The sequence below is a fragment of the Podarcis cretensis genome (genome assembly GCF_951804945.1).
Source record: "Podarcis cretensis genome assembly, chromosome: 1".
NCBI classification, from domain to species: Eukaryota; Metazoa; Chordata; class Lepidosauria; order Squamata; family Lacertidae; genus Podarcis; species Podarcis cretensis.
In genome coordinates, this window is record NC_137170.1 from 103,766,194 (window position 1) to 103,838,282 (window position 72,089).

At 42.5% G+C, this 72,089-nt stretch overlaps 1 long non-coding RNA gene across 1 annotated transcript; it reads right to left on the bottom strand.

Moving 5' to 3' along the window:
* Positions 1-14,503: 14,503 nt before the first annotated feature.
* On the bottom strand, positions 14,504-43,615 carry LOC307226516. The gene is made up of 3 exons (XR_013843479.1): positions 43,350-43,615; positions 30,046-30,225; positions 14,504-14,608 (listed from the first exon to the last, which is right to left on the bottom strand). It is a non-coding gene; the product is annotated as an uncharacterized lncRNA (long non-coding RNA).
* Positions 43,616-72,089: the final 28,474 nt, after the last annotated feature.

Consider the following 72,089-nt stretch of genomic DNA (forward strand, 5'->3'; position numbering starts at 1 on the left):
GAAGAGGACCTCCTCTGTTTACATTGTTGCTGACAGTTTCAAAGGTATCTCGAAACTGTGTACATGCAATAGGTGACCATATAACTGTTGGGAGAACTTTCCCATGCATTTTCTATTCGTGCATGCTCCCACACTTGAAAACCCCAGACAGATGTGCACTGCAGTCCTTACTTTCTCAGAAGTAATTTTCACTGGTTTCAACAGGACATATTCCTGCAGGGCTCTATTTTGTCCCCAGTGCTGTTGACAATGACCATTAGAAATCTTGGGGAACGTGACATCAGCATGCTGATAATACCCTGCTCCATTTCTCCACTACGTCTAATTCAGATGAGACTGGAAGACCAAGACTCTGAACCCTGGGAAGACAGAAGTCTTCTGTGTGGTTTTTAGATCTGGGATACAGGCCAGTTGCCTGCCCTGGATGGGGTTGCACTGCCTCTGAAGGAGCAGGTATGCAGTTTGGTGGCACTCCTTGAGACTCAGGTAGCCTCTCTGGCTACGAGTGCCTTTGACATGCTTTGGCTCCTATGTCAGCTACGGGCATTCCTGGATAGGATTAACCTGAGCACTGTAGTTCATGCATTGGTAACCTCAAGACTGGGTCATTGCTGCATGCTGTATGTGGAGCTGCCCTTGGGTCTGGTAGCTTCAGCTAGAGCAGAATGCTACGGCTAGACTGGTGACTACCACCCACACATGATACCAGAGTTAACAGACATCTGCTGCTGGACCAAATTCAAGGTTCTCACACTAGTGTACAAAGTCCTGAATAACTTAGGCCCAGATTGCATTAACGGCTGCCCTACCTTATACACCCAAAGCTAATCACTGAGATCATTAGGGCAGGATAGAGGCTTCCTACTGGTTCCCTATGGGCCAGAAGCAAGACTCTGTGTCAAATAAGGAGTTGCATGTCCAGTGTTGTGGATCTCTCTTTCTCAGGAAGTTAGACAGGCACCATTCCTACTGCATTTCAGATGTCTGCTCAAAACTTTTTTTAAAAAAAAAACAAAACATTTTTTAGGAGGCCCGTGGACCCCAATTGCTTCTCAGATGTTTTCCTTTTCCTTTTTCTCTTTAGATCTTCAGTTTTAAAGTTTTAAAGTTTGAGAGGTTTAATTTATGCGTTAAACTTTGCGTATTGCATTTTTATAAGCCACCTTGAGACCTACATGGGGAAAAGCAGATTTTCTAATCATGATCAGGAGGAGGAGATCGCTCAGGACTAGCACTGCATTCAGAGTGCACAAAAACCTTTTTGAGGCAAAAAGGAGGCTTTGAAAAGGTAAGAGAAATCACCTGAGAAGTGATCTTTTGGGTTGCCCGCCCTCCCCCCATGTCTGTTTTCAGCCCCTTATGTTATTGCTTCATTTTTAGGACTTCTTTCTTCATCACTAAGTGATCCTAGCCAATCAGGCTGTGTTCAGGTGTTCAAAGGATTAAAGTGGGGATGGAGCAGAGGCACGCAGGCAAGACACCCCCACTTTGCCCACAGTGCGCCTGGCTGCTCTTCAGATCTTCACGGAATTATTGCAAAAGGTCTGAAGAGCCTGTTTAAGCGCATTCAATTAAACACACTTAGAAACCTCTCTGCAAGTGGGAACCCTGCCTTATCAGGATTTGAGGAGAGTTTCAAAGTACATTCAAAGGCACACAAAAATGCTCTTCAGCCTTTAATTAACCGTTAATTGCATGCAGATCTGAAGAGCAATTTGCACACCAGGGGATATTGTGGGGTGGGTCCTCACACACACCTCTGTCCTGTCTCCAGTTGTGTGTCAGCTGTAGTGAATGTGGTGACGCCACAGTAGCATAAAGGTAATCACATCTGGCTACCTAATGCCATTTTCTATCAACCCTTGTTTAAATGAGGAAACACACCCACATTGCTGAATTAGTTGATATTTGGACTAAGTGGCCTCCTTACCAATCTGGATCCTACATTGGCTTTCCTAGATTGCTATTTCATTTCCACACCGGACATTACATGAATAACATTAGACCCAGGTGTGGCAACCTACCGCAATAAAGAGGGGAATGTGGTAGCATGACTAAGATCGGGGTGGTTTTAAAAGTTAGACTCTCCCAGTCAGAACATTTAGGAGGTCTGTTATTATCTGTATGTGGTAGCATTTCTTAAAGCCAGCATTGCTGGTATTGCAGTTATGGGAAAGGAGAACCTGTGAACACTTATTCCTCACCCAGAGGATTAAAGTAAGGATGAGGCATTTTTGGAACAAAACTAGAACTTTATTTATTCATACTCAAATGAAAGTTATATCTTAATGATTACTCTGTTAAGGCACAACGGTTCATTTCAGATGAACTTTAAAGAGGTGGTTAAGACATTTCTTAAAATTCTAACTTCAGATTCCCCCTAGAATGGCTATAATTTTTAAATTGCTAGGAAAGGTCAAAGGTAAAGGTAAAGGAGGTAAAACACTCCCAGGCAGTTGTAGGATCTTTACCTTCCCCCTCAGGGAAACAATTTGGGTTGCCTCTATTTCAGCCCTAATCAGGCTCTAAACACAACCCTATCCAGGTGTTTCCAAGCCTTAACCTGATAGCCAAGCCCTATCTGATCTTGAATGGACAGTCAAGCCCTGTCAGTTAAACTGCCAGACTCTAACTTTCAACACTCCAGTCTCTCCTGATTGGATGACACTCCAGCCAGCCCTGATTGGCTTTTGGGTCAATAGGAGGCTGACCCAGGATCCAACCATCAAACCAGGGAAAGCTGGATTTATTTGATAGTAAACCTGAGGGTGCAACCTATTTTACCACTGAAATTTGTAAGCCGCTGACATTGTGGGTGGGGGGACTGAAGAGCAGAATTAAATACTATGCCTTGAGTTTGGAAAATGAACTGAGATTTCTACAAGTATAAGAGAACATATGATTATGTGGATTGTGGTGGTGGGCAGTTCTCAGCTGACTTCTGATTTGTTTTGTTGCTGCTGCTTACTTGCTGGGATGGGGGAGAAGTGAGGTGGCAGCAAAGTTTGCCTCATGCTGACTTTGCCATAAACTTGTCCCTTCCCCTTTATTTCCCAGTAGGCAGCAGCAGTGCAACCAGTGGGAGGTCAGGTGACCACTGTGGCTTCGTCATGCTACTGCTTAGTCTTGCAAATCACAGAAATCTGAAGATAAACCACGATTTCCTGTAATATTTTTAAAATCTTAAATGCAGCATCCAAATTACAGATACTTCATGGCTGTATCAGTTTGATATTCATATAGCTGAAAGTTAAGTCTCCAGTACCAGCAATTAAAGGAGGAATTGTTCGGATTTGTAATTTCTTCTTGTTTGAAGTTTCTTTGCCCTTTACATTCAAACATTTTATTCCAAAAAATCAGTGAGCTCTTAGTAGCACATTGATTTTGTATCTAGATTCAGGCCTTTTTAATTCATGAAATCTGATAGTTGCATTAATCTGGAAGTCTAAAACTGGGACTCACAGTAACAGATATAAACCTCAGTGTGAATAGGTGACTCATCTATTATTATAATATAAACACAGTGAAGCTTTTATATTACTCTAGGACTAGGGCAAGGGTTTAATTTTTCCTGTTTGTGATGAAATTTCTCATTGCGGACAAAGAAATGTTGCAATTGCAGAATGGAGTATCTGGTCACATTTCAATCTGGCTTCAGGCCCGGTTTTGGCACTGAGCCTTGGCCACCTTTATGAATGACCTTTGTTGGGACAGAGACAGTGGGAGTGTGACCCTGTTGATTCTTCTTAATGTGCCAGTGGCTTTTGATACGGTCAACCATGGGATCCTCTTGGACCACTTCAGTGGGTTGGGAGTTGAAAGCATAGTGATACTGTTCTTGTATGCAGTGCTATTGGGGATTTCTGCTCAGCCTCATAGCTATGGGATCTTGCAAGGTTCCATCTTGTCCAAAATTCTTTTAAACATCTATTTCAAGCACAGGGAGAGTAGCTGTTTTCTTGTGATATGGTATGCAGAATAATTCAGTAAATTATTTTCTGTTCTACAGCATCCTGCCCATATACAGTAGTACCTCGGGTTAAGAACTTAATTCATTCTGGAGGTCCGTTCTTAACCTGAAACTGTTTTTAACCTGAGGTACCACTTTAGCTAATGGGGCCTCCTGCTGCTGCCGCACCGCCACCGCACAATTTCTGTTCTCATCCTGAAGCAAAGTTCTTAACCCGAGGTACTATTTCTGGGCTAGTGCAGTCTGTAACCTGAAGCATCTGTAACCTGAAGCGTCTGTAATCTGAGGTACCATTGTACAGCTCTAAGTATATGATTTCCCATGTCAGTTGTTGACTGGCACTCTTGGCCAATGATTTTGAAGTTCTGAATCACTGTGTTTCAAAGTTTCAAGACCATCAGACTATCTGTAACCCGAGGTACCACTGTACTCATACAGAATATGGAGGCCCATATCCTGCCCTACAGCTGTGGAATGTCCTTCCCTCTGAGGTAGGTGTCTTCAGCACCAGTTGAAAACACACTTCTTTCCTCAGGCCTTTTCAGTGGATTGATGCAACTGAGTCCAGCCACAAATTAATTAATTGTTTCTCTGCTCTGTTAACTACAACTGGGTTGTTTTAATCGTAGTCTATTATTAAATGTGCTGTATTGTTTTATGGTAGGGACGCAGGTGGCGCTGTGGGTAAAAGCCTCAGCGCCTAGGGCTTGCCGATCGAAAGGTCGGCGGTTCGAATCCCTGCGGCGGGGTGCGCTCCCGCTGCTCGGTCCCAGCGCCTGCCAACCTAGCAGTTCGAAAGCACCTCCGGGTGCAAGTAGATAAATAGGGACCGCTTACCAGCGGGAAGGTAAACGGCGTTTCCGTGTGCGGCTCTGGCTCGCCAGAGCAGCGATGTCACGCTGGCCACGTGACCCGGAAGTGTCTCCGGACAGCGCTGGCCCCTGGCCTCTTAAGTGAGATGGGCGCACAACCCCAGAGTCTGTCAAGAGTGGCCCGTACGGGCAGGGGTACCTTTACCTTTACCTATTGTTTTATGGTAGCTGTGTTTTAGATTGTAACCTGCTCTGGATGATTAATTTGGTGAACAGCAGGCTAGAATCCAAAATAATAAACAAACAAACAGGCAAACCTCCATGTAGCATTTTCTCCTTTCCCCCCTTTAGTGTTTGATTATCTACCGGTAGCTTTGATTCTAGATAACTATAAGTTGCTCAAAAAGGGCTTTCTTCTTCTTCTTCTTCTTCTTCTTCTTCTTCTTCTTCTTCTTCTTCTTCTCCTCCTCCTTCTTCGGATTTATATACCCCCCTATACCTGCAGGTCTCAGGGAGTTCACAGGATAAAATCAGAATATAAAACCACAAAATACATAATCAAAATAAAAAACAACAACCCAATAACCCCCGCCCCCAACACATTTTAAAAGAGCGTAGACAAAGTAAGGAAAAGTCAGAATCACAAAAACAACAGAATAAAACTTATGATTGTGTTATGACTTTTCTGATCCAGTTTTTTCCTGGTTGATACGTATTTCCTTGATCTATTTAAATATTCCCCCAGTTTTGGGGTGCAAGTAGCCTTAGTCATTTGGTGTGGGTGAGTGACCAACCTACACTGGGAACAGGGTGGGTAGGGGGGAGAACGTTTTTGCTGATTCTGCTGAAACTCTCAGCAGCTTTCGGTATCACCAACTTTGGCATCATTTGGGACTAGCTTCCAGAATAGGACTTTGTAATATGGTGTTATGGGTGAGGGATGGATCCAAGAGGTGATGCTGAGAGGCACTTGTTTATGACACTTTGTCTACTGGGTTCCCATAGGAGTCCAGATTGTTCCCTTGTGTTCAATTTGTCCTCCATTGTCTATGCATGTACATCCACACCTTTGTAGACTCTGGGTACCTCCTCCTTTCCAGGGTCCTGAATCATATGTAAGGGAAACACATGTTCAAATGGAATACATGAAGGTGTGAAGGTCAAAAAGGCCAGTGGGTACAACCCTGTTCAGTTAACACACATGCTTATTTATAACCAAAAGCTTTAATACACTCACACATACACTTGGGCACGCAGTGTTTCTTCAATTGTTCTTTGGATCACTACCAAAGTCACTCAAGTTGATATATATTTATATTGCACTGTTTTGACCCACAAACGTTTTTGTAAGAGAGGAGGCAAAACTGATATGTAAATTTTCATTGAACTCTGGAGATATGAATGTGGAGGAATGCAAATCTGAACTGTCTTGTTGAACTCTGGAGCAGTTGAAGTGGGAGACATAACACCAGGTGTTTAAATCTAGCCAAAACTAGATAGATGCTTCAGAAACTGGCATTTCACTGAATGCACCCTGACTCCTATTTTGCCAGATTTAAGAGGATGTAATTCAAACTTTTGTTTTCATTGCCAGTTGAGTCATTGAGCTAGATAAGCATTAATCTGTCCTGATAAGGCTATTGATATGTGGAGCAAAGCCATATACAGTATGTGTAAATCTCGGAGCGTTAGTCTTGTCAAATCCCAGCTGAATTCTTTGATTCTCTAATGAGCGATTCCTTGAATTTTGCTCTGCATATACCATATAGTTGCCTGCATAAGTATACTGAAATGGTTAATATTTTCTTTTCTAAACAAATATGGTTCGGCAAGGGGGGGAAAAGATGTGATGTTTAAAGAACTTTTATGTGGGTGCCACTCTTACGAAGTCTTCTAGGTCACATGTTTGCTTTTTTAAACATTTGGTAAAAGAAATAAGTGTCATGGGAATGGACCCAGTCCATCTGGAATTAGCAGATTCCTCCCTGTTCAATTATCCCTGCATTATGAACCAGCTCACTTGCACAAGTATTTTTATTTTCTTTATGCATAAATATTGGAAAGGCATCAGGCAGAGAATGGAAGGGAGGTAAGCTTGTTTCCGATTCCAGCACAAGGGAGGAGACATGCCAGCTGCCTTGTTTGCTCTTTGTCATGATAGTTAATGCAATTCCTGTCTTAGAATGGCCTGATATTTCTGCTCACTTTCTTTGTTCCACTTAATGTTAGGGAAAGTTATTTTCAAACTTTCTACCTCCTGGGAATCCATATTGACTTTTCCACTGAGACTTCCCTATAGGTTGCAGAGAATTCTGGGAAGCTCTCATATACTGTACATAGTTCATTAAGAGTGCTGATGAGTCCTACTGATTATCCCTGTAGTGGTGAGGTAGCTGAGAGAGCACTCTAGAATACCCACCCACATTCTCTACAGTAGTCTGTAGCACCCCTAGGGTTAGGTTCAAATGGTTTGACTGAACTATTTTGGCCCCAAATGGCTGCTGAAAAGGAATGGGGATTCCTTGTTTAGTGTGTTATCTGAACTGAGGCACTGTTTAGGTCTCTGTTTTCAAACTGTTGTCCGAGGAACCTGGGGTTCTTCAGAAGTCTATCAGGAGCAAGAAGAGCAGTTTAAGATGGATACGCTTCCCTTTAAGACAACTGGCCTACCACAACCTGTCTCTCTCTGCAATGAGAAGCATTAGGAAAGGACTGGATCCAAGCGAGCTTTCCTCTTTTGCTGCCCAGCTTGGAGCTGGCAAAGTGAAATGGCAAAATGAGGATGACTATTTCAGCTAATGGAAGGGTTTGTGCAGAAGAGAAATAGCCCAAACACTTGAGGGGGGTACTTATCTTGCACATGTGTGCAGGATAGAGCATGGCCAGGTGCCATTTGTTTCTCAGAAGGCTTCAACTTGATGTACTATAGGTTTCATCAACTGTTGGATGGAAAATGGTGGTCAGTGGGTTGTTTTTGCTCTCTCAGTGCAAAAGAATAGGCTTTTTACATTTGGGCTACTTGAAAAACAATTGCATGACCAGCCACAGAGCCCTCCGCCCCGGCGCGCTGAACCCAAGCGGGTGAAATAACTGGACATGGCAACGGTCTGGGATTCAATTTGGCCACAACTTTATTGATTTCAGATGTAGGAGGCCTTGGCATAGGCATTGGGCGTATATCCCTCTCAGTTCCCCCCCTGCCTGGAGGGCTGGAACATGACAGGGTCTATTCGGGGGTGGATCCATCACAAAACACAGGTTTACATGGATTGTCCCCAAACACTGAGGGAAGCTCTATGGCCCACTACTGGCTCTTTTGGAAAGAGATTTCCCTCCAGACCCCTCTAACAGGCTACCCTGTTATTGTTGCCGCAGAGAAAGTGGGGATGGGTGAGTCACCACTTCACAGCACCCTGATCAGATGAAAGACTATAGGATTCCGCCTAAGACCTAAACTGCAAAAGTTGTGACTAGTGCTATGGGAAAGGCGAATCCTGTAGTTCAGGGAAAATTCTTTCCTGGTTCCTGAATACAGCAACTGTCCAAAGACCACAGCAAAGCCCTCCTAGCTGAAAAGAAAAATTTGGTTAGGCACAAGGCAACAGCAGCTAAAGGGAGGGGAAGGGTGGGTGACACTCCTGGCTGACTGGGCTGTGGAGTGCAGGGTCAGCCCGGCTATATAGGAGGCAGGTGAGTGAAGACTGCTCCCCTCAGACCTGCTCACCAGGCCATGCCCCCAGGCCGCCGCAGATTGGCCCATTCAAATGGCAGGGTGTGGCGGGAACCCCCAAGGGTCTCCATGAAACCAAGATGGTGCAGTGCAAAGCAGGTTGCCTGTTATATGTTTAGAAGATCAAACCATGGTGTGGGTTCTAAACTATAGTTAGAACATATCTGATAAGGTGTCTATACCGACTTCACATCAGCATGAAACTTCACATCAATTAACTTTATTTAAAAAAATACAAATTGTGGTGCCAATTAATAGTACAGACCTTGCTTTGTTTAAATCCTGTTCTGAAGTTTGGTTACTCGACTCCAACTTGACCCCGTAGGTTTGTCAGAAAATATTGGGTTAAATAAATACTGGGTTAAAAGTTTATGCAGATGGACATTTCTGCAGGTGCAGCGTATCACTACCTCATCCCTGTAAAAGTTTAATTTTTGCTGAGGGAAAGCAGGCGAGCAAGGAAAGGGAAGCAAGATTTCTACCTTTCTTCTTCCCTGATGCACTGTTAACTACAATGCGTAAGATACTCAGGCCCAACAACCTGTCCTTCCGCTTCAAGTAGATTTATGGAAAGGCCAGTGCTTCCTCAATTACTTTTTAATAAAACCATTTTATTTTACCCATTGTCACAGTTTCAGAGGTCCCAGCTCCTTGCTTCTTTCAGGAGTACCAGCTGCACATCCTTCTCCATCTTCCTGTCAGCCTACCCACACCTACTTTCCCCCCACCAGTTCCCTTTTAAGAGAGAACTTCTGCCTTCCTCAGGTTTCTCTCTTGCCACCTTCCTCCTTTCCATAAATCCCTCTGAGGTTTATAAGCCATCAGCAAGAGGCCGGAAACCTGAAGCCTCCCATGAGCTCTAGTCTAAACCAGCTTTTGGCCTGTCCAGTCTGGTTGAGCTACTTGTGACTAAGTAGCCAGTCTAGAAGTTTCATCCTCACACAAGTATTTCTATAAAATTATTGCACACCTGCACTAATATTGGATCAACTATTGGGCAAGGGAAATGTTTGGAGCTTATATGCTTGTAAATCAAAACTTATGCTTAGGCCCCCACTCATGGATATTGATTTGCAGATATCTGGCACTCCTGCTGTGACTGTGGTATCACAATGGAAAGGTGAGATGAAGAGAAGCATTGACACGATTGCTCCTAAATCCTCTCTCTGGCAATGTGGAACCCAGAGTGCACCTTGCTTTTCTGGGGAGCTTCAGGTGATGAAACAATTCAGATGATGGCTTGAGTGCAACTGGCAAAAATCTTGAACGGAAGCCAACCAAATGCAAGTTTAGAAAACATACAGTAGCTATGGTGGCTACTGTGTGACAGTTGCGGTGGTGAAGAGAGCTGCCTTCATTACCATCATCATGACCTCTTGTAGCTGTCGGGCAGAGCTTTCTAGAGTGGTTAAGGGATTAGTGAGCCCTGGTTCACAGTGCAGAACACCAGAGCTCTCTAGTTCCTGGGACAAGCTTTCAAGGAGGATAAAGCCACTCATTTTCACTTCAGCCTTTACAGCAGTTAGCAGTTTCTGAAGAGGCACCCAGAGTACCATGTTATTTGGAAGCGATAAGGCACTAGACTAGAAGGAGTGCAACCTACAACTTGCTCTCTCGACCCTTGCCCACCCTGGCTTTTAAAACCTAACTGTGGTGGTTGCAATTATGAGGGTACACTGCATATTCAATAGTACCGCTCTGGACCCTGAGGTGTGTCAGAATAACCACTCAATCACTATTGTCCCCCTTTTGAGGCTGGGTGCTTCAGAGGATGGTGGCCAGTCATCCTCAGGTGTGCTTTGATAAAATAGGTTATTGAAGCCTGGGTTTGGCACAGAGACAACTAGGAAAGAAACAGGAGGATCGGGACCCTCTTGATTCTCCTGGATCTCTCAGTGGCTTTTAATACTATTAACCATGATACCCCCCCTGCAGCAACTCTTTGGGTTGAGAATTTGAGACATAGAGTTTGTTATTGTGGTTCCACTCCTACCTGCCCGACTGTTTCTGGGCACTGGCATTGGATGACTTCTGCTCAGTCCTTTGCCAATTGTGATGTGGGTTCCTGAAAGGTTTTACCTTGTCCTCAGTGCTATTGAGAATCTACATGAAGCCATTGGGTGGAGAGGGATAACAAAAGACTTGGGGTCAGGGCCATCCAAATACTGAACAGAGGAGGTAGTTTTGATTGTCTTTTGGAAGCAAGGAAGTCAGGTATGCAGACTCACTATTTCACCCAACTGGTAAATGGTGTTGACCGAGCCTTGCACATGGGTGAGGCATATGCAGTACAAGCATGAAGAGATACTGTGCTTTGTTTAGCACCCTTTTATGTGTACAGGGCCTGATCTGAAAGGAGAACTACATGGAGAAGCCTGTACATCTCTATAGAGTGAAATAAACATTTAATGAGAGCTCAGATTTGTTCATCATGTTGCTGGGAGCCCAGATATTGCTATATTGTGTTGTGCCCATTTTCTATAATCTCTCCCCCCCCCAATTACTTGTTTTAATCTTGGAAATATATACATAGTGATGCTTTATATTATTAAGCTTTTAAAAAAAACTTTTACAAATTATAGTATTCCTCTGCTGTTGTTTCCTTTTATTTATTGCATTACTGTACTGTGGTTAGAGCCACTACTGACTGGTGAGATGACCAAGTTGTCATTTTTAATTAGCTTTATGGGTGTGTGTTTTTCCAAAGGCTAATTACTGTACTTTTAAAAAACCAAGATTACTTGATTGCCAATGACAAGGGTGCCATGGTTACACATTTTAGAGAATTCCCCAACTACAGAGTTATATGAATCCAACTTCCCTCTGGATCTTTGCACAGTAAATCCTTGGGGGGCAGGGAGGAGGGTAGTTAAGAAAAATACATATTGACAAATGCTATCAGCAAAAGTGAAATCACCTATCGTACAACCTCATGTATCTTAGTCAGCCATAGGACATCCAAAGCATCAAGATGGTCAGAAGGTCCAATAAATAATGGTGTTTCCTAAAGTCCCACCAATATTTGGTGTCAGATAGCACGGAGGCAAGTAGAAATCTCATACAACAGCTGCTTGGCTAATGGAAATTCTGTTTTTCCACTTCCTCTATTTTTATGAACATTAGCAATACCTCTTTTACTTGCAGATTAGGTGCAATTAAGGCTGCAACCCTATGGGCAGTTATTTGGGAGTAAATCTCATTTAACTCAGTAGAAGCTTCTTCCAATTATTGTTATTATTAATTATGGTTTGGAGCCTACTAGGTTTCTGCAAATGGAAGTGTTCCTCCTGTTTGTGGATGGAACTGGGATTTATTGCAGGATCCCTCTGACAGAAGGAAGTCAATGTTTGCCAATTGCCCACATCCCCTCTTATGCTTCTCTAGTGGGCCCCCCATTCAGAGAAGATTGGGGGGCCAGGCAAGGGCTGAAGAGGGAAGTCACATCCTTCCACTGGCAGGAGCACTGTATCAACAGAACTTCCCCCCAGTGGATGCTCCTGCCAGGAGGCTCCCAGTCTATGTATTAAGGGTGGTGCTGTGGTCTAAACACTGAGCCTCTTGGGCTTGCCAATTGGAAGGTCGGCGGTTCGAATCCCCACAACTAGGTGAGCTCCCATTGCTCTGTCCCAGCTTCTGCCAACCTAGCAGTTTGAAAGCACGCCAGTGCAAGTAGATAAATAGGTACTGCTGTGGCAGGAAGATAAGTGGCATTTCCATGCTCTCTGGTTTCTGTCACAGTGTTCCGTCGTGCCAGAAGTGATTTAGTCATGCTGGCCAAATGACTCGTAAAGCTGTCTGTGGGACAAACGCCGACTCCTTCGGCCTGAAGTGAGATGAGCACCACAACCCCATAGTCGCCTTTGACTGGACTTAACTGTCCAGGGTTCCTTTATCCTTTTTTTACCTAGTCTATGTATTCAGCACCATCAATGGGCATAGTGCTATGCAAACTGTAAGAGGGCAGGTTTGTGTCCTGAGGAGCTTGCAATCTACATTTCAACATTGAGGGGTTAGAAGGAGAGTAAAGTAGAGGCAGGAGAAAACAGGGAGAGAAAATGCATACTTTTTGTTTAAGCAATACATACTTAGGGCATGGTTCCAGAGAGACATAGGAACTCAGAGCTCATAATTGAAAGAGTCAATTTTGAGGACAGATTTGAGGCAATTTAATTTCCAAGTAAACATGCACAGGAATGTACTATAGAATTCACTTGTAGGGGAAAACATTGTTTAGTAACACTTGGGAGGACTAGACTAAGGATACTTTGTCAGAGAACTTTAACAAGTGTTGAAAAGTATAAGTTTTGTCTACACACACACACACACACACATATACGGTATATATATATATATATATATATATATATATTGAAAAAGCTTGTGTGTGTGATTGAAGTGGTATATAAAGTAGGATACGTCGATTTAAAATGTGGCCAGCAATCTCTTCCTAGACAAGAAATCCCCAGAAGTAGTAGTAGTAATTATTATTATTATTATTATTAATTGTAGAGTTTATTGACAGACACAATCAAGTTACGCATTATTGGACAGTGATCACTTTTTTTGTCCTAGAGAAACATAAAGTAAACTAGCCTGTTGGATTATGGCTGCTCTCATGATAAATGATAGTAGGGAACAGGGTGGTCTAATTAAGACTTAGCATTTGAACACGTGTCATACAGTGTGGAGTGATGTCACCATGGACACATGGCTAATTAAAACCCAAGTCTGCGTAAACTTCTAGACAACTTCTAAATGAAACTGTCATCCAACTCTTATTAAACTTTCCATGACAAACACCATTACAAAAAATTATTGAGGTCAGGGGTAGCTAGAAAAGGTATATGGAAGATGTGAATGCACAGCAAATACAATACCTTTGCTTCCTCTGGAGGAGACCGAGGCTCACGTGTCTTTGAGAACTAAAAGCCATAGTGTTGCGAACGTCAACATTCTTCCAGCGAGACGGTGATGGGAAAATAAATTGCAACTGCATTTTTGACATGTTTAATGCATACAGTTTATACACAGGAAATCTTCACTATACTCCCGTTCTGTAAGCAACACATAAATAACATGTCAGTAGTGTGCTAAGCCTGAATTCTCTCAGGAGTTCATCCTGAAAGAGGAAAATTCAAAATGATTTACCGTCTACATCTGCAGTCCTCGCAGCTTCATCGGTTTCTACTATTGGCAGTGGCGGCAGGGGAGGCTGAGGCATAAAACAGCTCTTTAACAATCTCACTGAAGAGATATATGGTGAGCCTATGGATGAGGCTAGCCTATCACAAGAAGAAGGAAGGAAAAGCATGTGGTGAAATTGGTTCAGGCACCAATGCTGTCTTCTCTTGCTCCATTCTTTTGCTTGCATCTCTGGGTCTTTTCCCATGCTCCCCCCTATTCCTGAAAAAGCTTTCCCATCACTTCTGTTTGTCAATCCCACTCTGTTGTGGTGAAATTAATGAGATGAAGGCATTAGAATGTTTCTTATATTCTCTCTCTCTCTCTCTCTCTCTCTCTCTCTCACACACACACACACACACACACACACACGTGGCACCTCAATCATGCAAACACTCATATCCAGACTAGAGTACTGTACTCCATGTGAAATTGCCTTTGAAGATGATTCAGAAACTTCAACTGGTACATAAATATGGCCACTTGATTGCTCTTTTGGGGACAGGTGGTAGGATCATATTGTGATACTGTAGCAGTTGCATACTGGTTACTGGTTACCAGTATGTTTTCAGGCCCTATTCAAAGAGTAGCAAACCACAAAAATTGTTGAGCTTTTCTTTTTTTTCTTTTTTTGGTTGTTTGCTTTTTCCATTGTGTTACCTCCGGTTTTTCCCTGACATTTTGCCAGTTTGCAGAAATTCCCCTCTGACGCCATTTTTACACCCAAAAACCAGGACATGTCAGGATTTTCCTTGACGTATGGCACTCGGGTCCTGCTTGAAGGCTTCCCATATGCATCTGGTTGGATAATTGAAAGCAGGATGCTAGGCTGGATGGGCCTTTGACCTGATCCAACAGAGCTCTTATGGATTCTTATGGATCACCTTCATCCATGTGTCCATGCATATTGTCCTGCTGTTAAGAGCAGAAGGACTGGTAAACAATAGAGACAAGTCCTTTCTAGTTGTGGTACCTATTTTAATGGAACCCCCTCCCAAGGACTATGTGGCTGGTCACATCAGTGCTAGTCTTCAAAAAGGCCTTGAAGACTATCTGTTTTAGCTGGGTTTTAATATATATATATAGCTTTAGATTTTTAATCTGCTGGTTGTTTCATATATCCAAGTCTAAAAAGAGGCACAAAATGAAGTTGATTAATCTGTTGTTATTGCCTGTTGGCTGGCATTATACTTTTATTTCAGTATACCACCTTGAAAGGGCATTGCCATGTAAGGTGGCAGATCTTTTAAATATATGCATGCGAACAAAAATAGTGATGGTGGCGCCAAGTTATGAGGAGCCTTTGAACATGATGGACCACCTCCTCCTCGCTGTTGCTGCTGTCCTCTAGCTCCATCTCCCAATCCACACAGCACTCCAGATGGGAGAGAGCAAGGGGAGTGAAGGTTCTGCTCATTTCAGTTGCTTACAAGTGACAAATGAACTGGCAGCAGGGCAAGGAGGCTGACCCATGATGCCATCCCTTGGATGGAAAATGAAAAACTATTAATACACAACTGCAGTCATTGGTTAGGCTGTGTTCACAAGCAAAGAGCAGTTCATGTCCTGAAGAAGTGTACCTGTGGTTCTTCTGGAACTGTACCTGACAATAGCGGAGGCTTGCAAGTATTTGAATGTTTCTCCACATTAAAAACACAGAAACAGTTTGATATACAGTCAAACCTTGGTTGTCAAACTTAATCCATTCTGGAAGTCCATTCAGCTTCCGAAATATTAGACAACCGAGGCGCAACTTCTGATTGGCTGCAGGAGCTTCCTGCACTAAAGTGGTAGCCGCGTAGGACGTTTAACTTCTGAAAAACATTCAAAAACCGGAATACTTCTGGGTTTTTGGCATTCGGGAGCCAAAACGTATGGTAACGAAGGCGTTCAGGAGCCAAGGTTTGACTGTAACCCTCCTCACCAATATGCTAACTTTCCATGGGCAGGGAGTTTGTGTTATGCAAAAAGCATTTGGCCATATCTCCCCTGCAATTTGAGATGGTGCAGTCACAGCAGAACCATGTCACTTTGGATATTTTCAAAGTAGAAAAGCTATATACAAATATTTTGAATAAAATAATTGATTCCTAAGTTTTTTGACTGTATAGACTCAAGTTCACAAAAAATCATGTTATCCATTTATGTGCAGTTATCACTTGATACAATGATTGTATGAAATTTTTAGAGTCAGTCATCACACCACATGATGAATTGTCATAAACAATTTCAATTACACTTCAGTAAATTGCCTAATACTTGAAGGTCAAACCTATGTGCAGATATTTTTTTGAGACAGTACTCACCAGTATAGAATAACAGCACTTCTTTTTGCTGCCCATGGCAGCCATTTTGTTCTGGAACCCACAGCACTATTATCAATATATGAGTATTGGCATAGTTTTTTTACCAAACAAAGCACTGCCATGTGACAAGTTTGGCTGCATTTCATCATATGGTGACCATTATATAAATTCCAAGTGTGAATTCGCCTTGACAATGGCATGTTGGTTATTAAGTGTTGGCTCAACAAAACTGAGCCTTCTGCACTTCTAGTCTAATTCTTAACAACTCCACAGTACATGTGGAACACATATCAGGTATAAATAAATGATTCTGCATTCCTTCCTGATAACATATTCCCATGCAGAGCTCAAAATTAGAGGGAATATGAAGTGTTCTATTAATTGCATGAATGTTGATTTGTTAAAATTGTGCACTAATTGGCAAGATCTGTGTGTGGTAGGCTTCCTCAATATGTGTTAGATTATATTAACGTAACCTTATGTCCTGAATATCAGACATTAAGCATTTTGTAAGAGTAATTGTTAAGCTGCATATAATTGGCTGATGCAGATTACCAGTATAAACCAAAAGTGACAAGATGGAGGTGTAGCAGGAATCGCTTGAGCAAGAGGTAGAGCTGACGTGAAGGAACAGAAGTGTAATTTTCAGTCAAATCCCGCTTTTTTCGCAGGGCCTTGACATTATGCGCTTAACAGGGGTGTGTGAAGATGTTGGTTAAAAAAGAACCCCCCAAAAAACCTAGTACTGGAGGACAATTTTAATTGTTTAAATTTCTAATCCGTGGACACCACTCTGTAGTCTTGAAGGAGTTAATAATATTTACCAAATTAAAATTGTGTGTGTGTGTTGCTTATTCCTCCTTGACAGTTTACAAACTCTGCAAAACTGGAAATAGTGTCCTGGTTTGAGAACTTTACCTCAGTCTAAGAACGAAATCCGAACATTGGAAGGGCACCAGCGGTGGGAGGTCTTGTTAGGGAAAGCGCACCTTGGTTTAAGAACGGTTTCAGTTTGAGAACAAACTTCCGGAACGGATTAAGTTCATAAACCAAGTTACCACTTTAAACACTGAAGGATTTGGTTTTAATTATTGGTGGCCACTCTCATGTTGTTGTAAATCAAGGAGGGGGCGGGTCTTATGAACCCCTCCAGATATTGCCAGACTACAACTCCAACCATTCCTTTGGCCATACAGACTGGGGCTATTGGCAGCTGAAGTCCAACAACATGCCCAGGGTAATAGACACCCTATCCATGAGTCACTCATTTTTGTGTGATGTCTACTTTGGGCTGAAGTCAACTACGCTGCTATGTGTCCATTTACAGACCTTGAATGAATCAAACTAGATGTATATGTGAATATGCCCCCATCCCACTCTGTAATCTCTCTCTGTGTGCAAGTACACACTCTTTGTCCTTATTTTCATTCATTTATTTCACTGAAGAAACTGAATGCCATAAAAGCAGGTAAGGAGAAAGAAGGTCTGTGGAGGAGGCAGGAAGCAGGTACCAAAAAGCATGATTCAAATGTTTCTCATTTCTGTACTTCATGCAAAAAAAAAGTTTAACCTCTGTCAAAAGCTTTAATAAAATATAAATAACAAGGAAGAGCTTTAAGTGGAGAATGTTGAGGCAACAGCAGTGTAATTTAGAAAACCCCATCAAACTTGGTCGTCCTGAAAACTGCAGCAAATATAGCAGAAAGCCAGACCCCCCCCCCTTTGCAAGCATCCCATATGTTGACATTGAATCAAACAGTGCATAAACTATACTTGAGTTTTAATTAAAAGGAAAACTGATAAATTACTAAGATTCTGGTGTTCTCGAGATGGCTATCTGTTATAAAAACTCATTTTTGTGTCTAACGTGCTATCTCTAGCATATGAAATGGTTTCTGGATTAATTTTTATCATAAATGGAAATTATGCCATAAATACATGTATATCATTAAAAAACATTTTCTCCCTAGTTCTTACCAAGCAAAAACAATAAGATTAGCAAAAACTATAGCACATCACAGTGCACGGAAGTTTAGGAATTGAGGTGACCATCAGATGCTTATGGAAAAATTAGCAATTAACAAAAAATTAACCAGAAGGAAATTGCCTGCTAATTTTTTTTTTAAGAAACAAAGGTTAATCTAAAATGACTACCAGCCCTTGAAAGGTTAACTGTCAGATTAAATAACAGGGACAAAGAGTGGTCACTGGGTACCTGGGGGAATGAAGCATTGAACTTACTCCAGTTCACATAATTTACAAAGAGATTAGCTCCTTTATGTCTCTTGTAAACTTGTGCAAAGAAGGTCTTACATTCCACAGAACCTAGCAAACACCAGGCCCCAATTGGTCATGGGAGATTCTGAGCTAAATGGTAAATGTTTCCAGCAATGTAAAAGTAAATTAGAGAACAGGAAAAGTTATTACTCTGGAGATTGTAGGACTTTAGGGAATAATAAAAATCAGGTTACCCTAATTTCCTTTGAAAAACTAAATATATACAGGTTGTTATTGCCTTTAATAGGCAGACCTGAAAAGTGCAAAATTCAGTGCTGAGCTAAAACCTTTGGGAGGAGGGGAATCCCAAACTACGATTGAGGGGAAAGACAAGAGGTAAAATGTCGTCTTGCTTAATGTGTGGCTTGGACATTGAACATAAACGAAACATATATCCCATTGTATAGTAAGTATACTACCAACACTTTGGAACTTCTCAGGATGTGGGATGTGTTTAGAAGTTGTAAGTGCAAAATTCAATAAACGAACGAGCTGGATTATTGAGCTTTTGTGGGCTACTGGAGTGACTTCTTGCACTGTTGTGGTTTTTTTATTTTATTAAGTATATCTAGAATGTGCAGATTCATTCGAGCACTGAGCCTGATGTACGAGACCTAAATGAGCACCTTAGCACTCCAATCCTGGCACACTCGCTACTGCTCTGCAGATATTAAAAAGCTTTAATGTAATGTAATTTTATTTTGAGACGCAGGATTGAAGTGTGCGTGCGATCAGAATAATCATTACCCTTTGCCAGGGTCAAAACCTAAAGGCAATCTCATTTATCTAGGGCAGGACCTCCAAAATATTAATCAATGAGCCGTAGAAGTTACTTAGGGATACAGCAAAGTCTGCAGGATTTGTGCTTTCACGAGGAACCCATTGGTTTTCAAAGTGTAGACCCATTCATAGACACCAGGAAGATGCCGAGCTGGCACATAGTTGCACTGCAGTACACTTCTCCATGGCTTCAAGGCTTTGTTCGGCAGCTCCAGTGTCCAACAGAAGTTCCAGTGTGGACACATAGCTTGATGTCACACACCTAGATAACCTGGAAGACTTTACTGTGCGGTCAAACAACCACAGGTTCATTACTTTTTGAGAAGATTCTGAAATTGCATTTCCCCCTAATTTTCTCTAAATCTCATTGTGTGGAAAGATGGTGTTTTCCCCCTCCTCTTGTATGGATGCAGGGTTTTATTAGTCCACCTGCAATGAGAAACTAACTTTTAAACATTTGTATAACCCATTCGTATGATGCTACAATAGTGAGATGTGGCACGAACGCCATAGCGCCAATGTAATAGGCCTGCAGTGCCTGGGTGCTGGGACCAGATCCCTTTTCCTCTAGGCCACTGGCCCACGAGCAACGGCCCTGAGCCCTCTTCAGACATTCTGTATTAGTGCTAAGCCAACACATGAGGGGGCTGTGAGGATTAGTGTGCCAGCTCTGACCTTGTCTGTGCTCTCATCACATTATGTGATCCCTCCAGGATCTTCTGAAGCAGGGATCCTTCTGGAGGCTCCCCCTACATTTTAAAGACATGGAAAAGCAAGGGTTTTAAAATGCACAAGGAGCCTCTACAAGTATAGGACCCCTCCCCTTCAAACTTGTGGAGGGCAACTGGAATGGTGACAGGGTGGAATTAGCACCTCTCCATGCCCCCCCCCACCCTCACATGTGGTTATTTAACCTTCATACATAACCTGTAGAGGGTTATAGTTTTGCCAAACACCAGTGTGGTGTAGTGGTTAAGAGCGATAGACTCGTAATCTGGTGAACCGGGTTTGCGTCTCCACTCCTCCACATGCAGCTGCTGGGTGACCTTGGGCTAGTCACACTTCTTTGAAGTCTCTCAGCCCCACTGAGAGGGGCTGAGTGTTTCTTGTGGGGGAGGAAGGGAAAGGAGAAAGTTAGCCGCTTTGAGACTCCTTAGGGTAGTGATAAAGAAGGATATCAAATCCAAACTCCTCCTCCTCCTCCTATTTATCTTAGAGCTAGGCCAGAGTAGCCAGAGTCAAGTACTTGTGCTTGCGCAATAACTTTCCTCACTCTCCTCCTACTGCAGGCACCCCACATCCTCTGGAAAGCTGCTCCAAAGGGTTTGGAAAACCTCCAGAACATATGTAGAAGGTACACCAGGTGGAGGAGAATGGGGAAATTTCCGTTGTGCAAGCAGAAAGACTTGCACTTAGGGGGCGGGTGAAAATTCCCCCCAAGGACAGTGGGAAATTTACCTGAGTACAGCAGACTCCACCCTCTTCTTCCTTGCATAACTTTCTGTGGTTTTGTGTATGGCAGTGGCAGCAACAGAAGAGCATTTTTTTAAAAAAATAACAACTATTGATTTTTTTCAAAAATGAAGGGGTGGAAGGAAGCCATTGTGACAGGGTAACCCACCCCCAATCTTTGAGTAACTTTCCCCCATATGCCTCTGAGGTCTCCCTTCAACCACTTTCAGCCAACCTCACTGCCGCCCTGGCCAATCCTGCATTGTAGAGGGTAGAACTAGATTGCTCTTGGTTTTCCTTCCAACTCTACAGTTCTAGGATTTTAACCTCCAGATTCTTACTAGGAGACTTTCGGTTCAGTGTTACCTTAAATATGTTAAATGACCGACCCTATTTCCCCCCCCCCCAAACACAAAATGCAGTGAGACTGTTCCAGAATCACACAATGTGTAGCTTTTTAATTTTTATTGCCATGAATAAACTGTATCCAGGGAACGAGCTAATGAAAATGTGAAGGCAAGATACGTCCTCCCTCTCCCTCCTTGTTTGCTTCGAAATAGTCCACTCCCACATACGTAGGTCACTTGGAATTAATTTGTCTACATCCTGGATGGCACGTGGTCAGAGGGAGGGATGGGTGAACTGGAAGGGGGGGGGGAGGATAAAAGCCTGGGATCGTCTCTGAAGGAATGTGACAGGGCATGGGAATCACAGCATCACGGTGACCACTTGAGCGTATTTTGGCTTGTCTTAAAACAAAACCTCAAAGAAAAAAGAAAAGCACCACTGGACCTCCCCGATGCATATCAGTCCCACTTATCAGACTACCTATCGGCGATTGAATGCTTGAGAAACAGTGTGTGGGTTTTAAAACAGTGCCCCAGGCTTTGAAGGCCCTCTCTCAAGAACGGCTTGTCAGTTGACTTCCAGTAGTCTACAGTGACCTCGGCAACAACCCAGTGTCCTGTTACAGCTCATTTCAATAATTAAACAGCTCAGAGATGGCAGAGTTTTCTGACTGTTGAGAGCAAAACCAGTGCTCTAGGTTCCTTCCACCCACACTGGGAAATCAGAACTGTTTGCTTTTCATTATATTAGCTGGTGACTATTAGCACTATTTCACAACCGGCTAAAGAAATGTTTGCAAACAGGGGGTGGGTAGGGGCGAAGAGGCACTGGCAACCAGTAAAAGCAGTTCATTTCTTTCTTATGGTCTTTCAAAGAGCAGGACCAGGTGCCAGCAAAGTCATATGTCTGAAATTTCGAGTCCTATAAAGGCAGCCTCAAACGGCAGAGTTGCTCTTCCAAGGAAATGAATAGCTCTCCCATCTGGAGAATAATTAGAATCATCAGGTTGGAAAGGTCCAGAAGGCCATTGGGTGCACGGTGGCCGTTGAGTAAGGCAGGTCTGGGTTCGCATCACCCAACCGATGCAATCCACAGCAAAGAGCCAGGAGAGGAAGATGCACTGCTTAAGGGTGTTTGCAGAACAGATGACTCAGACAAGTGAGGCATGCCACACACTCGCAGGGAAGACTTAAGAAAAGGAAAGAAAACCACAGCACTCAGGGGTAATAACCGTAATGTGGTTAGGAAATGGCTATTAGGCATTAAGCAAATTTTTGGTTAATCTTCTCAAAGGCCTTTTTATTGACTACAACTCTACTCCACCCCTCATTCTGTTTTAAATTTCTGATGCCCCAAAGGAAGGAAAAAGAAAATCTGAAAGCTCTATTTTTTTTTGAGGGGGGGAGGGAGGGAGAGGGAAATGAGATACATCCCCTTTCTGACCCATTATCCCAAACTTCTTGTTGGCATCTGTCTGTCTCAAGAAACAATGGAGGAGTGTGCCTTTGGGGGTGAAGTCAAACTGTTGGAAGGTTGCAGCATCTGCTGTTTCTGTAGAGACCAATATGGGAGATAGATGATTAGTTGGGGCAGATGAAGGCATCTGGTTGTGCTGCTGCAGATGCACCATGGTATTTCTTCTCTATGAGCTCCTCCCAGTGTGGTCATTCCTCCTCTGCTCACTGCTATGAATACACGACCTGACTGCCTGTCTCCAGTCATCTGTCTGCAATGGATTCTCACACGGTGGGTTGATGTTTGCATCATGTTATGTTTGCAGATATCTTTGTAACACAGAGTATATGGTCACCAATGCTTATACATGGAGTGCTGGTGATGTCTTGACCCAGGATGTTGTTTTTTGTCAGGCTGATGGTAAGGCCGAACGCCCTGCAGGCTTGGACAAAATGGTTGATGAGTCTCTGTAGAGCAACTTTGGAGTGTCAAGGTTGCGTCATCTGATAGCAACATCTCTTGGATAAGGACCCACCACACTTTAGTCTTGTTCTGGTCTGTTCATCCACAACGAGGCCTCAAAACAGCATAGATAATAGTTGTGACAATACGTTTATGATAACTGAAATTTGTCGGACTATCAATTTTGGTCACGGAGATATTTGAAGCAATGCAAAACTCCCAAACATGTTTGCCAGCTAGCTGTTTCACAAACCCTTCACTCTGAAAAGCTGTTATCTATCTCTAACCTGGAATAGCGGAAGAGGAAGGAGATGTGTTTGGGAGGGACAATCTGTGGGCTAAACTATTTGATGAACTGGAATTCAGCCAGGCACAAAAAATAAGCCTAGAATGTGTTTCTTCTTCTTCTATTGGTAAAAATTACAGCATCGCTTGATGGGGATTTCTAAATCAAGGAAATGGCATGAGTTGAACCCCACTCCCTCATGCCACAATCTTAATCTGAAGTGGACTGCTCCCATGGATGCTACTGGAAAATGTTTTAAAGAGACAGAGATGCATTTATGAATCTCCATCATATGTGTACTTTGCCACTGAACTGACCATAGAGAGAAGAGGTGGCAGGAGAAAAAGTTCAAGTAATTGCCTGGAAGTTTCTGCAAGAGATGGGGAGATGAAAGAGCTGATCATGTCAGGGATGGGGAACCTTGGACCCTTCAGATGTTTCTGGACTACAAGTCCCATAATCCCTGGCTATTGGCCATGGAGGCTGGGATGAATGGCAGTGGAAGTTCTGAAACATCTGGTGGTCCACTGGTTTCCTATCCCTGGTGCTGGTGAAGTGCCCATGGTCTGGCAATGACTGAATAGGAGCAGAAGACAAAAGAGAGTTTGAACAGAAAACAACAACAAAGCAAAAAAAAAACTAGTAAGAGAACTCTTTGTGTGGAGAAAAGCGTTTGCATGAAAAAGAACAGAACTTTCTGTTCATCAAAACCAGTGGACATATCCAGCTGTTCTGAGAGAACAAATTAAGAGAGGGCAGAAGGTGAAATGTGGTGGCAGGAGAATAATTTGGAATTAATCAGCCTAACTGTGGTTGCTTAAGAATTTATGGAAAAAATAGGTGACATCATCAGAATGCTACAAATAGATTAAATGCTGCTGTGTTACAAGGTAAACGTGCAATCTGAAACCATTTGTAGCCCTGGCTGCAAAACCCTAACAAATCTGTCTGTCTGTCTGTCTGTCTGTCTGTCTGTCTCTGTCTGTCTATCTATCTATCTATCTATCTATCTATCTATCTATCTATCATCTATCTATCTATCATCTATCTATCTATCTATCATCTATCTCTATCATCTATCTATCTAATCTATCTATATCTATCTATCTATCTATCTATCATCTATCTATCTATCTATCTATCTATCATCTATCATCTATCTATCTATATCTATTTGCAGGTAGGTTGAGGAAGGCTAGTGGTTTCCTCCCATTTGCCTTCTTCTCCTCTTAGGTCCCTTGCTTTAGTCTAATGTTAGCTCCCCTTGTAACCATAGACCTGATTTCATGAGGAGACAAGTGGTTGGATGCTGAACAAGCAACAGGCTTGAGTGGGAGAGAGGAAGAAGAGGCAGCTGAGGAGGAGGTGGGGCTGAGGCTGTAGCACATTCACAGGAGTCTGCTTGACCTACTGCAGCAGATATTATCACTCCGGCTCTGGGAAAAAAAATCCTAGAGCCATACAGCCCTGCATTCCTAATCCGTAACATGGGTTAGGGGACTTGGGTAGAGCAGTGGTTTAAACCACTAAGCCTCTTCGGCTTGCTGATTGGAACGTCAGCGGTTTGAATCCCCGCAATGGGGTGAGCTCCTGTTCCTCTGTTCCAGCTTCTGCCAACCTAGAAGTTTGAAAGCATGCCAGTGCAAGTAGATAATTAGGTACCACTGTGGCAGGAAGGTAAACAGTGTTTCCATGCGCACTGGCACTTGTCATGGTGTTCCATTGTGCCAGAAATGGTTTAGTCATGCTGGCCACATGACCTGGAAAGCTGTCTGTGGACAAACACTGACTCCCTTAGTCTGAAAAGCGAGATGATCGCCACACGCCATAGTCACCTTTGACTGGACTTAACCATCCAGGGGTGCTTTATATACCTACCTTTAATCCGTAACACCACTGGACCTTAGCGATGCTATAGCCATGTTGGATGAAGACAGCATGAAAATGAAAAAGAATGCTAGGACTGAAAACTTTCTATTAGATACTTCACCCTGCTTGAAATAAACATGTAGCTTGGAATACAATTCGGCTTCCATAGAACAAATCAGTCTCTCATTCAAAAGGGAAAATTCACAGAAAAAAAATAATCCTCAAAAACTATGAAGCAAAATCAATGTTATCCTGTAATATATAAACTTGTCATTCATCTGAGCCAAAAATCTGATCTCAGTTCAGCCACTATGAATCCAGCCAAAAAAATGAAAGTCCTTTTAGAGCTATACTTCTGCCATCAAGGTGGAGAATGAACAAACTTCCCCTACATTACAGTCCAGAAATCCTTCTCAGCATGTCCATTTTTTGTGTGGGAGAGAAGAGAAGTAAAGTCAAGATGAAATATTGGGAGTCACTCATCCTTTCCAGGTGTACATGTGCCAAGTAGTGCAATAATGATAGACTCCCAGCATTACAAAATAATGAAGAAATGTTTCAGTTTGGGAACTATGTCCCGTTTCTGTGGCATTCCTTATAGCAGTAATAAAACTTGTCACTCCTTTGGCCTCTTTGAACACAATGGGCAGCAATACCAAGGAGATGTGGAAAGCAGCTGAGGAAGCAGTTTACACCAGAAGCCTTAAATCCTGCTGTTGAGGAAAGTCTACTCTGCATGTAGAGAATTTGGGAGTGCTTTCTTCACATGGCTTATATGGTTGCGATTCTCCCGAAAGCCTCTCATTTAAAAAATGCAAGAAGGGTATGTCCTAAAATGATAACTCTTTACTTGCTTTAGTGTCCAGTGTCATAAACTACAAGCAAATTCATTTTTGGTGAATTATTGTTCCAAGCGCTTGGAATCAGCCATGCTGGGCTTTGCAATCAACTGATCTTTCTGGAATCCTCAACAATCCCAGTTTGCATGTCAACACAGACCTGAGGAAAGCTAAAAACATGAGTTTCTGATTCTGCTTCCCCAGCCTCTACAGGACATATTTCAGATCATCCGAGGCTCAGGACAGCAAAAATCCACAACTGCCTCTTGGTCAGAGGAAGTGAAGCACACTGTTCAAGCACACTGCTGCTTTCCCCATTTCTGGGCACAGTACTGATTGATTTCTGGTGCCAATAATGGTTTCTTGGAAATTATAGGAATCTGTATACCAACCCAAGGGTGCTGGAATGCCACCAGTCCATCAACGGGTTAAAGTTTGCCAAGACTGATGCCTCACACTATAGTTGTTTAAAACCTGAGGCAAGGAACCCTTCTGAGACTGTTTTATTATAACTTTTTTCAGATGCCAAAAGTGAAAGAGGTGATGTTAAAAGCAGCTCAAACTCTAAACTAGTTTGCCATTTTGGCAATGTGCACGTTTGTGAGTAAGCACTGTCAGAGGGCCAATTCTGAAAAAATAAAAAGTTTTTTTCTACCCTCCACAGGAGTGCTTCATTCCCACGGAGTAACACACATGGCTGTAAATCCACATGTATCTTTCAGGAATCTTCCATAAGCAGGAAACAGCAGGAGCCCAGTTTCCCGCTTTCCAAACCTTCTTTAAGAATCCATCTGGACTCTCAGGCTTTGCTAGCCCTGGCATTTCCTGCAAGCTTCTCCCCATAGGAATCATTCCAACAGAAATCCTGGGGAGAAACACATTATGTCGGGGGCAGTTTCAAGAACTTAACCAAGTGGCTGCCCTACACTTATTTCCCAAGAATGACCAGTTTTCCAACACATTGAATTGGCTATGATGAGGTCAACCGCATTTCTGCTAACAGTATCCAACTTTCAATATACGTGTGCCTGTTATTAGCTGTAGATCAATAGCTGGTGAGACATTTCTATGCTAGCTCTTAGTGTGGAACAAATCTCAGGAATACAGACTCCCGTAGTGGGCCTTTAGTCATGCCAAGAACTGGGGCCAGATGAAGAATATTCATGTGAAGAGACCCAGGGGTAGTGGAGGAATAATTTCCCCCAGGTGCTTCTTATTATGATCATCATCATCATCATTTAGAGATACTTTTTAAAAGAATGAGCTCTGTCTGTAAAAAGCACTTGAGGTTATTTCTGCCTGTTCAACTGTACTTTTGCAAAAATTGCACATGACAGATAATATTATGTGGGCTCTGCATATGATGAAACCAAGCATTTACCCTTCTCTTTGTGTTGAAAGGAAAAGCGAAATAACTGGGAGCTTTTGTCCTCCCTCACACTTTGTTGTGAGTCCAAAAAAAGGAAAAGATACCTGGGCTAGGATTTACTAAGGATTCCTCCATTAAAGAAGCAGCTTGTTCACACTAATAAAACAATTTTCAGATGTAAAACATTTCATATATAGCATTCCATTTGACCAACCACTAAATTCTTCAGAGAAAAATGAGTCCCTATTCTGTCTGCTTGTTTCACTGACAGATTCCTGTTGTCCAAGGTAGCCCCTTTATTGTAAAACCATGTAGTCATTTTTATTCTGGAAGAGTGTTCTTTCATCTTGAAAAGCTTCAGCCTAAAGAGGCCTAAACAGTGCTACAAGGTTCCTGCTTCAACCTGCCTGGAGCCCTGATCAGGATTATTCATTTTAGGAGCATTATGTAACAGATTCCACGGCCATGGAATTAATCTAGGTTTGCAAATAGCCACTTGCCTATGACGGGCTTCCAGGCAATTAAATAGGAAAGCTCTTCAAGAGCCACAAAAAACTGAAGATCAGTGTGTGTGGGACAAGCAGGAAAGTTTTTTGTTTTTTTAAAAAATGGGCCAGTAACTGTGAGTTGTTATTTGCAAGGCTGCATTAGACATTCAGGACCAATCTGCTTTTGTTCCATTCAACTTCCTTCTTATTATAATGTAAAAAAGAAAAGCTGGCTGTGAGCTGCATTTGAAGGATTTTGCTATTCAGTACCTTACGCCTGGAGTTAATTACTGTCCCATACCACCCAGTGTTTATTCTCCTCTCACCTTCAGTCTCTTCATGGCCTAAAGGGAATAGCAGAAACTTTCCTGATTAAGGTTTGTTTTGATACTTGTAAGTTAATATTCAGATGCTAAGCCACGAAAGGGGAAGAGGGACATCCCAAGAGGATTTTCTTATTACAGCTGTCAGTTGAGAAACCTATTGGGTAGGGGGGGTGTATGTGTGTTCATGCATGAACACACGTGTGTCCTAACAACTACCTTTCCACAACTGAATGTTTGCTGGTGGTACTTGGGAAGATCAGTAAGGAGTACAGTTGCCAGACTGTGATATTCTCTAACACCATACACATAGACAGACATGTGTCTTTGTGTTTGTTTTGGGGTGTGTGTGTGTGTGTGTGTGTGTGTGTGTGTGTGTATGCAGGTCTGACTTTGCCTTTTCCAGAGCACATGGGCAGATCCTTCCAGAAGTTATGCTCAACGTGTGTATGGAGTGGAATCAAGAGCAGGGGCCATGATCCTACTACAGCTCTGCACATCTTAACTGGAAAATGTGTAGAGTTGTTATGTTAAAAACATGTACTAAACGATATCTGAAGTAGTACACTAACTTGCGTGGTTTGCTATTTCATGCTTCCCCCAATGTTTTGTTTTATTTTTGGTATGCCAGTACATAACACGAAAATACAGAGGGATTAAATAACTACACATTTCAACAATTGCATTCCTTTTGTATTAGAAACGAAGCTGCAAGCTACACCCTAGCTGGTAAAATGGAAGGTGGGTGGCAGACTGTATTGTCAGATTTGCTATGTAACACACAGGACTCCTTCCCTGTCTTCCTGCTTTTTCTCCATTGCCATTGTCATACTTATTCAGTCAAAAAGGTGCATGTGAAAACCATTATGCATTGACCCTGGTTGTATAATTGAAACCCCATGTAAAATTGAGAAATTGGCAGTGAATGTGGGGCATTGCGCATCAGATTTTACACACATACTACCCACTCAAATAGCATGCAAATCTGGGGATGCCCAGCTACTTCAGAGGATAGTTACAGAGGGTGCAGAGGAAAGAAAGGTGCAGTCTCTCTCTCAACCCCACAATCCCATGCTTAGGACAGCAATCCGCACAAGTACCGTATTTTTCGCCCTATAGGAAGCACTTTCTCCCCTCCAAAAATGAAGGCGAAATGTGTGTGCGTCCTATGGGGCGAATGCAGGCTTTCGGTGAAGCCTGGAGAGCGAGAGGGGTCGGTGCACACCGACCCCTCTCACTCTCCAGGCTTCGCGGACCTCTCCGCAAGCAGCGGGAGCGCTCCCGCTGCTTGTGGAGAGTTGCCTGCGTGCTGAAGCCAGCGCGCGCTGAGCTCAGCGCGTCCAGGCTTCGCGGACCTCTCAGCAAGCAGCGGGAGCCAGCGCTGGGCTCCCACAGCTTGCAGAGAGCTGCCTGTTTGGGGGCTTGGGGTCGGGGGAAGCTCGCACGGGCCTCCCCCGCCCCAGCCCCACGCCTGGGGGGGGGGAATAATTTTTTCCCTTTATTTCCCCCCAAAAAAACTAGGTGCGCCTTATGGGACGGTGCATCCTATAGGGTGAAAAATACGGTATATTATCCTATCTGGTCCATTGTAGTAAAGAAAACTATACTATTGGGGCTCTGAAATAGTGGCTTGGAGTTGGAGGAAGATTCTTAAGTAGTGCCTTACATGAAGTTTGAACTGCAACTCCCATCAGCCCTATCCGGCATGGCCAATGGTCAGGGGATGATGGGAAGGTAAAGCATGTGGAAGGTATCAAGTTGGGGAAGTCAACCCTAGCATATGGCATTCAGAAGTATGCTGTCTCTGCTTTTGGAGATTACATTCAGCTGTTCTGGCTAACAGCAGCAAATAGATCTGACTTCCTCAACCTAGTGTCCTCCACATGTTGGACCACAGCTCTTACCAGTTCTGGTCAGCATGGCCAACTGTCAAAGGTGATAAGACCTGTAGTTCAAAACATCAGCAGGACACCAAAACTTCAGGCTGAGGGAGGCTGTAACAGACCTATGCTGTCTGAATTTGTTTTATCTCCTTTAATCTGAGCTAGGTTTCTGGGGGCATCTGGGCAAGTTACTCTCATTGCCCACTCAAGCCTACCTTCACTCAAAAGAAAGAGCACCCAACAGCTGATTTGCACTGCAGGAATGCTTTCACTTCATAATTTGATTCTGAAGTTTTGATTTCACAGCTTCAGTCCTTTCTTGGCAGTGGTGACAGTGGAACAAATGTTTTGCAGTAGTAGCTGTATCCTTGTTTGGAATGCTTTCAGAAGAGATCCTGTGAGAAGTCCGAGGGGGGGGGATGGGAAGACATTAGTTTATATTTAGTACTGGAGCTGTGCAGAAGTGGACTCTCAAAAGTCTCCATCCTATTTGCAGGCAAAGAATCGGCAGGCACCATTTCACCAAATTCTCCAGCCCTACCTGGAAAAACTGGGGGTTGAACCTGGGACCTTCTGCATGCAAGCAGATGCTCTACCATAGAGCTATAACCTGTTTCAAAATGCTAAAGTCCTAGTTCCATATGCTAAAGTCTGCAATAGACAGAATGTGACAGAATGGCTGAGCATGGACGCTGGAAGGAAAAGGACTTCTAGTGCAAAGTTCACCATTGCTCCACAGTACTGTCACACAGGCCAGAATTCACATTAACATAACTTTCCTGTACTAGGTTGAGGCACTTGATTTTGGGCAGGAAGAAGGATAAAAATTCCCTGTGTTAGTCTGTTCCCTTCACAGACGCCAACTCTATAAGGCTGAGGGGTCTTCAGCCCCCTCCACATCTGTTAGGCCAGGGCTGAGGGGCCTCCTTCCAACTATCAGCTTCCTCCTGATGTGACAGTCACACATGCTGAGGGGGCAGAGGAGGCCGAGCACGGGCCTCTTGAGTTGGAGGCAACCATATACCTGAACCCCCAAAGCCTGGAGTGGTGGCAAAAGGAAAGCTCCCCTTCCTGTCAATGCTGCTGCGGCATCTCTGCCTCTGCCGCACCTCCCAGTCCAGCCTCCGGGGCAGGGTGAGTGGGGACTACAAGTCCCATCATGCCTCGCCCCAGTCTGAGCTCACTTCCTCCACAGGGCCAGTCACGCTCAGCCTCCTCCCGCTTTCGGCATCCTCCCAATGCAACAGCCAAACGTGTTATAGGTGCATGCCGGGGTTCCCCAATGTTGGGCACAACTCGGCACCTCTGGTTCCCTTACAGCTTTATCCTCCATACCCAGTCATACTTTTCATGGCTTCCCATTCTTCCTGCTAGAAGAAGTGTTTGTGTTTGGGCGATATCCATTGTTTCAGGTTGGTTTGCAGGAAAACCAGGAACCAAATTGGACAACTCGTGTGTGCAGGAAGAGACGTTTGCTTTCCTGTTTACAGATATGGTGCATCAATCAGTCTGTGCTGTTCACTGTTATGCCAGCCATGGGAATCCTGAACCAGGCTTGGCCTGTTACTTAATGTGAGCATGATTTATGGGCTTACAAGGTCCAAATTAAGATACCCTAGCCTAGCATCAATGCCAGCACAAGGGCCAATGTGGAAGTTCCCTGAAACTAGTTTATGGCAGGAAAAGTGTGTGTGTGTGTATGAAATCCTTCTCAAAGTTACTTGTAGTTGTTTTCACTCCATGCAAATGGGAGCACACAACATGAATTATTCCAAAAACAGAAAAGAACAGCATTAAAAGAATGGAGCCATCAGGGAAAAGTCAAATCCAGGACACAACTAAGAGCAGCCACAGAAGGCAGGGAGTAACATCAACAGCAACATATTAACAGGGAAATTGGGTTATTTCAAAGGGAATAGGAAATGAAAAACTGACCTAAAATATTTCTCAACTACAAGAAATTATTTTGGAATTGGACTTCTACTCAGGATTTTGTAGAAATTGATCAAGATTTTTCGTAGTCAATTTCTTCACATGTGTGAGTCTTTGGCACTGTTAATGCTAAGGTTGAAGACACCCCTCTATTAATCTACATTAATTGGCTTTTGTGCAGATGCTGCTGCTGATTAGGCTGGTGGCTGAAGTAACTTATTTGGCTCCCCCGTTTCTGCAATGGGAAGCTGATGGCATTGTACTGTTTTAATGACTCAGTTGTTTCCACCCATGGTACTTCACAGTTGACGGAAGACTCCATCAGAGGCAGAGATTGCATTACTCTAGACTGCTTTGGCCTGCTTGTAGCAGTTGTGTTGGTTGCAGAAGTGGCCACTGGAGAGGACAGTGGTTGGCCTCTCTCGTAGTAAAAAGGAGACCAATTGGGTTGATCTCCTTTCTGGTTTGGAGCTTGCCTCTTGGTGGGAATGTCTTGCCCACATGAGGTTTGATTACATTCTCAGTCAAAGGATTGAAAGACTGAAAGGAAGCCATGCTGATCTATTGAGGTCCACCAACCTCAGTTATGTATACAAAAGCGGGATCTTATAGTTTCACCTGCTTAGTTTGCATATTGGGAAGAAACAAGCTGTGCCACAAGGGGGAAAAAATCTGTTGGGAAGGTTGCTACTGCTCACCGGAAGGCAAGGAGTGGGGCAGCGGCAAGGTCAATGCTGTGTAAATACAGTGGCAGGAGTGCCAGACTGGCACCACCAGTGTGTTTGCACCACATTGATTTCACTGCTGCCTCACTCCTTCTCTCCAGGGGACATGACTGACATGACTGACCAAAGTGGTGCCTCATTACATAGCCTGCTATTGGATTGCAGGGAGTAGCTTCATTGCTATGAGAAGCCAACAAATGCAGAATATTCTGCTGGGGGTAATTCAGCAATCATAAATTTGCTGTGCCATATTTGAAAAGGAAAATATCAATGATTTATAAGTGCAGGGCAGCATTCAACTAAGTTTTATTCAAAGTTAAACCTACTGAAATTAATGGACGTGTCTGAGGGCCATTGATTTCAGTGAGTCTGAGGAAAACTTTACTGAATCCCATCATAGTAGTTTAAAAACGTTGTGTTCCTGATACTCTATTTACAGTAGGTAAATTATGTCATGTGACAAAGGTCTTTGAGAGTAGAAGCAGTAAAGTGTTGGGAAATGCTGAAAAGTGCAGATTCATTCTTCTAGCTGACTCACTCTGACTCATTCCTTATACAGACATTGTTTCAATTACAGGAAGTCACATGGAGCAAGGAAGGATAAATACATGGGCTCAGTGTGCTCTTCTTTTTACTTTGCTCTCTTCCATTATTGCTTGTACAGTGTTTGTAAAGAAGTCTGTTTGCCTCAATAAAGTTTTTCTTTTTTACTGTGAATTTTGACTCTGTGTTTGACTTCGCTGCGCTACAGATTAATCCTTAACAGGCAAACGCAGAACATCATGTTGGTGGTGGTGGTGGGGGGGGGAGAGCAATATCACTGCATGTAGGATTTTGTATGAAGATTCTTTAGCCCAGGCCCTAGACAAATAGAAGATACAGTATGGATTTTGAATAGGTTCTGTGACCAAAGGGCCTATAAGTGCATAGAGGTTGCAGCAGGGCCCCAATCCTCCATCCATGCCTTTCTTCATATCAGAAGAAATAAGCGAACAGGGCTTATGTTTATATATAATGATGTACAGAAGGCAAAGGGGCTAAATTGCTCTGTTATCCTAAAAGTTCATTGCTCCCAAACAGCTTTTTTTTTTTTTTTATAATAATTTTTATTAATTTTCCACACATATAATAAAGAACAGTGTAAAACAATATAACTTCATGCTCATCGGTTCATACCCTTCCTTCTTTGACTTCCCCATACCTCCCCATCCCTGCATCCTTGTTTAATAATTCTTTAGCAACCCTTAAGTCCATTGTCTTAGTTCCCTTTCATAAAAGTTTCTTAAGTTTTTTTGTTTACTGCTGCAATTCTTTACTTCTTACCCCCTGACATCTTAACATTCCTCAATTTTGCAATTATTTTTAAGATATATTTTGAAATGCTCCCAAACAGCTTTTAGTCTAGTCTGTAGATAGCTTCTTAGCAAAACCTTCTGTGAAGTATTTGAAAAATGAAAACCAATGGGCATTTTTACGTTTTAAAAAAGTTTAGATAAATGTTTGAAAGTGTTTGTATTTTCATTGCAGAATTACTTCCATAGGAGGTATGAGCACAAAAGCACCATATAAAAGCACACAAACTGTGGAATATAGAAACTATATAACAGAGAAACCCAGACATATGTACCAGACACTACAGCTACAATTAAGGACATTACCCATTCCTCCCTCTAGATCATTGAATTAATCCTCCCCTTTAATTGGCTTGGATATAGGAAGAAATAGATTATGGAATATGAGATCTGTTTCCCAAAGATGAGCCCCAAAATGTGTTTCCAGTAAAACAGATTTACAATTCTACTGTCCATCTCAAAAAGTACCACAGAACAGTGTTATCCAGTGGCCAGATGTTAACTTAAAGTGCACATTGTTTGGGGAAAAAAGCTAATTAACAACTTATTAATTGGATCGAAAGTCTGAAACTGTTGTACTTCTAGCAAATACATAATTTTCTTCAAGTATTATTAAAGCGTTTTTGTTGTACCTATTAAAGATTCTTGTCTCTAAGTTAATTTCATTATGCTAATAAGCTATCATCGTTACAGAACCTACGCTTTGATCCATGTTAATTGTCGTGATCTTCAAAGACAAAGTCACCACTTACTTTAAATGAATTTTACATCTTTTTAAAGAATCACACGGAAATTAGGGGAAGTAATTAATTTTTTATTATGTGTCTCAATATTTTTAAAGGAGGAAGTCAATGGTATTGGCTAGGATTCATTTTAACATTTAACTAGGGAAAACAGCATGAGGCAAAAAAACGTTCAGATGCAAAAGATTAAAGAAAATTTGAAACTGGGACCTAATTTGTCTTGATAAACTTTGGTGTTTAATATGCTTCTTTTGTTCTCAGTGTGAAACTGCAGGGTTTTGATTTGTATAAACTTTTTGAAGAATTAATTCTTTCTAATTTTATTCCTTTCTTTGCTTTCCTTTACAGTAAGACAGAGAAGATGACCTTCAAACCAAAACACTTTAAAAGATCTACAAAACGTGCAAGGTTAAATCTATTAGTGGCCTGAGGTTAGCTATTATACACTTACAAAAAGTGTGTATTTAGTGGGTTGAAACTTTGGACATATGATAACAAAACAGGGGTGGGGAGAGAATCCTTATGGATTGTAAGTACTGCTGAGATTATCCCTCAGAACACAGAGATCATCATATGTACCAATTGGGGGGAAAAAATCTTCATTTCAGGAACTGGAACAAGAATCACAGCTGCAGTGGTAGCATATTGAGTTTGAACTAAGTGCATATAATTTCACACATGCACACACACAGAAGCCTAGGGGAAGTAAACAAGTGTACATGCTACATTTAATTCCAAATACAGACAAGATCAAACCAAGATCTATGGTGTTTATCCCTGTCAGAAAGTGGGGGTTGATTATAGCACAATTATCCAGAGGTACATGTTTGCAAGCATATCACATAACACAGATCTGAAAGGTATGGGGTTATGGATTATATATTTAAAGCATAGATATTAATATCAGTGTATAATAGCAAAAAAAAAAAAAAGATTTGGGGCCTTTTAAAACATAAAAATCTAGGTAGAAGAGGAAAGAGTTTAAATACTTGCAAGCAGTAATGAAAATCAAAAGCCAGATTACCTACTTCCAATTTAAGCTTCCTAGTAAGCATCAGGTTTAAACTGAACCTATACAAGTAGGATTTCTGCAATCCACTGGACAGGTGGTGAGCTCATTGCAAGGATTTCTCAGTATTAACATTGGACTCATTTGGGCTAACACCAGGCATCAGTGACCCTCATCTGGATTTAACACATGACCTGGCAATCCAGGGCATATTATAAGCTAACCACTATACCATCATTGTTTTTTGAAGGCATTGACTCTTTTAATATGACTTCACGGTAATTTGTGCTTTTTTCTAGAAGCAAATGTTATTATATGAATGAGGTCTGTTAAGGTGACTAGACTCCCAGATGCCAGCCACAAAAGAAAATCCTCTCGGTCGTCAAAACTACAGTGGTACCTCAGGTTACTTACACTTCAGGTTACATACGCTTCAGGTTACAGACTCTGCTAACCCAGAAATAGTGCTTCAGGTTAAGAACTTTGCTTCAGGATGAGAACAGAAATTGTGTGGTGGTGGTGCGGCGGCAGCAGGAGCCCCATTAGCTAAAGTGGTGCTTCAGGTTAAGAACAGTTTCAGGTTAAGTATGGACCTCTGGAACGAATTACCGGTAAGTACTTAACCTGAGGTACCACTGTACAAGCAAGTCCTGCAACAAAATGTTTCATTATGGGGCACTCCTACAACTGGTTCTGGCCATTCATGCCCTTCTCTAGGAAACTCCAGTTCCACCCACTCCTAGTTTTCCATATTTTGCCTTCTATCCAAGAGATATTCAGCATTCAGTGCTCATTGGACCAGGGGTAGGCAACCTAAGGCCCGGGGCCGGATGTGGCCCATTCGCCTTCTAAATCTGGCCTGTGGACAGTCCCGGAATCAGTGTGTTTTTACATGAGTAGAATGTATCCTTTTATTTAAAATGCATCTCTGGGTTATTTGTGGGGCATAGGAATTCATTCATTATAATTTCCCCCAAAAAATATAGTCCGGCCCACCCCATGGTCTGAGGGATGGTGGACCAGCCCACGGCTGAAAAAGGTTGCTGACCCCTGCATTGGACCCTCTTTCCACCTAACAATATTAGTACTTCTGCAACTTGGATTTCCCATGAGCATGCTGGCATCTGCTCTTGTTCCTCGATGCCCACCCCTGCCTATAATCCTTCCAGTACTCATTAGCTGGTAAAGGTAAAGGGACCCCTGACCATTAGGTCCAGTCATGACCGACTCTGGGGTTACAGCGCTCATCTCGCTTTATTGGCTGAGAAAGCCGGCATACATGTGGCCAGCATGACTAAGCCGCTTCTGGCGAACCAGAGCAGTGCACAGAAACGCCATTTACCTTCCCGCCAGAGTAGTACCTATTCATCTACTTGCACTTTGACGTGCTTTCGAACTGCTAGGTTGGCAGGAGCAGGAACCGAGCAACAGGAGCTCACCCCGTCGCGGGGATTCGAACCGCCAACCTTCTGATCGGCAAGCCCTAGGTTCTGGGTTTAACCCACAGTGCCACCCGCATCTCATGTAAAATGATAACTGTGGGGATTATTTTGCTGACAGGGAAGGATTGTGTAGATCCTGAATGCCCAGCATTCTACATGTTCATCAGAACTCATGATCTGTGGCCAAGAGATACAACACACTGGGGCACCTGCACATCACATTTGTGGCTTTCTCTCTTAGGAGCGCAGAGAACCTTACATTTGACAAGGAGTTTAGGAGATTCAGCATAGAAACAGTAAAACCAGAAAATTATGCACTCTCCTGCCCAATCTCCAACTGGTGATATTTTCCAAAAAGTTTTTTTTATTTGTGGTAAGAAAATGTTCAAATACAAAATAGAACAACTCAACAATGATGAGACATACCATGTCATGGAAGATCACTCCAGAGAAGAGAACATCTAAGGTTCTCTTCTTGGGTGTGTTAAATGGCTGGGGATATTTTGATGACTTCAGATTTGTGGTAGAAGTTTAAATCAGTTGCTGGAACTTCAGGGGAAAGCTGCTCTTGAATCTCTTGGGGTTGTTGCATGCGCTGCAGAGGCACACACTGCCAATAGCACCTGAGAGCTCAAAGGTAGCAATATTGTACCATGTGCAAATAATTACATTTTGAAATCACCACGCAAAACAAATGTGTCTTTTCCCCCCTTGCATATATCTGATCAGCTATATTTGTCAGCATGTCCGTATGTTGGTGTAGATGGTATGAGCATGCATATATAAAAATGAAAATATCTTTTCTCTCCCTGCGCTCCTTTGCTGTCCCACCCAGTAGGAGATTATGAAATGCTGGGGTTAACTGTCAGATGCTTTACTCTTCTAAAAACCTTTGCTTTTTAAACTAAATGCTTGCTTATCTTTTTAATTTAACATAGTCCCACATTTCTTCTTTGAAGTAATTTTGGGCTATCTGATAACATATAATGGAAAACATGTTTATGTCTTCAACCAGTTCATGTTGCATATTTCAAATGCTTAGAACAACAATTTTCAGAAGCTTTCATTAAGGTTAATTTTTTAAAAAAACTACATTAAATACGAACAGATTTTCTCACAAACAAAATGCAATGTGTATTTAACAGACTTATATTTGATAAACTACCTCATATAAATGCAAATTTTTGACTTTGTGCCAGAACCAGGTGGTACGGAAAATATTTCTATTAAACAAATAATGCTGGGTGAGCAAACTCAAAAGTTATGGTTTACTACACTAAGGAAAGAAAGAAAGAAAGAAAGAAAGAAAGAAAGAAAGAAAGAAACATGCTTTTACTCAGGTTACATAGATTTTGTCTCCAGGTATCCCCATGCTTCAAAAATAAATAAAGTGAGGTGAAAGAAGCACAAAATGAGATGTGGACCTCTGCTGTGAAGTGTGTGTATATGCAAATGCCCACGTGTGTGTGTGTGTGTGTGTGCCTGTGTGTGTGTGTGTGCCTGTGTGTGTGTGTGTGTGTGTGTGTGCACGCACACACACACACACACACACACACACACACACAATCTAGACTCTTGAGCAAAACTGAAACTATTTCTGGTATCCTACATAATTATTGATCTGCTCTGTGGGGCCCTAATTCTTCCTAGGAGATAAGCAAACAAAACTTTCATATGGGAAGAAGTGAGTTTCAGATCCACTCAGTTGCACCCCAAAAGCCAACCTGGAGATTTTTCTTTACAATGTATTCTAAAGATGTCTAGGCTTATACAGCAAGTATTTAAACTTTTTTCCCCCTTTTTTTTAAAGAGATGGAAAACTAAAGTACTTGGATATCTAGCGTATCTCACTGGCAGAGAAGTTATGTCCTTTTAAAAAATCTTCTACCTCTTGTTGATTTGTGAGAGTTGGAAAATTTGCACGATGGGATAATATGCTTGGATAATCCAGATAAATCAATGGAAATAAAAGGTGACCACTGTCCCACACAAGGCGACCCACCAAAAGGCAGGTCTCTATATTGGAGCTAATGAGGTTCAGAGTGTAGCTTAAATGAAATGGTTTCAATATTAAACTGGCAAAGACCACCACACACAAAACAAGCAGGAACACCTTAATTCATTATTGTTTCAGAGGATGCTGTTTTCGTACATCCACACTCTCAGTGTCTGCCAAGTTACAAATGTCACATGAAACGATCCATAAAACCTAGCTAAACTGGCCTAGATTTTGGATTTAATGAAAGCAGACAGTATGAAAAAAATTAGCTATTGGAAGTGAAAGAAACCTAACCTGATGATTAAATATAAATAAGCTCTGAATTAATACAATTACATTAAAATGGTTGTTACTGGCTACACACACACATACATCTGCACTCCTCAAGAGATACCCCTTCTTTACCAAGTATAGAATTTTATTGTGAAAGACTGTTTTGTGTAGGAACAAAAATGACTGGAACCAGCTTCAGTTTATAGCTCTATCAGTCATTCTTCCCTCATGAGATTACCATCACATGTGGAGAAGAGAGTGGGCCATGCTCACTGGCCCCACTCCACTATCAAGTGCCCTCAAGGCCCCCAGGCATTATGGGAAAGTCTGAAGTGTGCCCCTGTCTCTGGCACTGCTGTGCAACCAGGTTGGGCACTGACTGAGAGCTCAACAGAGTCCCACGCTGGCCCAAGCCAGCTGTATCACTCCAGCATCCCCCTTGCTGGACTTCCAGGCAGCCATGTGGGTGGGGCATTTGCTTTGGGTAAATTAAAGTGGCAGGTGGCTAACATGGATGGGAGTTGAGCTTGGATCCTGTTCAAAAGTGACACTGCCTTCTACCCATCACTAAAACAGTCACCCAGGGGTGCACTTGTTGTTGTTTAGTCGTTTAGTCGTGTCCGACTCTTCGTGACCCCATGGACCAGAGCACGCCAGGCACTCCTGTCTTCCACTGCCTCCCGCAGTTTGGTCAGACTCATGTTTGTAGCTTCGAGAACACTGTCCAACCATCTCGTCTTCTGTCGTCCCCTTCTCCTTGTGCCATCCATCTTTCCCAGCATCATGGTCTTTTCCAGGGAGTCTTCTCTTCTCATGAGGTGGTCAAAGTATTGCAGCCTCACCTTCATGATCTGTCCTTCCAGTGAACACTCAGGGCTGATTTCCTTAAGAATGGATAGGTTTGATCTTCTTGCAGTCCATGGGACTCTCGAGTCTCCTCCAGCACCATAATTCAAAAGCATCAATTCTTCGGCGATCAGCTTTCTTTATGGTCCAGCTCTCACTTCCATACATCACTACTGGGAAAACCATGGCTTTAACTATACGGACCTTTGTTGGTAAGGTGATGTCTCTGCTTTTTTGCACTTAGGAGGGCACTAAGTGGTGGTGGTGTTATTGCTGCCATGGAAGTATCAGCAGAACAAAAAATAGATGGCACCGAAAATATGATGTCTGTTGGGATGGTGTGGGCCCATTGATGGCACTGTGTCAAAGGCCCCCTGAAACCTGGTGCTGGCAGTGCCTGTTGTTATGTGAGTTGTATTGCCTGTGAAGCACTAAAGAGCTGTGGGCTGTTTTGTTGTTGCCAAACAGAGCAGTAAAAATTTACTACCCACCCACAGCCCTCTCTTTGCTTTAGTTTTTTAAAAAGAACCTCAGACCTCTTCAGAACTTGTCAGGCAGCATTCTAGACAGCCAGCTTGCATTGTAAGGTATTTCAGGTACCAATAAACGCCTATTGGAATACCTGTAAAGGACTATCAGAGGACACAAACAAATTAATAATTATAATAACAATAATAATAGGGCTGGTGTGAAGCTACAGAGTTAAAAAACCCCCCTCAAAAGTAGAAGCAACAATATGTACTACTCAGCTGCCTCCTAATTATTATAAGGGAAAAAAGAGACAAACCCCTGTTTCCCTCCCCCATAAGGAAAATAAATCATGTTTACTTCGCTCAACCAAAAGCTCCTGGACCTGTTTGTCTGCAATTTGTCAGACATAATCAACTCTGGAGGGGCTCCTATACTTGTGAGTTTCATTCACTTTAGCCATGTTTTTAGATTTTTCCATTAATAGCCTTGTTTTATACAGGTTCACTCAGAACCCAAAACGCAAACTGAAGTGGAGAGAGCACAGAGCAACTCAGAAATATATTAGATTTAAAACACACATACACTGTGCAGACACAAGGCAATGCTGGAGTCCATGCCCACCCCTAGTACTTATTTATACCTTGCACTGCACATGACCCATCCCCATCAGATGCATTTATCACATTTAATAGGGCCTGGGTGTACATTTTTCTGCATCACATGATGGTCACTCTTGAAATAGTGCAAAAGAGTATTCAGAAATGTAGCACTGGATTTCATCCAGCAAAACGTCTAGAACTATAATTTTAACAGAGGTTTTCTAGCAATTTGCACTAGTGGGGATGATAATCAAACAATAATTTTAAGATTAAAAAATAATAATCTGTTATGCACCTGTTATGCGCACATCCTTCCAAGTTGCATCTGGGACAAGTTCTACCCTAACTTTACCCCTGGTCCTCGGGAATGAGATAAGAGCTCTGGACTGAATACCCTAATGACTGGACATACCCTTATTTAATTTCAACTGTAAACAGCTGGATTGATAAATGCCACAGCTAGTGACTTTGGCTTTGTTTGGACAGAAATCTACCAAAACAGTCACAATGTCGGAAAGATGCTATTAACCAGAGTTATCTGGTCTCCTTGAAGTAACAGAGAAACTCGTCCAGTTTCAACAATAAGTGGTTAGACTTCTTGGCGTCCTTTACATCCCAGTGGTTTCCATTTTCCTTTGAAACACCTTTCATTCACATACCTGGCCATCATGTCTTCTCCCCTTTTCAATATGTGCATTTTATTTTCCCACGCTGCACTTAACCATTTTTGTTTCTTGTTTTTCCAAGTCTGAGCTACTCCTTATTGTATGCTGCTGCTTGTTAAAGGTTTCCTAGGGCTGAAGGGGATCAGAAAGTTTTGAAAGTTATTTTAACAAGCTAGCCCTCTGCAATATGTGGTTGGCCTCTACCAAGTATCACAAATTATTTGTGTTAGACAAATCTCTTGTCGCTCTAATGATCACATGGGGGTGGGTGGGGGGGTGGGAGAGAAGACTCCAGCATGTGATGCAATCAGAAGCAAAAAGACAACTTTTAAATGAAATCACTTGCTGTATGCCACTAGATGGCAAATTCTAAAGCTGGCACCACAGATAATTTAAAGGATTAGCCATTTTACAGCTTTGTTTAAAGTGGAGATATACAGATACATATACACATACCTCAAGTTCCTAACACATTTATTTAAATACTACACAGGGCGATATATGTATTTCAGAGATCCTTTATTCGAAACGCTTTATTAGAGACACAAACTGTGGCAGTGAGGATCTATGCCACAACATTTCAGTTGAATATGACATGCAGTGTAAATTAATAATGCAGTCTTCTTCAGTAAAACAATAAAAGCTCTACTGAGTTAAAACTTGTTTGCAAATAAGCAGCATAGTGAACAGAAGATTTAAACTAGCTTCAGAGCATACACAGAGTACAGGCTTCACTTCTGAGTCAGGTTCCATATACACACATTGACTCCACTGTAACTCATGGCTCCACAGAGTCTCCAAACCAAGGGCTGGCAAAGTTTTTGTGGCTTGGAGCTGTTCACGGTCCCGCAGATGCTGGGGTGGGCCAGAGTGTGTGCGCATGCATGCACGCATGTGCAAATGCTATTTCCAGTGCTCCTTCCAGGATGGAGGAGGTGTCCGCAGCTTCCCATTGGCTGCAGGAGAGTCTACCGAGCCGGTGGCGGGGGTCTATGGGCCGGTTAAACGACCCCCATGGGTCACTTGTGGTCCATGGACCTTAGGTTGCTGACCCCTGCTCCAAGCTATCTCCAAACTGACAGGCTCCAAACTGTCTGCCTGCAAGCAGATACATTTATACAGAGAATGAGTCATCTTCAAGATGAGTCACAGTGATTCAGCATAGAGAGTGATAGTGCAGCTTTACAGCATTTCTCAACATTTCCAGACTGCTTTACTGCTGCCTTTACTGCTTCTGCTCTCAAAGACCTTTGTCACATGACAGAATACTCAGTGAATACTTCCCCCTTCTTCCTTAGGTATGGTTCACACATGCATGTACATTCGTTGGTTGATTGATGGGCTGGGCGACATTTTTCAGCCTAAAGTCGATTTTCCATCACAAGCCCTCTTCTTGGGGCTGTATGACAGTAGGGAGTGGTACCTGAGGCAAAAGAGGATAGGGGAATGAATGTGACGCTTACCTTTGTACAGTTGGCTGCATTCTCCCCACATGAAAGCCAGAGATTTCCACATGCCAACCTGAAAGAGGATCAAAGGCAACAGTAGTAAGCCTGTGAAATAGCTGCATGCAGCAAAACTGAAACCGTCTGGAACACATTTCGTACATAGACCATCAAAGCCCTAAAACTAAAATCCAGATCCTAAAGGGGAATTTAGATCTTAGGGACCTCAGTGGGTAGAATCCTGTGTATAGCTAAGGCCCTTGAAATGGGTGCAGTGTGGACCACTATTGACACAGAAGGATTATTTCCCCCCACTGCAGATTCCAAGGGCCAAGAGAATGAGGCACAGAATCCATTGTGCTCTCATCAAACAGGTTCCAGATGGAAGACCTGTCGTCCTGCACATGGAAAGACAAAAATGTTCCTGATTCTGTAGCACGTTCAGAGCACTTAATCACAGGAGTGGATGTAGCATTTTCACTCAGAAGTAGAAACCCATAGATATCTCAAGCACACACCCCCACTTAATCATATTGGTGGTTATATGCGTACCCATCCAGTATCCCCCCTTCTTTCATCCCCTTTATTGTTGGATTTAGTGCAAGATGCTGGAGTGTTTTAATTAAATTAGATTTGTATTGTCATCAGGAAGGCCCTTTCGAAGTCACACACAGTTTCTTCTAGCCCCATAATATAATCATGCAGGTTTCCCATATGTGGAGCTTCTGTTCACATCTGTGAGAGATGTTTTATGGGATAGGAGAAAGCCCACAGATGCTCTATGCAACAGATTCATTTTGGAAAACAATGTGGAGGAGAGAAACCTACAGAGAAATAACTTTCAGAATTTGAAAACAGCTACTGATACTTTTGAAAACAACAGCAACAAAATCCTGAAGACACAGGAACATTAACTTCACCTGAGGTATGGATCTTTTCTGTCCTTAAAACTGATGTGTGCAGGTAGAGGAGATGAGCCTGTTGTGGCAATGCCCACTTCCATTCATTGGCCATGTGAATAAGAAAAAGAAAAATTCGTGCCACTTCTGGCTTTAGCCCAAGCCTAGATAGGATACAGAGAGCCTATCTCAGGCCTAGTAAGTGCCTAAGGAGCATATGAAGCTGCCTTATACCAAGTCAGAATATTGGTCCATCTAACTCAGTGTTATCTACTGACTCACAGGGGTTCTCCAGAATGTGAGTCAGGGCATCTTCCTGGCTATACCTGGAGATGCCAGGAATTGAACATGGGACCTGACTGACTACTACAGAGCTATGGCACTTCTGCCAAATCTATAGGACCTGGTTTTCACAGGTATCTCACCAAAATGACCCTTTCATTTCTCATCTACTCCACGAAGTTAATGTAATGTGGAGAAATACTGGAGCTCTGTCTGATGACTTCTTCCCTGCCATCACATCTCCTGCCAGAACCACCCTCATGCTGTCCAGGCATTGAGGTCATATCTATAGATGGGAAGTCTGTTTCATATGCCTAGTCACTCCTTGTGAACTGGATCCCTCAATTATGCCCAGTGCAGTCTTAAAAGCCAGTTCAATCACCATCCTTCTGTCCCAGGAAGCTATGGGAATGGTTGTCCTTTGACTTCTTTCCTGGAAATTTCTTAGCGCTTCACAAAACTACAGTTCCCAAGGGGTTTTTTTGGGTGGTAGCCATGGCAACTAAATTGGAATAAAAGTGACATCTTCCATCATTTGCATTGCTCCAATAACAAAAAAGTGCTTTTAAATAGCGTCATTCTCCAGGCAACAGTGGGGGTCTCTGGACTGTCCTGTTTATTTCTGATAGGACAGCCCCTGCTTTCCCAGGTTTTGTTTTGTTTTTAAAGTGGAGGGGAGGAAACCAACTGCAACCCTGTGTTGGTTGGAATAAAAGCAACAATCAGTCTGTGAAATACATAGGCAATGTTGGTATAACTAAGCACCAGCAGTTATGTAGGCATGGGAGAAATGAAGCAAGTCTCTAGAACGATGCTTGCCCAACAACCTGACTGATGCTGACTCCTTGGACTTGACTAGTAAATAAGGTAGCCTAGAAGTCAACACAAGGCAGTACCCAAAGGATAATGTCCTTTCCTGAGTCTGTCAGCATTTTACTCAGGACATGAACCCATGACAGCCTTTGGGAATGAATCACAAACATAATGGGGAAGGTCTGTGGCGATGGCTCCTTGGTATGTAATGAACTAGTGCCAGGGATCCACAAGGCATCCCGTTTCTAAACACACTGGGATCTTGGGTTGTTTAGAAGAAACCTTTGCGGCTTCCAGAAGTCTCAGACTCAAAACACCAGTGCGGGTGGCATTGCAGAGCAACTTCTAAATAAGCATTTCTGTTTAGTTATTTACTTGACCATTAAGGTTAGATTCACAGCTGTCTTCCATCGCTGGCATGTATTTGTTACTTCTTCAGGTCAATAGGAAACAAGGCTAATGACTAAACACTAAAAGTTAAAAAGCTTTCAGAGTCATAGCATTATTATTACATACTGTCTGAAGCTTCTCATTAACTATCCAGTTCAAGACTCCTTTCCCTACATGTTACTTTCAGTGTTTCATTTAAGTATTAATAAATATACATGCACAAACACACACACACACACACACACACACACACACCCCTGTTATATCCTCTCTCTTTTTGTTCCATTTAAAGACATCTCTAGATATTGACAGTTTCTGCATTTCATGGGGGGGGGCATTACTGGATCATTAAACTGCCTATCCATTGAGAAACTCCCAAGTTGCTTCTCTGCAGCACAAGCTGGCTTGTTTAAGCTGACTTTATAAAGCTTTTGCAGAATTAAAACAGCCTGCTCAGTGCCAACATGCCTGCACTTCCTGTGCCTTCATGTTAAATCCTATAGTACTGGGGATCTTATAAATGATTGAGTTATTTTTAAACCACTGGATGGCTTCGAGTCCCTCTATTTCACGCTGGATTAATTATGTAAGAATATTGACTTGTTCATCACTAATGTTACAGCTTTTAAAAACAACATGCTGTTTAAATTCAGGTTTGGCAATTGTTGCCTGAATCCCCTGAAATTTATGGCACCACACCCAAAGCATAATAAAAATCTTTTAGTGGCCCTTTGTCTTTTCTATTTTTTCCCCTCCAGGGTGTTTTATGCCAAAAGATGCATGCAAAAAGTTGTCCAGATGTTATTTGTATCAGAGCAGGGATTTCAGTCCAGCTATCTGTGGTTGCAAATGTTTATTTTTAATGGGTTATTTCACAATCCTTGCTGTGTGGACCTTAGTGGCTTTGTATGTACGCTTTCAGCATTGCCAGGACAATTTTTTTTCAGTTATATTATTGCAGTCCAATACAACTGTTATGGGTTGCTGAGGGGGGTGGGCACAAAAAAGGAGCACCTGTAGTAACTCTCTCCCTCTCTCTATATATGTATACACAATATCCATCCATCTATCTATGTATCTATCTATCTATCTATCTATCTATCTATCTATCTATATCATCTATCTATATCTATCATCTATCTATGCCAGTTGTGACCTGCTGATTTTGTGCAATACACTCTGTTGCAAGTCAATGACTTCCAGGTAAGATAAAGGAAGGTATGACAGAAAAGCTAGCCATGGTCATAGTTTCAGGGATGTACTAAACACAATGAAGGCAGTAAAGGACTCAGATCCTGTGCAAAGCTTTCCCGTGAAAAACACAGGGTTTGATCCAGTATATGCTAGAACATTATTTTGCCAATGCTGTTCTTACAAACAAAGGGGTGGGTTTGCTTTACTGCACTTATTTGGAATTCTGATAAAACCTTAACTGTTTGTGCGGCAGTGAAGCATGCTGATGACTAAAAACACATCATCTGTAACACAACGGGGAATGCAACTTTCATCTCATTAAAATCAATATGAAAACCAAAAGTTTCAAATATTCAGAAGGAGGATTATGGTTGGCATAAAAATACAAAATGCTAGCCGGCAAAGTGGCCTAATCCAGTTGCCCATTGCACCAGGAATGCCCCATTTTCACGCTCGCTTCTCCTTGTTCCTCACACATGAATTCCCTCCCATTCCTTTATGAGAGCTAACAATGACACAGAATTAACATCAGCTAAGACATAACTATGGGACGCGGGTGGCACTGTGGGTAAAACCTCAGCACCTAGGACTTGCCAATCGCATGGTCGGCGGTTTGAATCCCTGCGGCGGGGTGCGCTCCCGTCTTTCTGTCCCAGCGCCTGCCAACCTAGCAGTTTGAAAGCACCTCCGGGTGCAAGTAGATAATTGGGACCACTTACCAGCGGGAAGGTAAACGGCATTCCGTGTGCTGCGCTGGCTCGCCAGATGCAGCTTGTCACGCTGGCCACGTGACCCGGAAGTGTCTGCGGACAGCGCTGGCTCCTGGCCTATAGAGTGAGATGAGCGCACAACCCTAGAGTCTGGCAAGACTGGCCCGCATGGGCAGGGATACCTTTACCTTTAAGACATAATTATTAGGCAAACCCAGGGTTTACATCAATGTTGGAAGCAGATTTGCAAACCTTGTTTGAAGCTAACCATGGTTTTCATCAGCCATGGTGCACCTATAATGTAATATTGTGCTTAGGCCTGAAAGGTGAAAAAGGAAGAAGGAGGTGTAAGAGGGAGGAGCACAAGTCTTGAGGGGCTTCCAAATGCCCAACTTCCAGTTAGAAGAAATGGAACATCATGTCAGCACTGGGCATGTTTGGCTCAATACAACAGTGTGTGATTAGTTTTAGATGATTGGAAATAGGTAATAGTAGGTGGAAATAATAATAGTAATAATTTTATTATTTATACCCTGCCCATCAGAGTGACTCCCAGCAGAATAGTGAAAACATCAAACATTAAAAACTTCCCTAAACAGGCCTGCCTTCAGATGTCTTCTAAAAGTCAGATAGTTGTTTATTTCCTTGACATCTGAAGGGAGGGCACTCTATAGAGAGGGCACCACTATCGAGAAGGCTCTCTGCCTGGTTCCCTGTAACTTTGCTTCTCGCAGTGAGGGAACGGCCAGAAGACCCTCAAAGGAGGTACTCATTGCCACTGAAGACACCTGTTCCACAGCTATCCTTTGAATCAAACCTTTGAACATTATCCTTCACATTTAGCACACACACTCCCAGCTTTTTTTGCTATTACTGGCTCAACAATGGCTAGCTAGTATACACCAAATCTGAGGAGGGAGGGATTATTTAATTCATAGCTTGCCTTATGGTTCCAGTCAAACACCCACTATAGCTCACATAACAAGATGAGAATATTCATTAAGCATAAAGTAATACGAATCATAAAACACAACTGGAATGTTTGCTGCTACATCCAAGGGATGGCAGTAGATAAAGTCAGTTTGCAGTATCCAAATATTTAAAGTAAGTCTGTCTGCATTGAAAAATATGTTTGAAGGTATTTTTGTTTGTTTAACAGGGGATGGCAACCACAGGATTTGATGGAATCAGTGTACCTATGCCACTTTCATGCCATGCCAACCCATAATATAAAGCTTGTCTTGGTGAATATAATGACACTATATCAATTTTCACCTGACAGATGTTGGGTGGCGTGAGTTATAGCTATGTATTAGATGCAATTTTAGGCCACACTGTTAAAACAAGAAAAAGGAGGTTGGTGCTGTTAAACAAAATGAAAGGAGCGGGTGAGGGAAGGTATGACATACTTATTTAAGATACCACACTTGTTTGTAAAAACAGCTTGTAGAAGTCCACCATGGTACATAGGCTTGGAACATCTGGGCAGCAGTTTCATCCCATTTCCTGATTTGGTATCTGAAGGATTTGATTCTCAGCTTGAAGTTGGAAGGAAATTGGAAGGCTAGCAATTGGCTCTCAGAAGAAATGGAGCGGGATCTCAGATTAGGACTCCACCGTGATCTTGAGAGTCAAAGATCTATAAAGCTGGAAGGCAGAGCATCTTATCTAACCCTCAACACCCTGCTCCGTATGTAGCTAATCCTTTCTTGGTTGCCAAATGCTTTTTAAAGACTTTCAAGGAAAGCAATTCCATCCTACCATGTCCCTTGGCCATTGTCTCTTGCAGTTAGCAATATTCCCACATGTACCTCGCTGCCTCTTGCCTTTCATTTGTGGTGTTTTTCTTCCCACCCTGCACACATTTGAAGATTGTTAAACATCCCCTTCCTACAAGTCTAAAGATATTGGGTTCCTTTAGAATGACTTTATATGCCTTGTGTTGTAAACTCAAATGCAGCGTAAGTTTTATGGATCTTATTCAAATTCTTTCCCCATTTTTATTTTTAATTTTGTAACCAACTTCTGCATTTTTTATATAAAAGAAGAATGTTCAGATCTTTTCAATCTGCATGCACACACCACCCTGCTCCTCCCATTGAAGTCATTTAATAAAAATAATTGAAGGAACCAGCGACATAGTCTTGTTTCTGAACTGGGGGTCTCTAGATTCCTCTTCAGTATTGCTGCTGTATTGTTTTTAACACTCGATTGGAAGCCACCCAGAGTGGCTGGGGAGGCTCAGTCAGATGGGTGGGGTATAAATAATAATAATAATATATTATTATTATTATTATTATTATTATTATTATTATTATTATTCAGGTGTTTCTTGTCCCAAGGTGCAACATGACTCCTCCCTTCCTCTCAAAAATTGAGGGTTAACTTCTGAAATGAGATGCCTGTTCTAGCCAGGTAAGATCCTCATACAACATGGAACCCTCTTACTTCAGGATCCTAAATTACACAGGAAGCCTACAGGGAGAGAAGGCTTTATATACTAGAAGTTATCACTCAACATGTGAGGAGCCAGGAGAAACCATGTGACCTCAGGGGTGTGGCTCTGTGGTCCACCAGTCTCTGTCTTGCCCCTTCATATGAGTAACATATGAAAAAGGCTTAGGCATCTGCTCAAAAACACTTTTGAATGTCAGATTTGTGCCCTAGTTATAAGAGAAGTGATAACAAACACAAATGCTTTCTAGGTCAGTGTTGAGCCCAGGGCCTTTTTATGTGGGTAAAACACTGTTTGAGGGTTATAATCATGTCACAATGAGTCATTCATAATACAGTGGTACCTCAGGTTAAGAACTTAATTTGTTCCGGAAGTCCGTTCTTAACCTGAAACCATTCTTAACCTGAGGTACCACTTTAGCTAATGGGGCCTCCCGCTGCCGCCATGCCGCCACTGCACGATTTCTGTTCTCATCCTGAAGCAAAGTTCTTAACCCAAGGTACTATTTTTGGGTTAGCTGAGTCTGTAACCTGAAGCGTATGTAACCCGAGGTACCACTGTAAGTATCTGTATATGTCATCTCAGGTACTGAGGGACTAGCTTAATAGTAGATTCTTGCAGCCTTTAGTTCCATATGGAAAAGGTCCAGTAACCCTCTCTGCCAAATATTGAAAATGCTCTACACATTTTCCTGCCCACAATATAAATAGCCCATATAATCCACTCCATACAGATGATGTACCCTGCCAATGGTGAAGGATGATGGGAGTTGTGGTTCAACAATATCTGGAGGGCACTACACTGGTCTCCTCCTGCCTTAAGGTAAGATAACAAAAAAGTTCAGTAAAATGATTTCAAAATACTTGGGAAAACATGGTATATTACATCCTCAGCATGATCCTATTCATATTTTATATTTCCAAGGATAGGGGGGGGGGGTTTCTGTTCAGCATTAGTTTGATTTTACAATATCTATCACATCCAGATTGTTTAATGGGTTAATTTTATTAATTTCCCTGTGTCTATAGTCAAGTCAATATATTTTTGGGTTTACTGGCCTTCCTTGCAGTTCCCACACCCACATATATACAGATTAGCATTGCTCCTCTCAAGTTATCTTGGACCTTCATTGTGGTCCCTGAGTTTTCGGATAGTATTGCAGAGGGTGTGGAACTGTCCTGACCTAATTCTTTCAATATCCTGGGCATAATTCATCTATCCCTGGTGACCTCAATGGGCCAAATATCTTTTGGCCTCCCCCTTTTCCTGTCCAAGCCATCTGTCCAGAAGAATGTCCCTATCATCTATGACAAGAATTTGTGACTTGTTGTTCAGGAGTTTCCATCAAGATCAATTCATGTTAGATGAACTTGCTTTAAAGCCCAGGAAATTAAGATATGACCTCTTTTCCCCTTGTATGTTTTGAGAGAGTGTAGAGAAACTCCTGCAAGGTTTCCAATACAGCTGCTGCATTCTTAAAATGCAAAGGCAAGACTTGGAAAAACTGGTACGAAGGTGACTTTTGAAAGATAGTTCATGGATTTTGGTCCAGTAAAGAATAAATGTGTTATATAGATTTATTATTCGGACTTACCTACATTAGTTGATGCTTTTACAACTACATCAGTTGATACATTAGCTGATGCTTTTGAATTATGGTGCCGGAGAAGACTCTTGAGATTCCCATGGACTGCAAGAAGATCAAACCTATCCATTCTTAAGGAAACCAGCCCTGAGTGCTCACTGGAAGGACAGATCCTGAAGCTGAGGCTCCAATACTTTGGCCACTTCGTGAGAAGAGAAGACTCCCTGGAAAAGACCCTGTTGTTGGAGGGCACAAGGAGAAGGGGACGACAGGAGGACGAGATGGTTGGACTGTGTTCTCGAAGCTACCAGCATGAGTTTGACCAAACTGCAGGAGGCAGTGGAAGACAGGAGTGCCTGGCATGCTCTGGTCCATGGGGTCACAAAGAGTCGGACACGACTAAACGACTAAACAACAACAACACCACATTAGTTGAACTGCTGCAAATTAGTAACATTTGTTGCTGGTTATCCTCACCTGTACCCCCCCCCCCTTTTTGGTTAAATCATCAGGGAACTGGTAAAGTTACCACCAGACCATTTTTTTCCAATGCTACCCTAAGAGACTTAAGACAAAAACCTTACTTGGTACTTCCATTGTGTTTGCCATATAAGGACCAACGTGGCCTCTTCTCTGATCGTATCATCTTTACGTATTCTATCTGGCAAAAAAGGTGACTGTACAACCTAGTGACTCTCATCTATCCAACTCTTGGTTGATAAGTGTGCACACATAAATATGCAGCAGGAATCTGTATGCTGGCAAGACACACCTCCACACAGGGGTGGAGGAAGGGGGGTGCAGTGGGAGCGGACCGCCCTGGGTGTCTTCACTGAGGGGGTGACATTTGGCAGTTGCAGGCAGGTGGTGCGTTGAATGTTTGCCATCGGTGGCTCGCTCCGTCCCCATGGGCGGCTTGCTCCACCCCCGGCTGCAGGGCGCATGTGCCGCTCCGTGCACCTGAGCGGCTATCCTGCGCTTGAGAGGGCACCCTCCATGCCCCACCCCCCCTTGGGAGAGCGCCCACCCTGGGCAGCGCAAGCATATGCACCTCCACTGCCTCCACATTTCTTCATGTGAGAATAATGTAACTGATCTAATCAGAATTGTCATGGAGAGAACAGTGCAACTCTCCAAGGGCAGTGCAAGTGTAGGGTCTGCTCGCAGTTTTCACTTTTGCACTTTCAGTTCTGTTTTCAGACTGTTCCGTGTTCTTTCCTTAGCATGAAAAGCAGAGGCTCTTAACTGTCCTTGAAGCATGCTGGAACATTCTACCAAAGGATTGGGTCCGTTGAGTTAAGTCACACCCACACCATACATTGAAAGCACTCTTATACCACTTTAGCAGTCACGTCTTCCTGCAAAAAATCCTGGGAACTGTAGTTTGTATGGCTGTTGACTCCTCACAAAGCTACAATTCCCAGCACCCTTAGCAATGTACCATCCCTGAGGTTTCTCTTTTTCCTGACGTAATATGAACACAGCAAAGCAAGAGGGGTAAATTGCTGTGCTCTTTTCACTGATTGACTATTATCTGAACACAGATTAACTTTTCAGCAATGGATGGGCTCTGCTGAGCAATATATGGAAAAAAGGCAGAAAGAAAGGAAAGGAAAGGAAAGGAAAGGAAAGGAAAGGAAAGGAAAGGAAAGGAAAGGAAAGAAAAGAAAGTCTTGCTGTTTTACTTGTGGCGAAAAATAACGCCAATGATTGTTGACCACAAGGATGGATTGTGGGTCAACGCTTCCTCCACGGTTTGTGACTCAGATGACCGCTTCACCAGGAGTAAAATGGCAACCTGGATTGTATCAACTTACTTCCTGGCATGCCAAGAGGTTTTGGGTGACTCATGTCTCCGAATTCCACAGAATTGGCAAAGCACAGCCAAACAACATTGCCATTCCCTAACCACTTGTGGGATTTAAGCCTACTGAGCACACGGCAAGGGATCAATCTTTGCAGCCTACCAAAATGAACTCTGATGGTGCATTAGGCCCAGCCCTCATTGGCTGGCATGTTTGCTTGCTTGCTTATTCTGCTTTGCCTGCCATCTGACTCTTCCAAGCCTTCACAGCTTCGTATATAACCCACCAAACTGAACACAGCCTACTAGCTGTGCATAGTGGGCCAGGGGGGATTTGAAAAACCTTCTAGTTTTGTTGCCTGACAGTAACTGCAGGAGGAGATGAATTGCCAAGCACCTGGCTGGCTACAACACACAGCGGATGTGCTCTGTTTGGCTTGGGGCATCACTTCACCTAGGCTATTGCTCCTGCTCCAGGCTGTACCATGGCAAGAGCAGTCAAGATAAGTTGTAGCAGGCATTTGCTTAATCACTCGAAGGAAATGGACCATTAGCTAGTTTTGCATTACCTTGTATCTGCTTGCCAAAAAACACCTATAGCCGCCATCACTTTGTAACCTAATCTATGCATTTTTCGAAGCTGAAATAAATGGCTTTGGTGATGATGATGTGGAATTACAGCAGAAGTTTCCCAGAAATTTGTCTTGGGAGCAGTTTGAGTAAAGAATAATCAAGTCAAACTGTGCTAATAGCATGGCTTTTTTTTTTGTCTCATACAGATAATTTACTCTCAGTTGAAGGGGAAAGTGCATTAGAGTTAAGACCATCAAACTCATTCCACCTTTGTTATATTTAAACTAATTAGTTGCAGAGATGAAACACATATTTCTAAGATTCCAGATAATCTTAAACAAAACACTCCATGCTAATTTTTATTCCACTCCTATCTGTGCACAGATTAAACAAAGCCCACAGTTAGTTTCGTCTGCCATTCTTTTAAGAGAAATTAAAGCCTGCTGCAGAAAATAAGGGAGGAGGAGATCAAATCTAATGGCAAGGTTCGCTGGGCTATGCCTTTGCTCATCGTTAGTTTATCTGCCGCAAATGAGCACGTATAAAACAGTCCACCTACTGTTCTAGTTGCTACGATATAATGCAGTTCCACTGAATGATCCTGTTAACCTAACCTTCAATTTGCTGGGATTTGAACTCTGAATTACAGCTTACTAACATAGTTTAACAGCTGGTACAAGGGCTTCTTTTGAATTTTTAATCACATGAATTAAAGATTGCTAGAGATGCTTTTTCAGGCCTCGACTAGCAGTGATCCAGCATGCAGAAAAGACAAGTATAGGTAGCCCCGAGAGAATTAAGAGCACAAAAGGTACTGTGGCTCACAAAGCTCTGCACTTGGCAAATTAGGAATCGGGAGTGCAAATTATTCATAAGAAAATAAGTGTGTTGCAGGTTCAGTAGGACCAGGAGACATTATGGTGAAAGACAGTAAAAAAAGACATACAATCTGAAAAAGGGAGTTTAAAACAAATTCATTTGGCACTGCAGCTTTAATGCATTATTAGCGCGATGCTTTCCTTTTTGACACTTGCCCATTCAATAATGCTCATAATCTATAGCTGTTTACGCTTGCTGCATGGAATGTTTTGAAGTTAAGGAAAGCTGTCCATATTTTGCTGCAAGGACTTTCAGCTTAGTAATTTTTACAGCTTGCGAGATGTTTATCTCTAGGATCTTTTGGTTCTCCAATGATTTATTACACCCCCCAATACACCACATCACTGCCGCCACATAGAGGGCCAAGCATAAAACTGTAACCACAAGTGGAAAGTGTCTCCACTTATCCATGCTGACCAAAAAAAAACCTAAAAAAAAAAAAACTTGGGACTTGGGAAGAGGGGTTAGAAATATGCTCAGTGCTACTCCTGGCTGCTACCCTGAAGCACAGCACAATAAAGTTGACAGGGATGTTTAAACAAAGCAAAAAAAGGAGAGGGAGGGAGGGAGGGGGGAGAGAGAAAATAGGGCAGCAGGAAGCAGAAAGCATGTTGCTTCTTAATTATGCTGTGTTCTCTCTCTAATGGATTGCCCTCCCCAAACACTCCAAGTACAGCAACTGGCGTGTGGCATCTTCGGCTGACAGAGAAGGGAGAGAGAGAGAGAGAGCGGTGGCAAGCGTGCAGCTGTTCATCCTGACACACAGGTGTTTGATTTTTGGACTCGTTAGCTAGACAGATTTTTTAGGAGCGTACAGGGGAATCAGCCGCAGTTATTGCATGGAAAGTGAGTTGTCCAAATCCACTGGAGATAATTATTAGGTAACTCCCATTGCCAGATTCAAAGCTTTGCATCAGATCCGTGCCTAGCTTTTCTTTTTGCCAGCTCTGAAGCCCTACCTTGCTTCTGGTCCAACTCATCCCCCCCCCTCCATGTAAGAAGTGTGTGTGGGGGGGAGAGTGTTAATAGCAAACCATTATCAGAAGGTGTGTGAAGCTAGGCTGAGGTGGAAGGAAGCCAAGGTGAAGAGCTGATCAAAAGTGGCTGTTTATTTATTGCATCCATATCCTACCTTTTTCTCCAAGGAGGTAAGGGTGGTCTTTGTGGTTGCCCCTGTATTTAACCCCCACAACAAACCAGTGAAGTAGGTCAGGCAAAGAGGCAGCGACTCCCCCAAGGTCAGCCGGTGAGCTTCATGACCATGTGGGGATTTGAGCCCTGGTCTCCCACATTGTAGTCCGACACTCTAACCATACAGCACACTGGCTCTCTTATTATGACACTCGGAACTGATTTTCAAGGGAAGGATATATTTATATATTTCATGAAAATTATCTACTGCTTGATTGTAGAAAAAAAAACCAAAGTGGTTTACGAAAAGGTTGAGGATAGACTGACTTAAGACAATGTGTAATTTCGTCAGACAATGCGGACATCATTTTCTAAGGTTGTGCAGGGGGCAGCATGCTCCAATAGGTGGCTTGCCCAACGTCATCAGCATTTAGGTGCGGATTTCTCCCAGTATACACAATCTTACAATGAACTTCTGATATAATGCATTTTTGTACACTGTTTTCACTACTGCATGCATTATTTTGCACGCTTCATTTTGGTATCTGCATGTTTGTACACATTCTTTGGATTTTTTTTAAAAGGATAATTGTGTTTTGCTTTGTGTGTTGGTTCAAGAAGAAGACAGTTTCTCATTAAATTGTAAACAAAACTGAGCTTCTCCTTGAAGCCTAGTGCCCATATGACCTATGTGCTGTCTGCTATCCTGCTAACAGTTGATAGGCAACTTCAAGGGGTCTGACTTACCTTATTTGTTATCTGTAAACTAGACTTGGACTGGGCAGCCCTTTGCAAAACAGGAGACAGTCCATGGCTGCAGCCTCCTGTTCCCAGCTTGTCAGTTGTTCCCTGATAATCAGTGAGGTCAACTCTTTCCTCCCTGCAACCCCAAGGAATGCCACACCACAATGCTATTAATTGTTTTCCTAAGCTTAATAGCCAGGATGGGTTTTTTAAAATCAGGATGGGGTAGATGAATTAAGCCTCACCTCTCTCCATGGTCACTTCTGTGCAGCATAGCAGGGGAATGGAAGCTGTCGTCCTGACCACTTTCCCTCACTGCTCAGCTCACAAAGAATCAGACAGTGGGCTGCATTCAGCCTATGGGCAATGGTTTGCTCACCTCTGAATTATAGATAGAAACCAAGGACCTTTTTCTTGAAGAGTGGGCACATTGCCCGGAGATTGTGCAAGCCACAGTTGAGATTTGCACATTCCTCAAGGCCTGCTGGAGATAACACATGGCAATCAGGAAATGTGAACAATTCCCTCTTCATAGATAGAGCATCACCACATTATCCAGGAGCTATGGTGAATGTGCACGGACGATTAGAATATTAGGGCTCTGCATGAAGCATCTGTCCCAGATTTGGTCCTGCATCCAACTTGGGGACAGGAGGATTCAATTCTGCAGGGTGCTTCTCCTTCGCAAATGCCTTCTATGCAAGGAAGGCCCTTGTGAAGCAGCAGTTAAACAAGCTGGTAAGCAGAGGATTCCATCCTGCATGGCGCTGCATTAGGGGAAGAGGCATTAGGTGGGAAGGAGGAGAGGCCAGGTGAGGAAGCCAGTCTTGCATCCAAAGGCTTCCAAGCTCACAGCCCCTCATCCAAACGCATCCATGCCTACCTTCTCACAGGACGACATGGTCACATAGGCACCTCCCACTCTCCTATGCTGTTTCAGTTTCTCCTTCTTGTTGCCTGCCACCTCCATGCCTGATGCATAGACATCCCTGGATTTCCCCTGATCACAAGGTGATCTGAGGCTGCCTCAACCTGACTCAAGGGATCCCTCCACTAATCAGCTCAATTTTAGTTCAGGTCTCAGCCAAATCTGGTGCACAACCTCCCCTTTTAAACAAGCAAAATTAGGGCTGTCATACTTTCAGATTTTCCTGGACTGTACCAAGATTGCAAATGTGGAATTGACACCCAGGGGGAATTTTCAAAAGCCGGAGCTTTGCCCTGGATCTTAGGCAAGTCCATCAAAAATTTGTGTTTTTTGTCTACAAAAAGCTCAACATTTTTGGTGGTTTCTTTAAAAATAGCTCAACAATTTTGGGGTCTTCCCAAAGTTCAGTACTACCATTGCTGACCATCACCTGTCATATTCACCTGGGCATTTTTAAAAAACATATAAAGTACTAGAAAAATCCTCCACCAGCCCTCATTAACTTTCAAATTTTGCCTCCACTAAAGGACCCTTTTCCAGTAGCTGAGCTAGGATAGAGAATGAGACACTTAATCTCAGCATCATGGTGGTGTCTCCTGGTTTTTATGTTTTGAAATATGGCAACCCTAGCAAAATAAAATCAATGTGCCTTCCCTGTTCTCCTATAGCATTTCCTCTCAAATCAAACAGAAAAATGTGAAAGACCTTTCTGTAACCTCTGGCAGCAGTGATGCCAGACTACAACTCCCATCATCTGTAGCCAGCACTGCCAGTAATGGGTGTTGTAGCCTAACAATATCTAGAGGGCCACAGATCTGTCAGCCCTTCCGCAGGAGTTTATGTTGCAAATGTGAATGGCATAGCTGACAAATACATCAATATTATTATAATTATTTAGCTGTGAGTCTGATAACCATCACTGGTTTGAGTCCTATAGAGCAAAACATGATGCCAATTCAAAGCTGAGTAGTCCTCCAAGGAAATGAATGCTTGACTATGATTTGAGGGAAGGGGAGGGGGAGATTCTATTAATTTCAGCTCTACTAGGAAATCAAACCATTTTTCTTTCACCTCTATTCACAGCCATGCCAGTTCCAAATCCTTCAGTCACATCTGTTGCCTTAACATCACAGCAGCTTTCTTTGCAGTGCTTGCTAACCTTTAGATTTCCTGCTGCCTGAATGATCACTTTTCAGCTTGTGGTACATCACGCTACTGCCGAGTGAATGGTGCTAAGTGCTCCAGTTTGGCACTGAGTCACTCATTTACCTGGGCTCACTTGCTGGCAGGATGAGCCTTGCTCCACAGCTCTAATGCTCACTTCCTTCGGTGAACTTGCAGCGAGGCTGCACGTGCCTTATTACAAAAGCATCCAGCCACCGGGAAACGGAAAGAACTCAATTCTCTCTCTCTCTCTCTCTCTCTCTCTCTCTCTCACACACACACACACACACACACACACACACACACAAATATGGGGCATTTGCAGCAGGGAAAGCAAGGGGACTTTGCAGGAACACAGCGTAACAAACAGCACTGCAGCTTTTATTGCAAAATTATCAAGCCACAGCACTTCTAAGACAAGTTAGAGAAAAACACAGCATCAGTGTTTCACATTGCAATAAGAGAATAGAACGTGGAATGTGGTTAAGCCTTCAGAGATCTGCATACATTTGAACAGGGACAGCCTGGGAGGAATCGGCCCAGTCTACATTTTAAAGCACACCAACTTCATGTGTCAGGCATGAACGTAAACGCAGGTCACGAACAGAGCCACAAATCAGGTGGTGCCTTTCTTCACATTTTGTGAAGAAGCATTAGTTCATTCATTCATATCATTTCATTTATATGCCACTTTTCCACAAAACAATCATGTTCAAAGTGACTTACAACAAGGAAACACCGTTGCATTTCAAGCAAACACTAAGAACCAATTTCATAATAACATAGCAAAACAGTAACATAGTTAAAATTCCATAGTAACCTAGGAAAACAAAAATATAACAACATACAGAAACCACATTTCAATACTATAAATATAGCAAGATTCCTTAAACAGCACGCAACATCCAATAGCTAAAATAACAAGGGAGAATAACTGTTTCACCTAGAACCCAGTCCTAGAAACACCCCTCCCAGAATGGTTCAAAAACAAGTACACAAATGTGTATTTTTACATGCTTGGTAGGCACTGTATGAAAAGGAACACAGTCTGACAATTTTTGAGGGGCAGCTTTGGAACCTTTTTAATTAGCTATACCACCAGCATGGATGCAGACTAGCCATGGTCAGTTACACAGAGATGTTCTGGGCTGATAGCCTAAGCAAAGCATGACAACAAACCTATTGGTTTGCATATACAGAACTTGTAGTAATTCTTGGACTGTGTCACGGACTCTTGCATCTTTGTTTCCTTGTTTTGTTACATGCATTTGAAAACATAAAAATAGAGCTTTAAAAATGCATCCTATGGGAGAAAAAGGGGTGTGTGGCTGGAAAAAAACCATATAAAAGCATATTGGAGAAGCTCTGCAGATTTTATTTTCAAGTAAAATAGTTTAGGATCTACGTAGTTTGTGTGGAGCTTCAGACAGTGTGACACTGATGATAGGCAGGAATGGATAAAATAATAGTCAGTCTCCCCCTGCCTTCTGATGGTACACAAGATGAGGAAGGGGGGAGGGACAGCTTTATATTGCAGTTTTTACTTTTTCAGAAGTAAAAGGGAACCACGAAGTGAGTCAATCCCAAAGAGGGAAGAGTGCAGATGAGTTGCAATCAGCTCTCACATATCATGGCATCCTTTGCTACGGGTGTTCTTGTGTCCTATTTTGCAAAAGAAAGAAAGCTGTTTTCCTGAACAAGTCAATTAAAATACCGCACACAAAAAAATGTGTGTCGTTTAGATATTGGGTTACAAGAGAGGCAGTTGGCCCTGTGCTCTACCCATCATTGATGTGGGCACTAATTGTTCAATGGGGCACAGAACAGTTATGTAGGGCTGCTTTTCAGGCATACCTCCACCTCTTCCCAAGTACATTTACTGGAAAGTGCCTTCTAAAGAGCGACAGAACCCCTGCTCATATTACAGTGTAGACGGTGATCACTGATTCCTAGTCTAGCCTCAGTCTCGTGCATAATAGCAGCAGCTGCTTTGCAAAGCAACAAAACCTTAAAGGGAAAACAATGTTGTTTTGTTTATAGACCACACCATGTCTGGGCATATTATTTCATTTTGTCTTTTCTTCAAGGAAACAATAAGCTGTTCAAAGTACCAAAGCTCTAGTCTCTGGCAATCTCATCAACATCTTCCTGGTTTCAGATTAGGTTTTGCACAAATATTTGCAAGCGTATCTTCATATCTTTAGGGACTAGAAACTTTTTATTTTTTTGTAAAACCACCACCACCAAGGCAATGCAACATTTAATGATTTCAGACTGCACACTGCTTCCAATATAACCCACTATACTTAATTTGTCATATAAAGTTTCAAACAGGCCAAGGAATAGATGATAGGTGTATTCTATTATTTTTAAACAGAAAGAAATGAGTGCATTCTATTATTTTTAAACAGGAAAAAAATATGTAAGTTATCCCGATGCATCAGGCTATTTACAAGAGTGGGAAGCCTATAGGAAACATGTGAGCAGTAGAGTATAAAAGTTATAACATACTCTGACATTCAGATATAGACTTCCCCTGGATTTGGAAGTTCCATCATGTTTCATGGCATATTGATAGACCTGGCCTTATTATATAGAATAGGTACATACTTATTATTTTGTTTGGCAAAGGTATAAATAAATGAAAATATATATTCTTATCCTTAAAAACAACAACACAGCAGCAAAACGTCCTCATCTAAGCTAGATGGGGAAATGTGGCCCTCCAGGGGTGAGTGTAATACATCTACCATTATCTCTCACCACAAGCCATAACCTTAACACATGATTGGATAGCATCAATTTCCAGTAATTATGGGAGAGGGAAATAAAACTCTGTCTCTCAACTCTCCCATCACCTTTGAAAATGCAGATCCCTTTTTCAAAAGGAAAATATTAAGTCGGTAATGGAGCTGAGTGTCAGCCCAAAACATTTTTTTTTTTTTAATATATTTTATTAAGGGTTTTCTTGTTTTACAGTGTAAGTGTAATGCCTCGTATTTTTTTTTCCCCGTGTAACATTTTTACAAATCCATTTCATTTGTTGAGGCATTAGGGGGAGAAGAAAAAAGAAAAGAAGAAAAAAAGAAGAAGAAGAAGAAAGGAGGGTGGAAGGAGGGGAGATGGATGGGGGTGGGGTGGGGTAGCGGTGTTTCTATTATGCTTAATGTATGTAGTTTGGTGTCAGCGTGCTTGTGTTGTTCACTTGTGTTCCTTTGGTGGTGAGAGAGGTTGGGGTTGGCCTAGGATAGCGCTAATACACCCAGGAACCTCACCAAAATGCTGGAGAGGGTGCACCTCCACAGGTACATACCTCCACATGTGGTGGGAGTGTCCCAAAATCCAACTATTCTGGACAACAGCCATGCAAGAAATATATAAAATAACAAAGCAAGTATTAGACTTCACCCCAGAATTGGCCCTACTAAACATCTTCCAAGACAACAATGCCCATTTACTCCACAAAGAACTCATAACCCACCTACTTTCAGCAGCCAGAAACACCATAACCAGACACTGGAGAGACCTGTCAGGAGTAAGCATGGACCAATGGTACCAAATAGTATGGGAAACAGCCCTACTAGAAAAATTAACTAACAAACTGAAACTGACACGGGGACAAACAGAAGAAGACACCTTCACCCCGGTATGGCTCCCCTTTATCACATACACAGCCCAACAGGACAATGACAATAATCCACCAACAGCATACAAATCAATATGGCTAACTTGATCCAAAACACCCACCCACCTCACTCACACACGAAAACAAAGATCACCACAGCCAATCACAAACAAACAATCACAGCCCCAAACATTTGCATCATTCCTTCACCTGCATAATTGCCTGCAAGAGTCCTGAAGTAACAGAAGGAGCTAAGGTTTTGCATTATAACTGGCAAATTGGAAATACAGAAGAACTGCAAAATTTAATAGGACATCCCCACGGTAAGTCAAAGGATGAAAAGAGAATCGAGGGAAGAACAAGAGCCATGGGAGCACACTGAAAAATCCAAAAACATCTCTTTGGACTTCCTTTGCAAGTAAGTACTTAGTGCTTGCATAAACATAGAAGAGAGATTCCAAGAAAACAGATCCTTATCCTTACCAGCTTCCAAAGCTACTCACTTATAGCTTCCAGAGCACTCTTGTTCACAGCTGCAACAATGATTCATCTTCTCTCCACTTCCAGCCAGTAAGAACATATCAGGCACCTGGTGCTCTAAATAATCCATGAGAAATATGCCCAGTGATCATTAACTCGTGATTTTCCTGTAGAAAGCAAATGTACTCCATTAGAACTGGGTTGTTTTTTTAACAGGGATGCAGGGAGAAGTTTAAGACCCCCAGGAAACCTTTGTATTGTTGACAGCTGCTTGACAGACTAAATCCAACAGGTGCTTACTTCCTCAGAAGAAGAGGTTGCAACAGGGGAATCTTTACCTGTTGGATTTTTCCTCTTATCCAGCTGTTAAAGGCATGGAGCCGGTGTCAGCAGCGCCGTCACAAAGCTTGTTTGTAGCATGATATTTGTACAGCAGAGCCTGCTTAAACTGTTCCACATTTGTGCAAGTACTGTTCATGTCCATAAAATATGGCAGCCTGGGGTACCATATTATGCTGATTAAAGTGAATTATCTCAGTGTTGATTTGCAAGTCAAAGCAAACAAAAGCTGTTGCACGAAAAGGAGAAGAAAATAATCAAACTGCCCCAAATGTTCAGAGAAAGGCTATTTCATCTAGAGAGCTGTGGGCTGAAAATATGATGTGGAGCAACATTTAGCAGAAAACCAGTTTTCGAAATGTAAAGAGCTTGGCCTAGAATACAAGCAATTGTGGGAAAGAGATGGTGGCAGAAAGTGTGGCATTGGGCTGATACAGTAGGCTACTTGTTCATCCTCTGTCTGAAATCAGCAGTCTCTTGCAATGCTATCTCTATCATGTAACAAAGGTATTTGAGAGCAGAAGCTGTAAAGGAAGCAGTAAAGGAGTCTAGAAATGTTGTGAAGTGCTGAAAAGCTGAAGAATCATGTAGCATGAATTGTAACATGCTGAATACAGAGAATTACTCATTCTCTGTATAAGTATTGTATCTGCTTGCAGGCAGACTCAGTGGCCCAGTGTCTGTGTGAGTGGTGGAGCCTGTGCTCTGTGAAGCCTATGCTCAGGAAACTCTGTGTATGCTCTGAAGCTAGTTTAATCTTCTGTTCACTATGGTGTTATTTGCAAACAAGTTTATTTTAACTCAGTAAAGCTTTTATTCTTTTACTGAGGAAGACTCTGCAGTATTAATTTACACTGTGCATCAATCTCATCTTTTTATTATCCATATAAAAGAGAAGGATTGAATAATATTATTATTCAATAATAATATTGAATAATTATAATTACAAAATCAAGCCTGCCCTACTTACATGCCTTCAACAGCAGCTTGAGCTGCAGAAATCAGAAGCTGAAGCTTTTCCCACCATAGAGGTACAATTCCAGATAAATATGGGGAAGACTCCTGTCCAAAACTCTGCTGGCAATTCTGAGCTACATGGGTCACATGTTTGATTGTATATAAGGCCACTTCCTTGGATTCTAAAAAAAACATGGCAACTCTACTCTTGAATGCAATGTAGATAATGACCTTCATGGTGTCCCAACTAAAGAAGTTTGGCAAGTTAAACCAATGGAATATGCTGACAATGAAACTAAGAGCAAGAGATGACAATGAATTTAAAGAAGAATGGAAGTCATTTATTGTGTATATACAGAAGCATTATACACAGGTTAATACATTAGCAGGGTTTTAAAATTACTTGTAATTTTGTTATGGATGGATAATAAATAATTTAAATACATTTAAAACTGAACAATGGACACACGGTATATTGATAAATAATGGAACCAAGGAAGGGACTAGAGGGAAGTCAATTTTTTTGTATTGTTATTTTTATATATTTTCTGTTATCTTTGGAAAATTAATAAATTGTTATCAAAAAAGAGAGAAAGGGATAATGACCTTTACTATGCATAGGGGCCTTCAGCAACCTCTATAACGTAATCCTATACAGAAATAAGTCCCACTGACTCCAGTGGGTCTCTCTCCCAGGTAACCTTGATACAAGATTGCCTATTAATTTGTTATTGGTGGGTTAAAAAAATAATCTACATAGAAATATAGGAAATGAGTCACTCGGCCCATCCAGGTCAATATTGTCAGCACAGCCTGATAGCAGCTCTGCAGAGTTTCAGATAGGGGACATTTGCATTCAGGGGACATAAACATCCTTGGAGGTGCCAGTGGTTGAAACAGGGACCTTGGACAGATGCTGTGCCACTGAGCTGCCTTGGAGGGCAGTGCCCATTCATGCTAGCATACAACAATTTTAAAACACAAACACACAAAGAGGAGAAATGAACGAGACAAAAACAAATACCTTCAAATCCACTCAGAAGTAAAAGCCAACGAGATGTGCTCAGCCAATGAATTAAACCTTTTCCCATAGCAACTGTAGTGACAGTCCGGCCAATAGCCTAGCAGTCAAAAATAAGCCACCTGGAATATATATGCCTTTAAAACCTTCCAAAATGCTTGAAGCATAGTAACCTACCATTGATCAACTGGCAGGGAGTTAACAAAACCATGGGGCCACCACGGAGAAGACCTTTTGGCCACCAACCTCACTGATCTAGGTAGCAGGCAGGACACACAAAGAGGGTCTCCTCTGGAAATCTCTGTACGCAAGCAGTGAAACAAATAGCTTGATCCCAAATATTTTAAGATTAAAACAAGCACTTGAAATTAGGCTTGGAAACTCAATAAAAAGTTTTGGGCACAGCAGTGTAAAAGACTAAAAGGGAGAAGCTGACTGGTTTTCCACCAACAAAGGAAAAGGATCGTGCCTGTGCATTTTGATTCATATATCTTGTGCTGCAGATATTAAAAGCTTATTCATTCTTTTTAAATGAAAGGTGAGAATTTGAGGGTTATGCTTCATGCAGGGGAAGGTCCTGGCAGCTGCATTTTGAGCCAGATGAATCTTCTAAAATGTCTTTAAATGCAACACCCCACAGAGCACATTGCAGTAGTCATGTCTGGATTTCAGCCCTGCTTTGTTAAGGCAGCTAGATGCTAATAGGTTCCTGCACCTTTAATAGTTGTGTAGAAGAGAGTATTTCAGAACGTGTAGCTGGGACACATATTTGGTCATATTTTATGCGGCTGGTGGCCCTTTGTTGCGCTATTCTTGAAACCAACACCGGCCTTTCCCTTTCTCTTATTAGGCACCTGCTATTAGGGGTGGCTAAGAAGAGAAACGGGACGCAGGTGGCGCTGTGGGTTAAAGCCTCAGCGCCTAGGACTTGCCGATCGAAAGGTCGGCGGTTCGAATCCCTGCGGCGGGGTGCGCTCCCACTGCTCGATCCCAGCGCCTGCCAACCTAGCAGTTCGAAAGCACCTCCGGGTGCAAGTAGATAAATAGGGACCGCTTACCAGCGGGAAGGTAAACGGCGTTTCCGTGTGCGGCTCTGGCTCGCCAGAGCAGCGATGTCACGCTGGCCACGTGACCCGGAAGTGTCTCCGGACAGCGCTGGCCCCTGGCCTCTTAAGTGAGATGGGCGCACAACCCCAGAGTCTGTCAAGACTGGCCCGTACGGGCAGGGGTACCTTTACCTTTACCTAAGAAGAGAAACGGAGAATGGCTGAGAGAAATTTGAGTGAAATTTTCATGCCAGATTCCTTAGAAACCAAAATACATTTGACAGGAAAGCCCATGAATCTCTCCTCACTTTTCTGCTTCTCCCTCCATCCTCTTCCCCACTTTGCCTGACAGCCTTTACTAACCTGCAGAGCGGAGGTAGACTTGTCAAGCTTTCAAAATGTGGAATACTGAAAAGGTCAGGGTAGTATAGTATGACAGAACATGTAAGTCATTAGAATTCTGATACCTCATTTGTAATGAGAAAGAGAGTGAGAGCAAACGGCTGTAAAACACTCTCTAAAACCTCGGGAAAACTTGATAGTTCTGTCAAGAGCAAAGTTCTCTACCCTGCCTATCAGGGCAAAGAGCATCTCTGCGCTTCTTCTTCAAATGGGATGTGAAACTCGGAGGGTGTAATATTAGTAAGTATAATAATTAATGTAGTTTTTTGTCAACTGTTTTGTTTTTTAATGGAACAAAGGGTATATGTCTTGGGTTGGGAGAAAGTGAAATGAATTGGAAGGTCTGGGGAAATGGGAGTGTGCTCATGTCGTTTTCCTTTGATGTGGTTGTTGGCCTTAAACTCACATATAATGGCTTGCATGTAATCATCAGTAGGAATCAAGTGATGTTTCCTACATGTGATGGCAACTCCTCGAAAAGCCAGAATGAAGGAGATGGGTTTTCAGTGCTTATCTTCAAATGTAATGTGTGAAGAAGAGGAATGACACAGGGCAGGGGTGGTTAGTGGATAGGAAGAAAAAGAGAAATGTTTACTGTGTTCTGGAACATAAGAGGACACAAGCTTCCATTTCACTGTAACTGAGTGAGCTCCCTCTAACATTTGCTATTTTGCTTCCTGTCTAAAGGGTAGAAAACTGGTTGCCATTTCATACAGTAAAATTCCTGCGAGCTTTTTTGAGTGGGGATTATTTAAGCCTTTTCCTCTGCTTTTTTCATCACATTTCCATACAGTGGTACCTCAGGTTACATAAGCTTCAGGTTACATACGCTTCAGGTTACAGACTCCGCTAACCCAGAAATAGTGCTTCAGGTTAAGAACTTTGCTTCAGGAGGTGAACAGAAATCGTGCTCTGGCGGCAGCAGGAGGCCTCATTAGCTAAAGTGGTGCTTCAAGTTAAGAACAGTTTCAGGTTAAGAACTGACCTCCGGAACGAATTAAGTACTTAACCCGAGGTACCACTATACTTACCTTTTGTCTGGCCCTTGTATGGATGAATGAGTCTGTCAATTTCATTTCCTCTGTTTTCCATTTTTTTCCAGCCCTAAGATCACTTCTTTACATCTCTATATCAACAAGCATTTTTAAAAGAAAGTTGTGTGCCGAGGCCTTCTGACCGCATTGCTCCCTTATTATGAAATATCCAGACAAGAAGGACATCAAATATATAGTTTGGGTTCAATTAGGCCACAACTTTATAGATTAAAAATGTTTGGCTTAGGCATTGGGTAAGTCTGTCTGCTGGGGTGCACCTAAAGGTAAACCACCAGTAGGGGGAGCCCTAATGACCTACATCAAATAAGGCTACCACCGAGGGGTTCCCATTGGAGGAGTGCTATGGCCCCTAACCCCACCTTGGCGTTTGGACAGAAGCATATCCTCCTGGATCAATTTACCAGGATACCCTTAACCAAGGAGGGGCAGACAGAGGCCACAACCTCCCCACTTACCCAATGCCTAACCACACAAAGTTGTGATGATTGCTATGAGGTAGATGAAAACCAAATGGCCAGTGCCAGTTTGCCAAGTGGAAAAAATTCTTACCCAGACCGTCTGCTAGCAAGAAACCTATGTAAAACAGGGAGGAGGCCTAGGAATGAGGCCTGCCTAGACCTCAATTTATTCCCCTGGGAGCGAACCCAAGTGACGCTTATTGTTCAGTTGGATCTACCCCCTTGGGAATTTCAGCCCATTGGCCAATCTGTGGGCAAGTTGGAATCTGCCCAGGCAACGTTCCCAGGTCACAGATGTGGCCGTACCCAGGCTGCAACACTGCCTGACCATGGAAAATGGAAAGTAAGCAGATGTCTAAAAAATAAAATAAAATCATCATCAGCAGCATTTTAATGTGTGTTTTCCCCGTTGTGTTTTTATTTTTGTATGCAGTTTTGCCTAATGTACATATTTTTGCAAGCAATTATTCCCAATATAATGCATTTTTGTATACCATTTTCACTAATAAGTTCAATTTATGCTCACTTTTCCCTAATATGCACATTTTTGTTGGAGAAATGCACTGCAAGATCCAGAGAAGTGTAAATTTCAAAAGTGTGAAGGCAGGGGGCATCTCAGTCTATGTATTGTTTTGAGAACAGTGAATTAGGCAGACTTGAACTGAAATGCAAACAAAAATACTCTGTCTTAATACCCTGTCTTAAGAGCAGTATGAACTCATAGAAAGCAGACAGATAGACAAACCACTTTCCAAAATACAGTGGTACCTCAGGTTACATACACTTCAGGTTACATACGCTTCAGGTTACAGACTCTGCTAACCCAGAAATAGAACCTCGGGTTAAGAACTTTGCTTCAGGATGAGAACAGAAATTGCGTGGCGGCAGCAGGAGGCCCCATTAGCTAAAGTGGTGCTTCAGGTTAAGAACAGTTTCAGGTTAAGTACAGACCTCCAGAACGAATTAAGTACTTAACCCGAGGTACCACTGTATATAGTATATGTGCCATGTATCATTGGCACAGTGTTCAAGAGAGACTCTCCTCCCTGCAAGAGAGGGGAGTGGTTGTGGCCGGGAGCCGGACTCCGCCTCAAGCAGGGGGCATTTGCCCCCTGCCTCCCACTCACCTGGCTGGCGCCCACGCCCTCAGCCAGGCACCCAACCAGGTGCCTTCAAGGGGGCGTGTACAGCAGCCTAAATTGCTGCGTCGCCAGCCTCCAGCCCTCACTTTTTGTCGTCCCGTCACGAGTCACCCACCCTCCACTCCCTTAGAGCAGGGTTTCCAGTTTTCTTTTGGCCTTGCTATGGACCTTAGGTTGGTCGCCCTGGTTGTCCGGGGGGCCTGGTAGGAATTTTTCCATTTGGCATTAGGCTTTTTGGTTTTTTTGCCTACCTCGTAGCAATCGTCACAACTTTCGTGGTATTGGTGGGTAGGTTAGGCATTGGAATAATGTGTTGTGGTGTGTCGAAGAGCTAGGTGTGGCCATCGCCTGCGCCTTCAATTTTTGGGTATTCCGTTAAAGGAATCCGGCGGTCGTGTATTCTGTCCGATGCCTGCTTGGCGGGAGGCCATGGCACGACCCTCGGTGACATCAGGAGAGAGCTTATAGTTGGATTATCATCAACATGCTCCACCTACTGGTGAATAAACCCGCTTTGTTTTTGTTTTTAGATTCACCCTTCTCCGAGTGGGTGGAGTCAGCTGACGTAATCCAATGCCTAAGCCAATACCTTTTCACTTGCTGTAATCAATAAAGTTGTGGCCTTTTCTTGCCCATTAACCTTATATCACGTGCCCTTGTGTTTCATTCCACTGCGCGGGGTTCGGGTCCTCGAACCACAACACGTTGTCATGTGACAAAGGTCTTTGAGAGCAGAAGCTGTAAAGTGTAGAAAGTGTTGAAAAAGGCTGAAAAGTGCAGATTCATTCCGCTAGCTGACTCACTCTGACTCATCCTCTAGATGACTCATTCCTTGTACAAATATTGTATCTTTTTCAGGATGACACAAGGAGCCAGGAAGGATAAATACAATGGGCTCTGTGTGATCTCCAGCCTAATCTTCTTTGTTTTACCTTGCTCTCCTACATTATGTGTTTGTAAAGAAGTATGTTTTGCCTCAGTAAAGTTTTATCATTTACTGTGAAGACTCTTTGTTTTGACTTCGCTTCACGATACATGTCCCTGAGTAGAAAATAGTATTTTGGACAAGCAAATCAAAAGCCATAGGGACAAACTAAAAACCCATTTTAATACAGGCAGTCTCATGCTACATCAAACAAGATTTCTAAAATGGTTCTGGGTCTCGCAAGATTCTTGCTATAGACTGAGAAGAATAAATCAGGCTGCTGTCTGGGTAAAGAGCACCCAATAGGAATGAAACTATCAACAGGCCTCTCGTGTATATCCAATCGGTTGACATCACTGTGGTTATACAAAATTATGGAAAAACGAACACCTCTTATCACAAAATGCAATCTTATAAAAGGAGACATGTCTGGTGATTAGAGAGTTAATTATAGTTTATTTTATTTATTATCATTTTCTGAGAAAATACAATAGAAACCTAAATTTTGTTTCCTGCTAAGCCTCACAAGGGTGGTTTGAACAGTCTTTTTAAATGGAAAAAAAAATCCCAATATGGTGCACTAATTATTCTTTCAATTTACAAAATGTCAAACTCCCCATGATCCTTTTAATTTCTATGGGTGTTCCAAACTAGAGAGCTGTCTAGATGTTCTTTTAATTGAGCAGTACACCATGTGGTAAATGTAGATTAAAATATGTCTAATAATAACAGAAATAATACTTACAAAAGTGTCTTAACTCGGAATCTTGTTTAGTATAAAATAGCATAAAATCTATTTCTGCTTATGCACTTTGAACCTAATCTGCTTTAATCACAGTTCTCTGATAGGTCCAAAATAGTTTAACCAGGATCAAACTGTGCTTGGATAGCTCCTTCATAGCTGACGGGATATTCAAGATTCCCAGGCTCATAGCCCACACTCTTAGCTGCTAAACTACAGAAGTAACTAAAGAGATACTGGAAAGGAGTTGGAATCATGTCTGCCACAGAATAAGGCTAGCTTACCTCCAGTATAATTCTAACCACTGAAACCAAACTCTTTTTATGTGTTGTTTTTGCATGCACAAAAGGCATAATAATAAAGCGTACTTGGGTTTTTATCAGCCATTGTGTCGATTTGGGGTTTGTCATCTTGCGGGGCCTACCTATTGAATCGAAAAGGTGCAATGCCTGAATATTAAGCCATAATCCATCATTGTACACATCCTAATTACTTTCTGTCCTCCCCCTCCATTGTCATCCCAGTCCAGCAACACATTGCAAAAAAAGAAAAGAGAGGGAAGAAAGAAAAAAAAGACTTAGCAGGTTCATTTGCGCTGTGAGTTGCTATGCTCCACCGCATCTTTGTATGATCTGCGTGGTCTCTGTCCCCAGGAGGAAATTTGTGCATGCATACTGCATGTGAACTTTAGATAAATAAATAAACACATGAAACAGCTTCCAGATAATTGAAAGCGAGGGAAGGAGGGAAGCAGCAAAGAAAACAATGTCTCAGGGGGGAAGCAGGCTGAGGTGGCAGGTATGATTAAAATCCATATGATTTATGAGTAGGTGCATTGCTAACATGACATCCCTTCAGTTTTTGTTTGTTTTAGTGCACTTGACAATAAAGTTTAAATTCCCCCCCCCCCCGTCCCCTTCTCTTTCTCCTTCTTCCTCGCGTTTCCTCCCACATAGCCCTTGCTGGAGGTTTCTGCTCCAGAGTGAGCCACGCAGGAATTCCGAGAGCCTGACTG